Source organism: Citrus clementina, unplaced genomic scaffold (assembly GCF_000493195.1).
Source record: "Citrus clementina cultivar Clemenules unplaced genomic scaffold, Citrus_clementina_v1.0 scaffold_4, whole genome shotgun sequence".
NCBI classification, from domain to species: Eukaryota; Viridiplantae; Streptophyta; class Magnoliopsida; order Sapindales; family Rutaceae; genus Citrus; species Citrus x clementina.
Window position 1 is genome coordinate 18304970 of NW_006262274.1, and position 68436 is coordinate 18373405.

The 68436-nt window shown below is 35.1% G+C and overlaps 11 protein-coding genes across 13 annotated transcripts in view; 6 read left to right on the forward strand and 5 right to left on the reverse strand.

The window, feature by feature from the left end:
- The first annotated feature begins 2260 nt into the window (after positions 1-2260).
- Positions 2261-7944, forward strand: LOC18044488 (proteinaceous RNase P 1, chloroplastic/mitochondrial). The gene is made up of 8 exons (XM_006437428.2): positions 2261-2390; positions 2667-2737; positions 2980-4274; positions 5143-5232; positions 5315-5496; positions 6209-6329; positions 7592-7660; positions 7759-7944. Exons 3-8 carry the CDS (start codon positions 3078-3080, stop codon positions 7879-7881), a joined length of 1782 nt encoding a protein of 593 aa, XP_006437491.1. The 5' UTR covers positions 2261-2390; positions 2667-2737; positions 2980-3077; the 3' UTR covers positions 7882-7944.
- Positions 7945-9861: 1917 nt separating this feature from the next.
- LOC18044489 (mitoferrin) lies at positions 9862-14042 on the forward strand. Its single transcript, XM_006437429.2, has 6 exons — positions 9862-10217; positions 10319-10385; positions 10669-10764; positions 11658-12174; positions 12858-12993; positions 13652-14042. Exons 1-6 carry the CDS (start codon positions 10107-10109, stop codon positions 13844-13846), a joined length of 1122 nt encoding a protein of 373 aa, XP_006437492.1. The 5' UTR covers positions 9862-10106; the 3' UTR covers positions 13847-14042.
- Positions 14043-15322: 1280 nt separating this feature from the next.
- LOC18044490 (ATP-dependent Clp protease adapter protein CLPS1, chloroplastic) lies at positions 15323-17608 on the forward strand. Its single transcript, XM_006437430.2, has 4 exons — positions 15323-15813; positions 15928-16026; positions 16577-16686; positions 17198-17608. The coding sequence occupies exons 1-4, from the start codon at positions 15537-15539 to the stop codon at positions 17276-17278; spliced, it is 567 nt and encodes a 188-aa protein (XP_006437493.1). The 5' UTR covers positions 15323-15536; the 3' UTR covers positions 17279-17608.
- On the reverse strand, positions 17510-18552 carry LOC18044491 (gluconokinase). Its single transcript, XM_006437431.2, has 4 exons — positions 18435-18552; positions 18304-18346; positions 18123-18202; positions 17510-18041 (listed from the first exon to the last, which is right to left on the reverse strand). The coding sequence occupies exons 1-4, from the start codon at positions 18466-18468 to the stop codon at positions 17626-17628; spliced, it is 573 nt and encodes a 190-aa protein (XP_006437494.1). The 5' UTR covers positions 18469-18552; the 3' UTR covers positions 17510-17625.
- Positions 18553-18838: 286 nt separating this feature from the next.
- Positions 18839-23988, forward strand: LOC18044492 (transcription initiation factor TFIID subunit 15). Its single transcript, XM_024186389.1, is given in 8 exon segments — positions 18839-19045; positions 19230-19362; positions 19467-19831; positions 19954-20175; positions 20972-21040; positions 22360-22441; positions 22521-22647; positions 23507-23988. Coding segments are annotated over 7 exon segments (1179 nt in total). The 5' UTR covers positions 18839-19045; positions 19230-19263; the 3' UTR covers positions 23722-23988.
- Positions 23989-24369: 381 nt separating this feature from the next.
- Positions 24370-26023, forward strand: LOC18044494 (ABC transporter F family member 4). The gene is made up of 2 exons (XM_006437434.2): positions 24370-24996; positions 25261-26023. Exons 1-2 carry the CDS (start codon positions 24538-24540, stop codon positions 25669-25671), a joined length of 870 nt encoding a protein of 289 aa, XP_006437497.2. The 5' UTR covers positions 24370-24537; the 3' UTR covers positions 25672-26023.
- Positions 26024-27211: 1188 nt separating this feature from the next.
- On the reverse strand, positions 27212-28616 carry LOC18044495 (gibberellin 2-beta-dioxygenase 8). The gene is made up of 3 exons (XM_006437435.2): positions 28058-28616; positions 27634-27955; positions 27212-27515 (listed from the first exon to the last, which is right to left on the reverse strand). The coding sequence occupies exons 1-3, from the start codon at positions 28522-28524 to the stop codon at positions 27267-27269; spliced, it is 1038 nt and encodes a 345-aa protein (XP_006437498.1). The 5' UTR covers positions 28525-28616; the 3' UTR covers positions 27212-27266.
- A 3852-nt stretch (positions 28617-32468) lies between these two features.
- LOC18044496 (ADP-ribosylation factor GTPase-activating protein AGD4) lies at positions 32469-45616 on the reverse strand. 2 transcript variants are annotated; one of them, XM_006437436.2, is made up of 19 exons: positions 45243-45616; positions 45087-45163; positions 44902-45002; positions 44672-44742; positions 43914-43976; positions 43282-43326; positions 41989-42054; positions 40991-41038; positions 40790-40885; positions 40650-40691; positions 38173-38388; positions 37863-37994; positions 36207-36422; positions 35502-35588; positions 35109-35375; positions 34361-34482; positions 34117-34207; positions 33041-33504; positions 32469-32903 (listed from the first exon to the last, which is right to left on the reverse strand). In XM_006437436.2, the coding sequence occupies exons 1-19, from the start codon at positions 45288-45290 to the stop codon at positions 32792-32794; spliced, it is 2364 nt and encodes a 787-aa protein (XP_006437499.1). In that variant the 5' UTR covers positions 45291-45616; the 3' UTR covers positions 32469-32791. The 2 variants fall into 2 exon arrangements, with proteins under 2 accessions (XP_006437499.1, XP_024041650.1); XM_024185882.1 differs by lacking the exons at positions 41989-42054; positions 43282-43326; positions 43914-43976; ... (2 more) ...; positions 45087-45163; positions 45243-45616 and having other exon boundaries at positions 40790-40893; positions 40991-41040.
- Positions 45617-49320: 3704 nt separating this feature from the next.
- Positions 49321-51767, forward strand: LOC18044497 (BTB/POZ domain-containing protein At1g50280). The gene is given in 4 exon segments (XM_024186456.1): positions 49321-49467; positions 49554-50747; positions 51340-51742; positions 51745-51767. Coding segments are annotated over 4 exon segments (1683 nt in total). The 5' UTR covers positions 49321-49404.
- Positions 51768-53848: 2081 nt separating this feature from the next.
- LOC18044531 lies at positions 53849-60178 on the reverse strand. The gene is made up of 12 exons (XM_006437439.2): positions 59404-60178; positions 58999-59115; positions 58676-58877; positions 58296-58462; positions 58008-58182; positions 57576-57637; positions 56142-56223; positions 55301-55358; positions 55078-55202; positions 54597-54683; positions 54439-54509; positions 53849-54217 (listed from the first exon to the last, which is right to left on the reverse strand). Exons 1-12 carry the CDS (start codon positions 59898-59900, stop codon positions 54088-54090), a joined length of 1773 nt encoding a protein of 590 aa, XP_006437502.1. The 5' UTR covers positions 59901-60178; the 3' UTR covers positions 53849-54087.
- A 5827-nt stretch (positions 60179-66005) lies between these two features.
- Positions 66006-68436, reverse strand: part of LOC18044532 (importin-4) — an 8120-nt gene continuing 5689 nt past the window's right edge. The window contains exons 15-21 of one of the 2 annotated variants that reach the window (XM_006437441.2): positions 68228-68436; positions 68029-68124; positions 67815-67927; positions 67495-67630; positions 67257-67361; positions 66798-67143; positions 66006-66502 (exon numbers count right to left, since the gene is read on the reverse strand). The exon at positions 68228-68436 is cut by the window's right edge and continues 12 nt beyond it. In XM_006437441.2, coding sequence (XP_006437504.1) covers positions 66943-67143; positions 67257-67361; positions 67495-67630; positions 67815-67927; positions 68029-68124; positions 68228-68436 — 860 coding nt within the window. In that variant the 3' untranslated portion in view covers positions 66006-66502; positions 66798-66942. Of the gene's footprint in view, positions 66503-66797; positions 67144-67256; positions 67362-67494; positions 67631-67814; positions 67928-68028; positions 68125-68227 lie in introns of those variants that run through there. The other variant, XM_024185577.1, reaches the window with a different exon arrangement.

The following is a 68436-nucleotide window of genomic DNA, read 5'->3' on the forward strand; positions in this document are numbered from 1 at the left end:
GAATTATCACGAACAACACTTCGAGCACCCCGAAAGCTTGAGTCATTAGTACGTCGACTAAATTGCTTCTCCAACTGCAAGGCTTGTTGGTGTGCCTCTGAAACAGAGTATGGGTCAAGTAAATTTAATTGGTCTTGAAATTGAGATCGTAGGCCTCCAATATAGCGGGAAACCTGTTGCTCTTCTGTCTCTGTCAAGTCATTGCGTGCCACCAACCAATGGAATTCTGTAGTGTAATCATCCACTGATCGATTACCTTGCCTTAAATTCTGTAGCTGTTGGTATAACAGTTTTGGCGTAATTATGAGGCAAGAATGCTCCACGCAAGTGCTTCTTGAACTTTTCCCAAGAATCAATCTTCTTTTTACCTTGCCTAATCCTTGTGAGCTTAGTTTGTTGCCACCAAGCTGCTGCTCTTCCACGAAATCGAGTTGCAGCAAGCGAAACTAGTTTATTTTCAGGAACTTCTTTGTATTCGAAAACTTCCTCAATGGCGTTAATCCAATCCAATAATTCTTCAGGTCGACCACTTCCTTGAAATTCAGGAATGTCAATTCTCAACCCAGATTCCCATCTTCTGTCATCAGTAGACTCAGTTCTAGGTCGACGCCCAGAGAATGGGTTAGCAAAGCTTCCACTTGATTTGTCTTCACGTTCTGGAGTACGATGGCGTTCGTCAAGTAACTCTGCCATTCGTGCCATTTGTGCAGCTAACATATCAATTCTGGCTGTCATACTAGCCATGGATTCATCTTTCGAAACATCTTCTTGAGCATCACGAGCTTTTCTTGGAGGCATTTTTTTTTTTAAATTCGGGTTTAAAAAGGTAGTGGGGCTAAACTGAAAGTAAATAAAAATTTTAGGCCGAAACTGTAATTAAGTAAAAGTTTTAGATTTCCGATGACAGTGGTCAGAAATCGAGTAAGGATGGGTGGATCTGAAAGATTTTGGGTTGGTAAGTATGATGGTGGTGGTGGTTTGTCTGAAAAAGTTATGTTTTTTTTTTTTTTTTTAAGCTAAACGAAAAAAATCAAAAAGGGAAAAAGGAAAGGTTTTGTGGTAGATGAAGTTAGATTGGTGATACCAGGTTTTGCTCTGATACCAAACTGATGCAGCGGAAGTTTAATGTTCAAAATATTCCGTTGATTCTAGAGAATACCGGAACAAAAGAACAACTAAATTCACGTTGATTCAAAAGAATACCGCGAATTTAGGGGTTAAGACTCGTTGATTCCGTAGAATACCAAGAATTAACTGTTCAAATACTCACAAAGAGATTTGAAAATTGAAATATTATTAAACTCAAAATTCTCTCCTTCAAAGGTTACAAGAGGGAGCTATTTATAGTAGTAGTAATTATCCTAATTTATGAAGGAAAAACAAAATCCTAAATTGAAAGGGAAACAAAATTCTAAATTAGAAAGGAATTTAAAAGTCTTAAACTTTAGTTAATAAGGAAACTAATCCTAGTATAATATGGATTCCTACTCTTCATTAATAATGCTACTTGTTTCCAAGGCTGTCATGGGGCAATTTGCTGGACACCTCCTCAGTTAGGTTGGCTTAAGTGTAATGTTGATGTCGCAACATTTTCAGCTCAAGGAAAAGTAAGTTATGGAGGGGTCATTCGCAAGTCTGATGGGCTTTTTGTGGCAGCTTGCTGTGCATTTGTCCTGGGTAGTTTTGGTGCAAGGGATGCTGAAGCGCTTGGTGTGCGTGAGATCCTCAGCTGGATTAAGAAGCAGCATTTGTCTTGTGTTGTAGTAGAAATTGACTGCATTCAGGTTTTTAAAGCTCTCACAGCAAGCTATTCTTGTCCGAATGGGTATGGTTTTATTCTTGATGATTGTCTAGCTTTAGCTAAGTCTATAGGAGATATTGAGTTCTCTTTTGTTCGAAGGTCTGCGAACACTGCCGCCCATGTTACCGCTCGGGTAGGGAGTTCTTTGTCAGGCTTTGAGGAGTGGAGTCATGTTCCACCTCCTTGGTTATTTACTTCTCTGTAATCTTTGCCTTTTAATGAAGTTTCCAGTTTGAAAAAAAAAAAGAAGACGCACTCAATGGAAAATGTGAAGTGGGGGATAGATGTATTAATTTATAACATAAAACATTTTCAATAGGAATACAGAAAGAGGGACCAATTTGGTAGAAAGAAAAAATGGTCTATATTATGAAAATTATAAAAAAAATTTAGTACTCCGATGTTATTATTCCTTTCCCATTTATATTACAAATTATCTCAATGAACAATGAGCGGCAAAATCCACCGTCTCTCCTAACTGTTTATCATTGAGATTTGAAACCCTAAACCCTATCTCTTTCCTGCTTTTGGCGGATTTAAAATTTCATTCTCAATTTCTCAGTGCTCCATCAATTCTTCAGCAATGAAGGTAAAGTTGAAATTTGATTCCTCTTAAATTTATGAGGAAGTTTATTGAAAGGCGAATCGATCATTTTCAATTGATTCTGGGATATTACCCTGTATAGTGCACAGGAAATGGCGTTAGCACTTGTATTTTATTTTATTTATTTTTGCTTTCTGTTCGATATTTAAGTTCATATAAAACTTTTCATTATTTCTCTTACTTCTCAATCCTAAATTAAACTAGGCATCTCATATTTCTTTATTTGGCTTATTTTTAACGAACAACTTTCACTTATTGCAGATGCCTAGTTTCCATGAAATGATAGAACACTGTTCAATGTTCCATTACCGCAAAATGTGACATCAGGATATGTAAGTTGACAGTACATTGTCAAATTAAACTTCTTATTTCTCGTGAATATATACGTAATTTCTCAAATGGAATAGTACATTGTTTTGACAGTATATACTCATCACACATATTTAGCTAGTACTTTCTGCATCATAAGGCAAGAGGTCGCTACTTTTCAATTTTTTCTAGATGAATATGCAAATAAATAGAACTATAATGGCCTTTAGTATTATATTTATGGTTCTTATTGCTCATATTGTAGATGAAGCAACTCATTCTGCAAATGGTTTGCTCTGAATTACAACTTTGAATTTTCCTCATAAGAAAGCAACTGAGAGGGAGAATCAATAGTTGAGGCAAATGCTGCGTGGAAACTTTCTCACTCCTTCACTCATCAGAACCTCCCCTTTCTTGACATTCCTCTCCAAAATCTCATTGCCATTAATGCATCAAAGTAATTGCCACACCTACCGTCCACTTCTTTGCTGGCATATGCACTCCTTCACTAAACCCATCACTGATATTAAGCAAAATCGCTTCTCTGCGGACTTAACAACTGGTTTATGCACCCTTGCTTTCTCTAAGAAATCAACTGTTAATGAATCCTCAGCCCCAAATACAGGCACTATGTCAAATAAATCAAAGAAGAAAGCACGCCGAGAATCTCCTGAGGGAGTGCTTAGACATAAGCTTGATATGTGTTCCAAGCGTGGCGATGTTTTTGAAGCCCTACGCTTATATGATGATGCACGAAGTAATGGCATCACGCTCAGCCAACACCACTATAATGTATTGCTCTATGTATGTTCTTGTAAATGTGGTTCCGAATCAAGTGAAAATGGGGATAGAGAAACTGACTTGAATCTGGGTCTTAAAAGGGGTTTTGAAATTTTTCAGCAGATGATTACTGATAAAGTTGATCCGAATGAGGCTACATTTACGAGTGTGGCTAGGCTGGCTGTTGCCAAGGAGGACCCAGAAATGGCTTTTGATTTAGTGAAGCAAATGAAGAGTTTCGGCATTCCACCTAAGCTAAGATCGTATGGACCAGCTTTGTTTGGTTTCTGTAAGTTGGGTAATACAGATAAAGCTTATGAAGTTGATGCACACATGGGTGAATCAGGGGTGGTGCCTGAAGAGCCTGAGCTTTCTGCTCTTTTAAAACTCAGTGTTGATGCAAAGAAGGTTGACAAGGTGTATGAGATATTGCATCGGTTGCGGACCTTGGTGAGGCAAGTTTCAGAATCGACTTTTAAAATTATTGAAGATTGGTTTGACTCTGTGGATGCTGCAGAAATTGGGGTGCTAAATTGGGATGTAAGCAAAGTAAGGGAAGGAATTGTTAGAGGTGGAGGTGGGTGGCATGGGCAAGGGTGGTTGGGGAGTGGGAAATGGAGGGTAGAGAGGACTCAGATAGATGAGAATGGTGTTTGCTGTTCTTGCAATGAGAGGCTTGTTTGTATTGATATTGATCCAAGAGAAACTGAAAACTTTGCTAGCTCATTATCCAACTTGGCTTGCCAAAGAGAGGTTAGATCTGATTTCAATAAGTTCCAGGTACAACGTTAACTTCCTTGCTTCTTTTTCTTTTTCTTTTTTTCTTTCTTTCTTTAGGGCACAAGTAATGAAGTTCTTTATGATGGTGATGGATTTCAGTTACTGCTTATTTCGCATTCTTCTAATAGCATAACTTCTTTGTGGGACTGGGAAAAACCATATTTTTGTATATTAGTAATTGGAGTTTTAAAACTTCTTTCTTTTCTTTTCTTTCTTTTTTTGGCCGCCCCCTTCAAAACCTAATTCGCATTCAAAGTATGGAGAAGTAGAGGTTCAATTTTGGGAATTAGTCTTCAATTTAGATTCATCAAATTCAAAGTTTGAGAAGTTATTGAAGAATTTAGTGATTTTTTTGTTTTTTTGGGGCTTGAATGCTTGCCGAATACCAATAGTTTGATTGATAATAATATAATATGCAATAAGTTGAGTTCCAAAATCTGGGATTTTGACGTGATTTGACTTGTGTAAGCTATATGGTCTCATTTGATCATACATATATGCAATACATATAATTGGAGTGCTATAATGGTAGTTGATGGCCAATACTTGCAAGGAGCTGATTTCAAACATCTAGGAATTTGACTTGGTTAGATTTGACCTGTGTATTCATTTAACTATTTAATTATGATAAGTGGGTCTTATTTGATCAAACTTCTAAAGTTAATGTTATTTTTGTGCTCTGATAACTAGAATGATTTTTCTATTTTGCTTTATAAACAGATTGATTTGGCTAGTATTTTGTTTTTAGTTTCTTAGAATATTGTTACTAAGTCAATGGTCAATTTGCTGATTCTGTATGCTTCTGGAAAATGATATATATAATGACTTTGGTGAACTCCTGACTCGCTAAGAAGATGAACTTGTGCAGGAGTGGCTAGGTCGGCATGGTCCATTTGATGCTGTCATAGATGGTGCAAATGTAGGTCTTGTCAATCAACATAATTTTAGCTTTTACCAGGTAAAGAAGATGTTGAGGATTATTAGCCAAAGTTTTAATGTCTTTAAACCATTTTATTAAGATGGGGTTCTTTTGGTTGTAGCTCAATACTGTTGTAAACCGATTACGACAAATGAGTCCATCGAAGAGAATGCCACTGGTTATTTTACATAAAGGTCGTGTCAGTGGGGGTCCTGCTCAGATCCCTAAAAACAAGAAGTTGTTGGACATATGGAGGGATGGCGGTGCTCTATACACGACACCACCTGGTTCTAATGATGATTGGTAAGTCCCGTTTGGAGTTACTTTGTGAAGCAATATGTGTGTGTATATGTAGTTAGTGCCTCCGGCATTGGAAGAAGTTGCCAAAAGACAAACATATGTTGAACTTCTTTTGTTAAAAATTTTTGCAGTCAGTGGATTGAAATCAATCATTTTTTAATGTTTTTGTAACTTATAGTTCTTGAATTCTTGGTCCAGATAATGGAAAAGTGGGGACATCCATGTTTATATATCTACATATAGATGCATTAATTGATTACCAGTGTATGGTTAACTAGTTGGTTCAATTTGGAGTTTGCATCTCGTTCACACTAGGCTAGAAGGGGTTTAGTTTACATTTTTGTAATATTTGAAAATAAAAAATCTTAACTGAAATCATTAGTTTGGATGTGGTTCTGTTATTAGTCACTTTGTGATTAGTGACACCAAATTAGGCTTTTTTTGTTTTTGTTTTTGTTTTTTTTCCTGTTATGCTTAATTTATTTTAGTTAACTATGATAGCTGTCCCCAAGGTGGACCAATTGCTTTCCTGTGATAAAGAATTAGGAGACTGGAGTTTCTGTGCTGATTAATTGTGGATAAACACCATAATTTATCACATTAGTTCATGTTTCTATTCTTATGGAATTTATATGACCTCAATTCCAGCTATTTACTGTATAATGATGACATGCATAGTTATTTGCCAGAAGTTTGTTCACATCTTTATTTGCAGGTACTGGTTATACGCCGCTGTTAATTGTAAGTCTTTATTGGTGACAAATGATGAGATGAGAGACCACTTGTTTCAGTTGCTAGGCACTTCATTTTTCCCAAGATGGAAGGAAAAACATCAAGTATAGTTCATTTCTTGAACAGCATATTGTGATTTATTGATATTTTATGATCTTTGAGGTGCCAGCATTCCCCTTTTGCATATATTATTGTCATGCATTGGGCATGAGTAGCCTCCTTGTTGATGCTTATAGATGGGAGAGTTCAAGATGCTTGAACTTGGTAGCTTCTAGTTACAAGCCTTAACCTTGAGTCTTCATCATTATTTCAATCCCACGTATCTTGTCTATAAGCACTTCATGTAGCCTTATGCACATGGGTTAACATCGACGGTTTTGCTTTAATATTAAAGAAAGATTATCAATAAAGATATGTTGTGTTCAATCACTGAAGAATCTTTTAAGATATGCTGTTTTAAATTTTGATGAAAATCATAATAAAAATATTGTACAATGCTTAGTTATGTAAAATGATGAAGGCACAGTATTTACTAGATAAAAAAAAATTTCATGTATTTTAACAATTATCTGGCATAGTAAATATGACAAAATTTGTCTATCAAACCTCTCCTGTTTCTCTTCAAATAATAGGGAAATCTGTTTGGGTTTACATTTATTATTTTGTTTGCTGCTTTAGGAAGAGAGGTTTTTAAGAGGATGCTCAAGACATGGAGATAATTTTTTCATTTTTGTCCCCTTTTCTTCCATAAGATTATTCAGTTGGCACGATGATCAACCCTCTAAATAGTTTTTAGATATGAATTGGTTAAGTGTTGTCATTTGGGTAATCATAATTGTACAAAGGGAGATCCTAAATTGGTTTCTTATAGCCTTTTTTATAAAATTAAAATGCTTGAAGATTTTTAACTTGATTAAGAATAAGAAATACTTAAATTACAATTAATGGGATATTGGGGAAAATTAGATTGTGTCTATTGATAAGTGAATGATGCTACTGACAATGTGTCATCTTCAAGGCTTACCATTTTGGGCGCTCGAATTTGGAAAAAAGAAAATTTTCAATTAAATTTTGAATCTATTGTTTCTGTGCTGATTTTGGTAGTAGAGTTTTATTTTTTCTGTCTTGCACAGCTACTCGTTTGTGGGATTTACATTAATAGTTGATCCTTTTCTGGTTATGTTCTCCAATATGGTTTCTTTTGAAGTTCTTCTAGTGAGCAAAATTTCAGATTTATTTGTTCTTACTGTATAGCAGACGACTTTATCACTTGTGTCACATATAGATACTTATAGATGATATCAGATGTTGCACTGATTTGGAAAAAGCAATGATGGAATTTGTCTTTTTCGTCAACAATTTGCAGATTCGATTGTCAGTCTCAAGAGATGGACTTAACCTGCTCATGCCGCCTCCTTATTCAATTGTCATTCAGGTGAGATGATCAATCAACATACCTTTCCGGTGTTGGAAGTTAATTAAGTTATGGAGTTATTGACAGACATGAATTCGTGTTGGGTTATACAAATGCAGGAATCAGAAAATGGTAGTTGGCACGTGCCAGTGATCACAGGTGATGATCTTGAGGCTCCAAGGCAGTGGTTGTGTGCAACCAGAGCCAGGGTTAAATCATTGCATTCTTTGTTCTCAAATTAATGTGCTAATTCTTAACCAAAAGTTGACGAGTTCTTAAATGAAAATCAATTTTGTATTAGTACATTTATTTTCTTTCAACTCTTCAGAAATTGGTTGAAGCGTGCACTGTTGAACGGGAAATGTCAGAGATCATCTGTTCTCCTTCTCAATGCACTTGAAACTAAGGATCCACATAAAATTCTGCCGAAATTGTGTGCGATTGAGAATTGAAATGAAAAATATATACATGGAGTAATCTAATAGACGACGATATTCAATTGTGACACGTTAAGTGGTGCCGTCTAATTAATTTAGAGTCTCAAGATTATTTATAGACAGGGTTATAAAATTTTATCACTTGTCTGAACACTAGAAAATCTTCTATAACCTCACGAGTGGCGTTACTCATGGTGGGGCGAGTGACTACAAAATTATGTCACGTGATTACTTGCTCGCTGTGGCAAGATGCGTCACAAGAACTGAAATACAAATGAAAAGGGTTAATTTCGCCCTGCCTCCAAAATTTTTCAACATTTTTCGCCTGCACCCAATTGTTTCAACTTCTTTCACCCAAACCGTCAGTTTGGCTGTCATTTTAATGGTTTCCGACTGAATATTATCTTATTTGAATTTAAACTTGTTAAATTACCGAAAGACCAAATCACCCTTCAATTTAACTACTGGTACTAAATCATTTTTTGTAATTCTCAATTACTAAAAAATTATCTCCATTAAGAAATTACTGAAATATTATTTTATAAAAGCAGAAAAATATTAAAAATTTTAATTTTTTTTTTCTTGAGAGGTTATTCATACGAATTATATCTGAGCTTAAATCTTGTCTAATAATCTCAAGAACAGAAGCACGATTTTAATTCCCACAAATTCTTAGAATTTTCCACCAAAGCATGATGCTGAAACACTAGGCAGGTTATACCGAAATCTCTTTCCATATTGTCGATGACAAAGCTACTACCATGATCTCCATTGTCTAATGAAAACAGCACCAACATGACCGCACCAACTCTCCATAAACCCTCGTCAATTTTCACACCACCACAAACTCACCTCATTCCCCACTCTAAACCCAAAAGCCAAAACTCTTGCTGCGTAAACCCCAACCATCACCCAAATCAAACAAATAGCACTAAAAAAGAAGCAAGGCGGAAAAAAAAAAATGAAAGCCATGAATAGAGAAAAGTGAAAAGAAGAAAATGAAAAATGTTATTTAGTTAGTAAATGGGTTTCAAATTGGATGCTTTTTTAGAGACATTTGGGATTTCTCAAAATTGTTCGAGGATTTACGCGATCTAGGAAGTATAAGAAATGAAGAAAAAATGAAGCAGAATAGACAACGAGAAAATAAAATTCACTACTTTTAGTGTTATAAACATATATTGTCAGCCAGTGCACTGAGGCACCAACTATATATATAATTATAGTTTGAGCAAAATGTAAAACTTATTGTGGAATCCCCTAAGTAAATGGAAGCACCATTTGTGATTAATGGACTCACCACTTTGAAAGTGAATTCACTACTTTGAGTTTTATAAACATATATTGTCACCCGCTGTACTGAGGCACCAATTATATATACAGTTGTAGTTTGAGCAAAATGTAGAACTCGAAAAATGAGCTTATCTTTATCTATTGATCTTCTTTAAAAAACTCGCAAAATATTGTAATAACATAAATAAATCTTTGTTAGAAATTTTCTTATCTAATTCTAAAGGATTTGCTTCCAAATTTACAGCACACTATTCTTTCAAATTTATAACAGGATTATTAATTTTTACAACTGAATTTCTCATTTTACCCTTTAAGCATTAAAGATAAACAGCCAAACTGACGCTTTTGGGTGTGCGGCTAAAGAAGTTGAAACAATTGGATGCGCTGCGGAAAATGTTGAAAGATTTGGGGGCAGGACAGAATTAACCCAAATGAAAAAACAACAAATCAATCGCGTCTACTTGTAGAAGCAAGTAATACACAAGTCACAAAACAAACTTCACTTCACTACCAAAGACTGTTCAGAAGCTCAACTAACCAACTCAGGCCAGTTTCTAGTTTCAACGTTAATTAGATTTGAGAGCGAGCGAGGTGCTATATACCACCTACGTGAAATCGTTTCACGTGAATAGTAACAAGTATAAAGCAGCATATTTCATTTGTGCCTGCCATATGTTCGACGAAATTACATAAATTGTCTTCTGAGGCATAGGCTTCACGCTGACTCTGACACTAGCATGATGTTAGAAGACAATTTGTTTGCAAGCCATGCCATTGCTGGCGTAGGATCGGTGGCTTTAGCCTCGTCCCTCACTTACCCTCTCGACACAATCAAAGTCCTTAATCAGGTAAAATCAAAAGCTTCTTCTACCTGTTTTTTTATCATCATGAAGTGATTTGCAACGTTTTTAATTCTATGATCGGTTTATTTTGTTGTAAAAAAAAACAGGTGGGTTCGGGTTCCAACAAACAATTAAGCTCACTTCAGGTTCTCAATAGACTCGGTTCTCTTTCAGGTAAATGTTTTGCATTGCCCTTTTTGTCTATTACTGCTTTGTGGGCAACGATTAATTTTTGTTATATCTTGAACTATTGCGTTAAGTTTCTTATTTTCAGGGAAAGAAATCCAAAATGTAAACATGAATAGACTACAGGGTGCTAGAATACTTCTCAGTGTGTAGCAATTGCTTCAGTTTGGTGTAGATATATCATCTTAATTTCCTGGTTATTCCTTATTTCTGATATTTTGTGTAAATGATTAGTGATATCTTCTTGTTTGATAAAAAAAAAAAAAAAAAGGCTTGTATAGTGGCTTGGGATGGTCGACTTTGGGAAGATCTTTCGGTATGGGAGCCCGATTTGGCGTCTATGAAATTCTGAGTGCCTTCTATAAAGGTATTGATTTCACTCCATTTCTTTCATTATTATTATTATTATTATTATTTAATTGTGGTTAGAATTTTCTTGTTTTAGCTTGAATGCCTATATGATTGGTAATATTTGCATAGACTCCATTTATCTTCGTTGTTAAAGATTGACAATGCCTAGAGGCTTATAAATTTCATTCTATAGTTTGTCGTTGGGGGAGCTGTCATTTTTCTCATTAAGGTGAAGAAGATCGTGTTTGCTTTAGAAGATTCTCATGTCTCCTTCTAAGATATAGGCTTTATTGATTCCTTAATGAGACTTGGAGACCTCTTTTAAACTTCAAACTTCTGGATGAAAGGACTTTTTTGGCTCTTTATATTAGGGCATAAAACCCTATTGAGGTTGAAAGGTATTTTGGAATAGTAGACTATTTACTGCACTCCAAATATTTTTTAAAGAAAAATTAAAACTTTAATAGAACGCTTGCCAAGTTTGATTTAACACTTGTAAGAACATTGAAGTTTGGTGAGGTGAGTATGAATTATCATAAAGCGTGTTAATTGAATAATGACCTCTTTTATCGCAACTGCAAGTAGAAGAAATATAAATCAGGGATTTTTTAGGTTACTGTGTACTGCTGTTATAGTTTCATTCCTAACAGTTCATTTGAGATAAGTTCTGGATCCACGAAAGTAAATTTGACTGAACTTCCTGCTTTCATGATTACTGAATGTCTTGTTTGTGGCTAGCAACGTAGTGGCTTACTGACTAGTAGCGTGTATTAGAAATTTTGTTAATGTAATTCAAGTTAATTCTCATGAATTGTGGAATATAGTAGTCTTACTGAATTGAATTTTGCTCAATAATGCTGTACAGCTTTCAATCCATTTATATGGTGGTTACAATTGCTTGTATGTCAGATGGTCGGGAAGACAATTATGTATATGTCTCTGAGGCCCTAATGGCTGGAATGGTAGCTGGTGCTGCAGAAGCCCTTATAAGCTCTCCATTTGAACTTATGAAAGTGAGGGCGCAGGTCTCCTCAGCCATTCGAGTTCAAACCTCTACATCTGTTGCAGAAAATGTAACTGTCGCACCTGTCATTAGAAGACTACTTCATGGGTATACTCCTGATCTGAAGGCATTGAGCCACTCCACTGGTCTTTTGTCTATATTGACCAACAAACATCCAGATTTGATGGGTGCCTTACAAGAGTACCCTTGGATGATGTCTGGGTCTGGAAGACCACCATTAGTAAGCAGCGTCAGGAGGCCGTCTGATATTGTCTCCTTGGAAGGATGGGGTGCATTGTGGAGAGGTCTGCGGTCTGGAGTTGTTCGAGATTCGGTTTTTGGTGGCATATTCTTTTCAAGCTGGCAATTCCTACACCGAGCGATGCTTGATTGGAAAGCCGTTGGGATGGATCCTGAACCCAGGTATAAGATATATCCTTCGATTGTATAAAGATTTTCCAGTAGCAGTATGCTTCCTGTCATGTTTTTGTTTCTTATTTTGGGCATGCTTATTTCTTATATTATCATGATACATTTCAAAAAAAAGAAAGAAGTTGGTTCGGTAAATATTTGGGAATTTCATTCACCAAATGTGTGGATTTGGAATTTTTATGCCTTTCTTACCCCTGTCTTTGTCTGCATCTTGCATTATTTACTTTGTTTAGTGTTCAAGGTGAAATGGATCTATAGAATGCTTTCTTTCCATTATTTAAACTTCTGGCAGTATCAAGAATGTTGATTTAAGTGTCATTTTATAGGTTTTAGGAATTTCTGCTAGTATTCGAGAATTGAGATTATGCCACTACAAACATGCATTGTATTGCTTGCTGAATGTCTATTTCTTCTTCTTCTCGTTTTCTTCTCCTTCTTCTCCTCCCAAGCTTCTCCCAGGAGGATTTCATGTTTGAATTTACCGTTTGTCTTATTAGCTACAATAGTACTAGCTGGCTGTTGCCTTGTCGGGAAGTTCTAAATGAGCTTTCATATTAGATGAATTAACCTATTTTCTGTCATTATTTGATGCTTTAAATAATGTTTAATAGCTTTTAGACGTCAATTAATTCTTGTATCTGTGTTAATCTCCAAGTTTCCTTGTGTTCTTTTAGATCTGATGAAGAAATTGGTCCCCTGCCTCCTTTATATGTGAGTCTTGCTGCTGGATTTTCCGGTGCAGTTGCTGCCGCAGCATCTCATTGCTTTGACACTGCCAAAAATCGATCACAATCTATTGTGCTTCCAAAGGTATGTTATTTGCTACGGGCAGAGTTTGTTTTGTCCTTGTGTGAATATTTAATGACCTCATTGCATTAATGCTGTGAAATTAGTTTGGAAGCAATAATTTAATGTGTGAACCATACTGAGGTGAAGATTTTGTGTAACCATTTTGAGGCACTTCTGTGGGATGGTCCTAGGTCAGGATGGCTTTTCTACCTAGTGGTAAAGCTTTTTCTGCTGATCCTCGCATATATTACAAAATTTAACCACAAATCTTAGAGCTCAGTGGTTTTAGTAATGAGTTGATTTTAGGTAAATATGATGATGAACTGTGTTTCCTAGGTGGACTAAAAAGTTTTGGTTTGCCCATCTCGTGTTGTATATGTAGCATCAACTGTTAGATGATTCAGATACCAAACTGTTGCAGTGTTGCACGCATCATGCCAAAAATAAACTTGTATTTGAATGAATGATTCTCTTTGGTGATTGATCTTTCCATTTTCCTACTCTTATCTTATTTCATGCACTGGTCTTTTTGTATATAGTTTAGGTATTTATTCTGTTCTTTTGATCTCAATGCTTAAACACCAACATCATATGAGAGTAGTCCGTTGCTAGGGTTCTCTTGAATCATTTTGCTTCTATTTACATTGCATACTGTTGTAATCCTATTGTCTGATTGCAGTATGTGTCAATGGAGAGGAAGCTTCTGAAATGGAATCGACCAGGGAAAAGGTTTGAAAGAGCTACAGGGATCCACCCTGCAGATCGGAATCTCTTGTTCCGTGGCTTTTGGTTGCGGATGGCTCGCAGTGGGTTTGCATCATTTATGATTGTAGGAAGTTATTACTTAGCTGTTGATTATCTTGTTTCAAGATGAATAATTAGGCAGAGATTTGCCACTGGCTATTAATTTGCATTATATTCAGTTTTTGCCCAATAGGAGTTTCATTTCAAATAGCAAATCACTGTTTAAGAATCCCTCTCTGTCCTGTTCCAGAGTAAAAATTAAGCGGGAAAAAAAAACATTACTTGAATTGCACGGTATTATCATGTGTTTGTTATTTAAGCACGGCAAGTGGAAATAAACTTTTTTTTTTCTAAGTAGACAGATATTCTGAAAGCAAGCGGATGAATTACTATCATACACATCTTCTTTGTCGTGTCTCGTAAAAGCAACGAGTTGGACTCAAGTCGCCTGATACGCGGACAGAATTTACGCTTTTCAAATGGCAATTTTGTTTCCTCAATCCAACAAGGAACATAGCCTGGAGTTTTCTTTTGGCCTTTTTGTGGTCTACAAAACGGCTCTACATAATATGATCGAATCTTATGAAATGATTATTTTGTTCATATAATCTACTAATGCCGATAACTCCACCCGGCACTGTTACAGACAATTGTTCGGGAAAATTTGTGCCCATTTTATATTTTTTCGTTATCTAGTCCAACCAACTAGTTGTGATTATTGATACGTACGGTGTGATCGCTGTCGTGTGATTAGATGTTATTGATTTTTATTAATATTTTGATCCTTCAAAAACAGTGCCCAAATTGTGGTCCATGAAACTCTTAGGGTCACCGTGATCGAATGTCCCATTACTTCATTGGACCTAAGGACGATGTGGTGGGTGGTTAGCTGCACGAGTCTTTTCTTTTATTTTTCGGAGAGAAACTCGCATGAAATAAAGTTTGTAAACCCTCGTCAATAATCACATTTCAAAATGGGGAAAAAAGTATCTTTTTTTTTTTTTTTTATTTGCTAAAACGATAGCTATTTCATCCTCAGTTTTTAAAATATAACCCAAAATATTCTTTTATAAATTTATAATTAATTTACTATATAATTCATTACAAGTAAAATAGAATTTTTAATTAAATAAATACAAATTATTTTAAAATAAAAATCTTAAAAATAATTAAATAACATCGAATTTTCTTATAGATGTTTTTTTAATTTTGTTTGAAATTTTATTTTAAACTAATTTATCATTATTTAAAAAATTTATTTGTCCTTGATAAATTATACAATATATTAATAAAATAATTTTTTAAACTATTGTTTAAAAAATACAGATAAAATAGATTATTGTTTAAATAATAACAATAAAATAAATTATTACATCAAAAAATTTTAAAATTTACTGTTCTATCACCAGCACAGCGTGTCAAAGTGGTGAGCAGCCCATCTACAATGTTTTCTTTATTTTTTAGATTATGCACGATTCGTGAGTCTTCTTGTCTGTGGGAATTGTTTATACACGTGAATTAGATATTTTTGTTTGTGTTTGGCCCTTTGTGTGCTGGACATATATCGACAAAAATAACTAAATAAATAATAATAATAAAGAATATTCATTCATGCGGTTCGTATAAATGTGGTGGTAAATAAAACAACAGTTCATCCCCCACCATAAAACCAAAACTAAAAGCAGTACGATTCCACTTGTAGTCTGTACTGTCGGGAAAAAAAAACAACCAAACACACAGAGAGTTTTGGAGAATATAGGATTTTGAGTGAAAAAGGCTGGCTGGCTGGCTTAGGCTTACAGGAGGTACAGGTGGTGGATATGGCAGCAGCGGCAGCATCAACGACGTCGTGTTGTTCAACAACAAAGCTTGTTTATTTGTCTCCTCCAGTTCCAATCGTAAATCCTCCAAAATCAAGATGTATGATGAAGATGAAGATGAAGATGAAGATGAAGATGGCGGCTTCCAATAACAACCCCAAAAATTGTTTGTTTGTTGAGGCAAGATTTGGTACTTTTAAAACTGGTGGTGCTGGTGTCATAGAAAAACCAGGTTTTGATCAGTCCCAGTTTGACCCTTCTACCCAAGTTTTAGAAGGTAAATTTATTTTCTGTTTTGTTTCTTTCTTTTATGTTATGTTATTTATTTATTTATTATTATTTCATTCCAATAAAATTGCATTTACCTTATGTTTTTTTTTTGCAATTGCAGGAGGAGATATTGGGAAGATGAAAGAGAAGAGAGGCACTGGCAGTGGAGATAGTTATAGAGTTCTCCTCATTGATGATACACGCCATTCTGAGAAGTTGGGTATGTAATGTAATTTCTCTGTTTGCTATTTTGCTTCTATGCAGGCCAATTTTCAGCTTTACTTGTGTTTCTTGGGCAGTTTTTGTTTTCCACCATTGGGGGCTGCTTTAGGGTTTTTATTCTTTTTGTAACTTGTCATGATTACTCGCACCATAAATTGATGAGGTAGCTTAGATTTTGCTGAGCTCCGTTGAGTTCCACAGCTCTTTTGTGATTACTTTCTCTTTCAAAAACATTTTTTCCCCCTCCCAGATGTTTCTTATGTGTACCACCCAAGTGAGCAGCAGATAAAAATGTAAGGTAAATTTTTTTTAGTCTTTGGAGTTGATTCTGTCTGTGGGTGAAATCCAACAGATTCTGAAGAGGAAAATGAAATGATTGAACCATTTGCTATTGTTGCCCCCAAGTGGACCTAAATTATTTGGCAATGCTGTGTAGTTCTTTACTTGAAAAGTTGTCTTCTTAGCATTACATAATTTAAACGGGATAATAGGATATAGTGGGTGTCATTAACTTTTTCGCTTATGTCTTTGCGTTTCTTTTCTTGTAGTTGCAAAGGTCTTGCCTCAAGTGGTTCCATCCGTTACACCTGATGATGCAAGAAAATTGTTTCATGAATCTAGAGAACATGGCATGGCAATTGTTATTGTAACAGTCAAGGTATGTGCTTCTTCTGTTTTAGAACTTTCATGCACTGGTGGGACTTTCTAATTGATCAACACTATGATCTGCTATTTATTTGGAAAAACAAGGCCATGTTGAAGCAAATTGAGTCCCAGAATTTGGTCCAGTACTTTTCATCTAGATTGAATATTTGAAGAAAAACTCTAAAGGTGTTCAGGCCTTCTGAACTCTGTTTCCAGAATGCAAGTCCTCTTATATTGCATTCTGGTTGAGCTTTTGTGTCTTTTTTTGGTCTGAGAGATTATGTGCCTCCTTCTTATGCTTTTCATGTTAAGGTGAAAAGAATGCAAGCACAAGGTGCTTAATTATGGGAACTTGAAAATAATACATGCATTTGTAGATGAAAAGATTGACATTTACATGCCATTGCACTTACAACACACACTCAAGCATATCTTTGCATCAGGGAATTTTTCTATCTAAGCTCCTAATGTTAGTTTCAAATCTAAAACGAACCATGGCATTTAAATTGTGTTTTTGTTGACAGGAGCATGCAGAATTTTATGCTCAAATGATGGTACGTGGTGGATTGCGATCAACAATCGAGCCAGATTCAAGTACTTTATGAAGTCGCCACTGTGATCATAGCATCTAAAATTTTGCGGTGAGATAGTTATGAAATTGAAGGTATACAATAGTGTTGAAGTTACCATGAAAGATTTTGAATTGGATGATTTTTGCAGAATATTTTGAATTGGATGATTTTGTAGAATTTGTAGCTATACTCTATGTAATCATACATTTCATTATGTAATCAGCTTGTTTTATGAATTATGGTGTTTAGCAAACATGTGGTATGTGGAACCAAATAGTACAACTATGTATGAGATAAAACTTATTCAGCGTTTAATTCATTGTAACATGGTCAAGATTGATAATAAAATCACGATATTTTGTTATTGCAAGTCTAAATTACTAGTTATATAATTGCTGCAATGTGTTTAGTATGTAATTTACAATGGCTTGCGGACTCAGAGTGGCATCGACCTTAAGTATCCCTTCAGAATCATCTATCGCAAGCAAATCTAACTGAGATTGCAAAAGTGAAGCTGGCATGAAATGTTTCCCTTGTGCAGCTCTTTCCTTTAGCCGAGCAACAAGCACCTCTGCCTGAACATCCAAAAGAATAAACTTCACCAGGCTAGTGTAGCTTTCGGATTCATAATTGGGGTCAGCAAATCTTAGAATTTCCCGGTATCCCTTCTGCAGAGCAGAACATCCGAGTATCACAGTCGTTCCGTTGGTTATTCTTTCTCTCAGGACGTCCCTCAGCCTCTCCAGCCACGGATTCCGATCTTCGTCAGTAAGAGGAATCCCATGATGCATCTTTTCTGCAATCGAAATTCATCGACTCATGCCACACAGAATTGATTTAAACTCAAAAGAATAGACATTCATGCATGGCTGCATACCCTTGTTGGCTTGTGGGTGGAAATCATCAGCATCAAGAAAGTCACAACTCAAAACTCTGGCCAGCATCTCACCTATGGTGCTGTTGAAGCAAGTTTTGAAATCCATGACCGCCCATCAGATTTCAAACATCAAATGCTCACAAGTTTTATTAAAAATGAAATGAGGAAATGTGAAACTTACGATTTCCCAGCACCACTAACGCCCATAATAACAATAGCCTTTCCTGGAAAGAGCATAATGATGGCAATTATGTTTTTAAACTTTTAATCATCTGAAGACTGAAGATCAATTTGAACTCTATAAATTTGTACCTGTTGTGGATGAACTCTTTGAATCAGAACCCATTTTCCAGTTGAAAGAGATCGGCAATGAACCAAAAATGAAGACAATTCAATTACACGTGGGGGAAGAACATAAAACAAACTAACAAGTTGTTTTGTTTACGGCTCCTTAAGTTGCAGTTGGCAGTTAATTTACAAATTTGCGATTGTATGCTGGGCCTGGACTTTTAATGATGGCCCAATATAAACCTGATGGCGTGGCGTGGACTGTGGCGGCGGGATGTTGACTTACAAATTTGGGGGGCATTTTAAATATTGCCAATATATAAGGGATCTATTTGAAATTAATCCCAACCACTAGAAAACTTTAAAGTGAGGGATTTTTAGATACTGACTTTGGCACACTCAGAAATAGCCTTTTAAAAAAAAAGGGGAGATTGAAAGCCAGCCCACCTGAAGTGGATGATAAATTCTTTTTTTTTAAAAAAAGGCCTTTTGTACTATTTGGATCTTCCCCTTCAGAATCCCCTTACTTCCAAACAAGAAATCAGGGATTTCAGAGCAGTGGCGGCTTTTTGTTCACTGCATTCCCATCTTCATCTTCGTCTTCGTCTTCGTCTTCGTCTTCGTCTTTTCTACCAGTAAGTAAAAGGTTTTTTTTTTTTTACTCTTAGGGTTTCAATTTTAATTGATTGTATAACAGTAGGGTTTCTTAAATCTATTCAAGGCTTACGATCTGCAATTTCCGAATTTGATAATCAAATTATTTAGTTGTGTTTTCCTCATTCTTTTCTGATTCTTTTTTGTTTTTTCCTTTCAAACTAGCTCTATACACATTCAAATCAATTGATGAAATTGGATGACAATGGCAAATGGGTCTGTCTATGTTTGTAATTTGCCTCACGGAACTGATGAGGATATGTTGGCTGAGTATTTCGGTACCATCGGCTTGCTAAAGGTATGAAATTCCGTACGTCTTATTTTTGGTTTTATATCAATGTTACTAATTTTTTCTGTTGCTAATGTCATGGATACTTTGTGTATGTTGCTTTGGCTTTTCAGAAAGACAAGCGAACCGGTCGGCCAAAAGTATGGTTGTACCGAGATAAAAGTACAAATGAATATAAGGGAGATGCTACGGTTACATATGAGGATCCACATGCTGCATTGGCTGCTGTTGAGTGGTTTAACAACAAGGATTTTCATGGTAATTTAATTGGGGTTTTTATTGCGGAGTCTAGGGGAAAAGATGATCATGCCTATAATTCAGCTGCTGCTGCTGGAGATCCAACTGTTGCGGGTGATGTCAGCGGATTGGATGAAAATTCTAGGGATGTTAATGGGTTTGCTGGACGAGGTAGAGGTCGGGGTGATGCTGTGGGGAAAACTTGGCAACAGGATGGAGACTGGATGTGTCCGAATACAAGGTCTGTGATGTGATATTGGTGAGCAGCTCCTTCTTGATCTTTTTTATGTAGGCTTGTTTTATTCTTCTGTCCGTACTTCGATTGTTCTGCAATTAGCTGCTTATTGTTTATTGTGGTAGCAGTTGTTCAAATGTAAATTTTGCATTTCGTGGCGTGTGCAATCGTTGTGGAACTGCTCGACCTGTTGGTGGACCGGGTGCTGGGGGAAGAGCTGGTGGTCGTGGGAGAGGTCGTGCTGGCAATGAATCGGGGAGCCAGGGCCGGCAAATTGGTGCTGCTACTGGGCTTTTTGGTCCAAATGATTGGTCTTGTCCCATGTAAGCCTCTTTCTGTGAAGTTGTATCGTGTTGATGTCATACAGCAAATATACTGTTTCTCTGTAACCTTTCATTTGGTAAGAAGTTTTCTTGGGTTCGTTTTCGTATAGTTCCTGTGACACGTTAATGCTACTTAATGTGATGACGTTATGCTACTTATCTCATAATTTAAGCAACTACCTATATCTGGCAAAATAGAACAGATTAATGGGTGCATATTAATGAGTGCATATTTTCTGTAGACATCTGTATTGACTGGAAGGAGATACCGAAAGGCTGTTCTTGTAAAACTCGGTTTGTTAAAAATTTATAGAGGTTGAGCCCCAATAGTGCTATTCTAATTCTAGCTCACTATATTGTTAATGAGTGCAGACATATTGAAATTGGCCCAAAGGGTTCAGGTCCTTGTGGGTTTATGTGATGAATTCCTTGATAATTCTGAATTTATTAATCAATGTTGGTGACATTGTTCATGGCTTAACATATATCAACACAGATAGGAATTTTTTTTTTTTTTTGAAAGGTGAGTATGGAAATTTGCTTGTGCAGTTGTGTGTTTGTGTGATATTTATCTTTGGAGGAATGTCTATCATACTTTTGCATCTATTATCTTGTATGTGGTGTGTGTATGTTAATTACAATGTTTTATGATCACTGGATTATGTTATGCTGCTAGGACAATTTGGTCTTGTTTTATGCGTAACATTTTTCTACCTTGGTTAAACAGTAGCTTGGAGCAGATGCTTTAATTATCATATATATGTAAGCTCCCTATTTTTTATGGTTTTTCTTCTTTAATTTCTTTTTCCCCGTTCTTTTCTTTCTGGTTTATTTCCACCGGCTATTTGATCTGCAACACGAATAAACCTGGTCACAATGAGGGTGGTGTTAGGTATTAGATGATAATCAACTTCTTGTTTTATTTTATATTTGTTTTCATGCTTATGTTTTTTAGCTATCAACAGTGGAAACTTTGATCAGTCATCTAAAATTAATTCACTGTTGTGCATTATTTCGCAAGTTGGTGGTTTAAGATATAACATGATAGTCAACTTTCTGTTTGTTTTACCATTTCTGTCTATCACATATATTTACTTGATAATAAAAATAAGCTCTTTAGCTGTCATTTATAGAATTCATATAATTGCAAGTATGTCCAATTTTCCATACTTCGTAGGTCTACACCTAACCCTCTCCTTTTTTGAAGAGAGAAGGGGTGGGGGGTGGTTCTTGGATTGAGTTAAATGTGAGGTAAGAGCTAGATATGTTTGCTCATTTTGATCTTTGGTTGTTGTTGCAAGAAAACCATGAGCCTCGTTTAATTGCTAGTGGGCTGTGGCAATATGTTGACTCTGTCAAAGTGGGGAGATACTTTAACTTGCAGTTTGCCCCTAATATGTTGCAACAAAGTATATTCTTGAGACTTTTTAAGTAGATTAGGACATGAACTCGCTGTCATGGAGTGTACATTTGGCAACAGACTAAGGACTTTCCCAATAAAGTTCATTTTTGTGCTCATTTGATCATAAGAAAAATGGGAAAACATGATAAATATAGCCTTTAACATGTTTGTTCTTGTACTGCCTCCATTTAATCTCTTTAATAATTCTCAAGTTGTTAGTTATGATTGCTGTGCTGTGGAGCTTTTGTTAATGCAATATATGAAGTGGTACATGGTCAATTGTGAAAGGTTATTGGGTATCATGAGATCAACATAAACAGCAAGATGATTGTTTTTGTGCCATCACATGCCAATTGCATACGGGAAGTGTGTTCAACATCAAAATGGATGGAAATTTTGCAAATTTTGAATCTAAGATTTATATCATTCATTGAATACAGAAAATGTTGGATGAAATGTTAGATGTCCTTTCAGACATCATCTCATCACATTTTAGGACTTAATGCAGTATCATTTTACGGATACATTTCCCTGGGAAGAAGCTACAACTTATGCATTTGTGTTATTTATTTTATTGCTGTACTCTTTAGATGACATAATCTAATTCATAACTACAGTATTTTTTTTTTTCCCATACGTGTTTATATTTTTCTTTTGATTTTATTTGGTTCTATCTTTGAAAGGAAACTGGCTTATTAATTAGTATTTCTTTCTGGCCTGTTGTTTGGACGTTAATATTTTGTTGAACAATCTTTGAACATCATATTGCTATTATATTGCTAAAATATGTGTATATCCTTGCTGAACAGAGGAGGGCGTGGTGGTGGTTACAAAGAACTTGATGAAGAAGAACTAGAGGAAACGAAGCGACGGAGGCGGGAGGCTGAAGCAGTAATGATTACTCGAACTAGAATTACTTGAAGTTACATAACTTATTCTGTATTCTTCATAGTCTTTATGTATATTTCAGGATGATGGTGAGTTGTATGATGAGTTTGGAAATCTCAAGAAAAAGTTTCGTGCTAAGACGCAACAAGTTGAAGCCGCGCAGGTGCTTCCAGGTGCTGGACGTGCAGGATGGGAGGTTGAGGAACTAGGTATGGCAAGCGTTCTCTTAGAAAAACTTTTTTGTACTATCTATATTTTCAGTCTTGGTGTCTTTTGGAAAGAGCATCCTCTAGAATTTACAATCTGGAGTTGGTTGAATGGGTCTGGGGTTTGTCATTTTGAACCATTTCTATTAGTGCATGTCTTTTTGTTTGGCTCTAGTCAAGGGGACACTTGCTTTGTCTGCACTGTCTCTCCAGTTGGTGGCTTGGTGCCAGAGAAAGAGCTACAGTAAAATAGCAGTGATGTCATTTGTTTTAAATTCTAATATTAAACCATTTGGGATTCAGTTATATAAGAATTCAATCCTGTAGAACTTTTGTTTATGGTATGAAACTCCAGTAAGAGGATTCTATCGTTATGTAGATAGGCTTCTTGAGCGATCTAGGTGTTGCCCTTTGGAGTGAAGTCTGATGTTATTGGCAACTGGTGATTCAGCAGTTCAATTATGGAGAGTCAAGAAGGTTCAATACCCATGTTGTGTGGTGTTTTTAGAAGAATTCAAGGATGAAGAGCTACTGGTTTATCTTTGCAGTTAATTACTGTGCTGCAATGTATCTTTATTCGCTGTGAAGAAGGGAGATGGAGATAATAAGTCCGCAGATATTGCAAGTAAATATTTAGAATTCAACATGTGGGATGGAAATAATGGAATGCTACTTGGCAAGTGTAGTAGTAATATTCTTGTTATTATTAACCACAATTTTGCTCATCTTAATTTTTTGGGAGTAATTCACCATGAAATTTGACAGCATTATAAATGGTCATTATTGTTGTGTTTTTGATGAATTGGATTGGCACTCAAGTATATTGTTTCTTTACCAAGGATTAAGAAGAATCACGATGCAGGTGTGACTGATCGCGATGGGAGAGAGCGAAGCAGAGACAGAGGAAGGGAGCGAGAAGACAGGGGAAGCAACAAGAAGAGGGGCGGTGATGATAGGGAGAGGCACCGAAGTCGAAGCAGAGAGAGGGACAGGGGTAGAGATAGAGACCGGGAGTATGATTATGAACGAGCCAGAGAATATGAGAGAGGTAGGGACCGAATGAGGTATCGCCGTTAATGTTGGATGGGTGTCTTCTGTAATATTTGTCCTCGGGTAGCAGTGGTTAATTTGACCTATTTGCTGGGAGAAATGGCATTTTATTGTAATCAAATTTTCTGAAATTCTAGTACTTATTTTGGTTCGGTAAGTTCTTAATATTGTGTGATCCGCATTGTAATCTGATTTTCGTTTGTACTCAGAGCATAGATTCTGTTCAAGCATTTTAAACTTTGCTTGGTTGCCGTCTCCATGGGAACTGAGTTATTGAGAAATCTGATTTGAGTAGTAGATGTGTTGACCTATATAAGTCAGTCAGTCAGTCAGTCATCTAACATCTTGTGTACCTTCAAACATACGATGGATAATTTGAAGTGAAGTAATGCGTTGCCTTCACTTTCCACGTGATACCCTGAGAAATGATATTTCTAATTTACTTATGGAATGGTTGATGAATTATTTGACAAGTGGCTGTTCTTTAGCAAAAGAATCGACAATACTTGCCAGCCAAAATATTTGATTACGTGATCATTTCTTATTGGTGGCCCCTCAAAGTTGTTTCCTCCGACCTGACCTGGATCATTAATTCGTTATTATAATTCGAAGTTGAATTTTTTTTTTTAAAAAAAAAAAGAAGAATCGTTAAGAATTTAAGAAATTAAAAAAAAAAAAAAGGGGTGGTGAATTGGTAACTCGGGAGCATTTGGCGGACAAGTTCTGTGAAAAACTGGTACGTTCTTAACGAACTTAATATATTATATATTATTAATCATGAGTTAATTTCGTTAACGAAATTCGGAAGTTTGAATTTATGTAAAATTGTTTGTGGAAAAAAAAATGGTTGGAGTCGGCGGTAGTGGCAGTAGAGCTGGGGATGGAAGCAGGAGGCGTTTACCGTCATGGATGGCGGGCGTAGACGTAAATAAATCCGACGGCGAAGGACTGGATCGTAATTCCAATCCCAATTCCAATTCCAAGGAGCCTGCAGATATTGTTGGGAAGTCTGAAACAACGAGAAGGCCCCGACGAAGGAAATCAACTCAACGACACCAAGAAGAAGAAGAAGAAGAAGAGGGCGGAGAGATTAACGTCACTCGAACTCAGAAGAAAAGAAAAGTTCGGGAACCGGCCCCACCGAAGAAGAGAAGAAAACTCAAGCAAATAACTCATACGAGGGTCGATCAAATTGAGGATGATGATAATACTAATGGAGATGAAGAAGAAGAAGAAGAAGAAGAAGAAGAAGAAGAGCAACTCACTCTCACTGTGGAAGATTTACTAAGCATTGCTAAAGAGGTGACTTGTGCTTTCTCATGCTCCAAATTTTTATATTAGACGTTGCTCAACATATGTTGAGCCACGTTTTAAACCTGTCGCTATTTGGTTAATCTATAGTTTCAACAATATTCACGCACCGCTGATCCAGTAGAGGATTCAAATTCCCATGCATTGTAGTGTGTACGCCTCTGCAATTGTTAAACATAAAGTGCGCGAAGTTGCTAATCAGATCATTCATGATGCTAAGGTATCTTATGTTTCAATTATGGTGTTTTTGTGCAGTATGTCCAAGCTGATAGGGAAAGTGGTGAAGTGCAATCATCATCAAGTAGAGAATTGGAATCGGAGAAAGAGCTTCTGGCATCGACTTCTCTTGAGAATGGTGATATCCTGAACCAGAAATTAAGTACTGATTCGGCAATGGGTTCAATGAGTGAACAAAGTTTGGTCTCCGTCAGCAGAACAGGGGATCCGGCACAGGACATGCTTGATTTATTTTTGGGTCCTTTGTTGAAGAAACCCGTTGAGGACCAAAACAGGACTAAATTTACTGCTAACGATATTTTTGATATTGAGTTTAGAAAGCTGAGTGAGACCCAGAAGAATGATGCTGGACAAGAACACACTGTAGCATCCCCGGTGATGAAAAAGAAGAGCAGTCTCAAAGACAAGGTAGCAGTGTTACTTGACTGAATAGGATTTTGCAAATTCAAGCATACACATTGTATGCTTGAATTGGGACACACTCTTGTACTTGCCACTAATTATCTTCACCTTTCTCTTTTTGTCTGAAACAATACAGCATATACATAGAACAGAATGGAACAGTGATTTCTGTAAATGAAGCTTTACTTGTTTTTTTTTGTGTTACTCGCTGTTCATCATAATAGCTTTAGCTGGCTTTTTTTTTTTTTGGGCCCCCGGCTTAAAGTGAATTTTGTTTAGTATTGTCACATTTTCTCATTTTCAGTGTGCCGAAAGGTGTGAAATGATTTAGAAATTGTAGCCCTCTATGTTCATAGAGCAGACATGTAGTTGATCTGTACAAGTGGTTTGAAATAAATTATTGTTGCACCTTTGGAATGTCCTTCTGAATGCTTCTCTTTTAATTAATATTATGTACATACTCGTACTTAAATATCAATTGCTGGAAGTGTTTAATAATGTAAATATGCAAACTTAAACTTCTATAGCCGTGTACCAGGTGTTCTCATATCGGATACCTGGCATCCAGTGAAGACCCGGCAATTTTGTCTCTTTAACTAATAGGTTTAAGAGTTACACTGCCTTTTAATGGCTGTATCTTTCTCGTCCTAGCATTGCCTCAAAATTTACTCTAGTTTTGGAATTATCTTTTGAACCTCCAATGATTTTTGATTGTTAGCAACCTTAAAATCTAAGAAAATATAGCATTCTGAGAACAGCAGATGTTGTATTTCCCCGTGTCCTCGGTTTCAGTGTATTTTAGTTCTTGCTGGATGTTGCTTTAATTCCAAATATTATTAATGGAACCATGTCGCCTAATGGCTTACCATGCTTCGTAATACAGTTCTGAGCTGGAAAAGCATTTTTTTCAGGGTGATTATATGTGATATCATAGCAGAAGAGAAGAGCGATGACTAGGAAGTAGTGAAAAATGATAAGATTAAACATTTGGAGTTTCAAATTTAAACTGAATTTTAAATTTGATGTTCGATAATGTAGAATACTAGAATGCATGGAACTATTAGATTTTAAGGCTCTCTTATCTTAGCGTGTCTTTCTCTTCCAAATATTGATCTTTGCAGATATGGATAATTAATAGTTTTAAGTCGCTTCTTTACCTCTTTGTTTGGGCTTTGGAGATGTCGCTTGAATGGACAAGAGAACTAAGGACCCATTCTATATGCTTGATGTTTCATTTATGGTTATATGTTTTCATCAAATGTTTTCTTTAGTTTTCCCCGCCTACTAGTTGAAAGGATTTATTATTATTTATAAGTATTCCATAGTCAAGGTGACCAAAATTCACATACCTACCAGGAAAGAAGGAGAAAATAAAACAAAATACAATAGATCCTTCCTACATTGATCCAATATAAATCATATTGTCAACTGTTATATTATTTTCTTTCCCTTTGTCTTGGTGTGTAATGTGTATAAAGTACAAATGGTTTGATTGGTGTTTACAATTGATAATAAGGGGGCATAGTATTGATCAAACCGCGTGCTTTTAAAATTTTTAATTTAAAAATAATAATTATAATAAAATCAATTGTATGTATGCATAGAATGTGTTGTTTGACTCCTTAAAGCTGAGCGTTCTTCACTTGTAAAAATCTTGGAAGGCCAACTTTATGCCCAGTTTGCTTTACATCTTCTTGAACTTGTTTTCTGTATTCTTCAAAAGTGAATTTTCTGTAAGTAGAAGGTTCTGTGCAACTCCCTATTAAAGAGTCATATGAAGGGCATAGGAAGTAAGCTATTGAGTATCTTTCCATCTTCCCATTAGCCATCACTTTGTGCTCTACGCTTTTGTAAACATCATTGCTCCAGGCCTGCATTCGTTTTACTGATTATCAGGAGGAAAAAAACAGTGTGCATAATAGGACTCTTTTTTGGTTGGAAAGAATAAAAAAGAAATGGTGATATTTGTTATGCTTGATGTTTGTTTACCTGGAAGAGATCGCCAATGTTGACAATAAGAGCATCTGGATTAGGTCTAACGGCCACCCATTTGGAATCCTTCGTGAGTTGAAGTCCACCGACTTGATCTTGATATAGGATTGTAAGGAAATCGCTATCAGTGTGTGGTACTAATCCGAACATTTCTGCAGATATTGGACAGACTGGATAGCGATTCAAGCGAAGAAAGCAAGTGCTTTCATTGCAGATATCATCAAGCATTCCCCCTTGCTGGCTTAGATTCTCTGCTAGAATCCTTGCAAGTAACCTTGCTAGCTTTGACATCGCTGCCGCAAATTCTGTCATCACTAACCTGTTCACAGAATCAGGCAAAAGATAATAACGTTAAGCTTTACAGTTATAGAAGGAAAATTACATAGAATTGGCTGCGATTAGGATAGTTTTGTCTTAGTACCTTAGAGAAGTGAACTCTCCATAGCAAGATTGGTCAGAAATTTTGGTGAGAGGAATGTGAAAAGCTTCAGACCAAGAGAATTGCTTTGGACAAGTAGCTGTAGGAGTCCCCCACCTGTATGAGTTATTCAAAAGTCCACAAGTAGCTTTCCTTTCGAATGGTGTCTTAAACAATAACTCTTGCTCTTTCCTCATCTTCCTAAGTAGTTCAGGGCTTATCCCATGGTTCACCACTTGGAAGAATCCCCATTCGGATGATGCTCTGCAAATGGCCTCGGCACTAGCTGCCCTTTCCCTTTCATCATGGCTGTTCAGGCCAATGAGGTCTATCAATGGAAGTTGGCATTCTTCCATCATGATTCCACTTTGCTGCTGACAGTCATGGGGCTCAAGTGTAGAAATCTCATCCGGGTGGCGCACAAGTTTCTCAAAATGATGTCCTAGAGGTGGGTTAGAATCAACCGTCATTTGTTCTATAAGCTTGTATCAGTTGGTGATTGATGATAGAGTTGTCTTAGGAGAATTGAGTGTGATGTGCCTATATATACAGTCTGAGAGAACGAAAGAATGGGGAAAAAGGGAGAGAATACAAAGAGCACAAGGAGAAAAGAACAAGAGGATAGTAACCAAACGACGACAGTTGTCACAAGGGGAGCATTTCCTTCTGAATTGTCTAACGAGAGACTAAGTCTGGACACATGGATTAAAATATCGACACACAAAAATGGCATAGGCCAGCAAGTGGGGATTTGATAAAAAGGGTGGATCCAAAATCTAATTTAACTTTTTGACTTCTTTCACAGCTTGGAAAAACGTAGGCTTTTAGCGGGGACCTCTTTTACCGCTGCAATATGTCAAAGTGTGTTCCCATTTAGCAATAGTGCTTCTTTTGGACTTTTGGGAAATGATCGTTTTAGCTTATTTTGGTAGCATTTAGTTGCTTTTTTCTTTTTTTTACTAATTCTCCGGTTGTAATGATAATTCTAGAACCAAATTCTTGAACAATAAATTTACACGGCATATACGGCCTAATTTGGCAAGCTCTAAATTCTTTAAACTTCTCACCACAAACGGTAGCTTAGTGGGCGGTTGATGCTCTCAAGAAATTTGCATTTCCCTACTCGGATCTTGTAACAATTTTTTTCTCCATAAATGTAGGTGAATGCAGATATATTACTTCAAATATATCTCATAACCAATTTTTGCAAAGGAACTATTTGTGTGATTGGATTATTTAGATCCAAAGCTTGAGAGAATGGATCTCGCCTCCAGTTAGCACATATTTGTAAACTATGATTGGTAGACCTCTAAATTCTATTATTAATGTATGAATTCACACTTTTAATATGCCCCAAAAAAAAATTTTTCCTTATTTTTTTTTTCTTTCCTTAAACTTCTCGAGTAATAATAGGAAACATAATCTTTTGACTTTCCGAGGGAAATGAAATAGGAAAGGGGTACGTGGTAGTTGGGATTCTTAATGATCAACAGTACAAATTCTCCCTCTAAACCCTAATTGAAATTTGATTTCTTAGACAAAATCATTAGATTCCCATTCAGGAAAGACACCTGAGTCCTAACATCTTAAAACGTTCCATTTTCCTGCAATAATTCAACCGTCAGCTCCGTTTTAAGTTAATAATGATGGAAAGATTCCTATTCTTTTTCCCTTGCTTCTGTGGAAAAGATTCCTTATTTGGTACACACTCATTACTACTGACCCCATTATTAGACTTGGAACGTGATTTAATAATTCAAACCAACAAGCATTCTTATATTTAATTAAACTACAACACAAGCAAGTGTATGCAAATGTTATTTATTATACCAGATAAGAGTCTCATATGGGAGGCAACATAAAACGGTGACATTGTTCCTGTTAAAGTGAATGATACTCTGACGTGATGTAGTTTTGATTAATCTGTATTTTCAACATCATTCGTAAGACGTATGTTAATTTGTTGATGGACTTTTTGCGGCCTCAAAGAATTCTTTGCCAAGAAACTAAACAAGAAAACGAAAGGTAGATCAAAGAGCAAGCAAGCAGTAGCGGCAGGAAGCATGCATGTGCATTCTTGAAAGAAAAGACATGCATGTGAAGGAAGGGCCCAAAGTCATAAGTATAATCATGCAGAATTGAAAGAACATGGTGCCGCCCAGAAGAGTCAAAAGCATTTGAAATTGAAAAATGAACCAGAGTGTTAGTTAATGTGATGCCGCCCAAGGATACTGCCATATTAATGAACATGTCATTATCAATATCTTATATGAATCATTGGTTTAGTTAAGGCGCATGCATAAGCATAAGCGTAAGCACTCGTGGGGGAAAAGAAGAAAGATCAAATGATCACTTTCTGTATTAATTAATAAACATATAAAGAACCAATCACGCAGCATACTGTTATTGGCATAGAATAAGATGCCCTTATTGGCGTAGAATAAGATGCTCAAACTCAATGCATAAGCCCTTGAAGATTCCCATAATCAATTTAATTGACATTTGACCTAAGCCTGGAGACCCTTTAATAATTCAATGTACATTTCCATTTGGAAGAACCTGTTTAGTGGTCTTTAGTTATGGGCTATGAAGAACCATTTTTGTTGTTAGTGACGCTAACAAAATCTTATTCATCATTGAAGACAAAAAGGTGACTAGAAAGCAAAAGCGTAGGCTGCTTGTATGTGAAAATTGAGGTGCCCATGTGTAGACAAAATTAAAACATTGTATTTTGAATGGTAAAGTCAGCCCCGGTTGGAAATTGTTTTTTGTTGGGACTAATTAATTTTGTCACTTTCCTTTTGCAAGTTAATGACTACTGAGAATTTTTCTCTCTTGCTTTGATTTTGAGGAGGACAGGACGTTCAATCGGCAAACGAAGCACAAATAATTGGGAGAGCACTAATTTTGATGGAAAATTGTGACCCATCATGTGCTGCACATTCAACTTTTGACGTTTTTACTCGTGTGTTTCACGTTCAACTTTGACTTGGGACTTATTTAGGTTGCAATTTTCTAACGTGAGTGGTGGACAGTTACTGTAAAGTATTCAATAAACATTGGTAATTGGAATTTTATTCCAAGCTTATATAATAAAAAAATGTTATGTTATTTTTATAATTTTAATAAAATTATTGTTCAAAAATCATAATTATTCCTTACAGTCAACTTTTATTTCATACTTTTCATATATATTCCGCACGGTGAACTTTGGGTTCACACTTTATTTTTGTCTACGGCACCAAACAAGGCTTTGTTAGATTCAACAGTTGCACTAATTGTTTAGTAGTGAAACTCGTGCATCAACGTGTACGTTTGTAAAACGTGCTTTTGAATTAGGGATGGCAATGGGGAGGGGAGGGGAGGGGAGGGGACCAATCCCCCCATACCCATCCCCGATATTTTGCATATGTCCCCGTCCCCTCCCCGTCCCCGTCAGAATTACTTGAGATAATCCCCATCTCCTCCCCGAATAATAACAGGGGATCCCCGAGGGTCCCCGGTCCCCGAATAACTAATAGTCTAATACATTATTTTTATTTTCGATTTTAAATTAATCATATTAAAATAAAAAAATTCAGATAAAAATAAAGTTCAAAATATATCTTACATTAATATTGATCCATTACAAAGTCACATTCAAAATATAAATTATTAAAATAATTATAAAACAATGAAAATAATATAAGTAAAGTAACTTATAAGTGCAAATATTAATAATTGTATAATATAATCACAATGTAAAATAAACTCATACTGTTATTGTAAGCTCGTAACCAACTTTGACAGCACATTAAGGCCTCCAATGTGCTTGGATGAAGTTTGTTACGGTGTGGGCTCACAACTCTACCACCGGTGCTAAAAGCTGATTCAGAAGCAACTGTTGTAATTGGAATTGCCAAAATATCTATAACAATTCGAGCTAATGTAGAATACCTATTAGCATTTAATAATATAAATATTTTGATATTTATTATTTTTAACAATATTTATAATTTTGTTATTTATTTATTAGTAATTTTAAAAATAAAAATAAAATTAAAAATTAAAATGGGGAAATGGGTAGGGGATGGGGATTCCACCTCATCCCTGTCCCCTCCCCGAATAAAAAATTGGGTAAAAACTTTTCCCCGTCCCCTCCCCGAATAAAAAATTGGGTATAAAATTATTCTCGTACCCTCCCCGAATGAGGAAAATCCCCGAGGGTACCCGTCCCCGTGGGGATTTTTGCCATCCCTATTTTGAATGGTAAAGGATAATATATTCGACTTTTAGGATTAAAGTTCGATCTTGAAAGCAGCTTTAGATCCTCTTTTAAAGTAGGCCTTATCCTAATAGATCCTATAAATCCTTTGAAACACCATTTAAATTATAATTAATTGATTTGTCTTTCAAATTTGAAACTTCACAGTTTGCCTAACCATGGCGTAGGTAGCAAGCAAGAATATCAATCAAGAATCTACTGCTCAGATAAGATGAAATAAAACAAAAAATAGTCTAAAACAAATACTTGCCTAGTTCTAGTAACCACTATAAATTAAGGGGATAATATTTCTTTACGCATTACATAAATGAATGAAAACAATAATCAGAATTTGTTATATTTTTGAACTCACCGAAGAACCAGCGTTATTGTTTTGTTATTTCTTTTCTTTCTGCACTAAAGGACCTTCACGGAGAATGGGCGGGATGCCAAACATAGACTTGACACACATTCAGGAGCGTCTGTTGGTTTCACTAGCTTTCAGCAAGCAAAATAAATAGCTCTTCGTCAGTAATTGCTCCCATCTCCATTGCCCTTTCTAGCGAACTTAGCCCTCCACCATCCTTAATTGATGGACGTGCACCTCTGTACAGAATACAAGTCAGATTTAGAGTTAAAAATAAATAAATAAATAACATGCAAAGAAAGATTTAGAATGAAGAATGCAGTTAGTTGATTGATTGATTTGATTACAGGAGATAGGAAAAATGGGAAGCTTTTACCTTCTAAGTAGGAACTTCGCGAAAGTGTAATTCTTTGAGGAGATGCAATGGTGCAAGGGAGTCCTTCCATGGAAGTCACGCATATTTATATCAGCACCAAATTGTATCAGAAGTTCAAGCATCACAAGGTTGCCACACTGACATGCAAGGTGCAATAATGAACCACCTTGAAGACAATTCCCAGGATCATTGGAATCCTTGATTCTCTGACAACCAGCTGGACCATTATTTTCTTCCTTTTTCACTTTGTGAAAATCAATTTCTGAGTATTGTGTATTATCAACATGGTGATACGAATCAACACCAACCACATCATCAAAGGTGGTATTGATGATATTTGCATCCGATGTCACAATAAGGTGGTATACTTCTTGCAAATTCTGGGTTTTAACTGCTTCCCAAATGCTTGTGGTGCGAGACTTAGCATCAGATGTATCTCTAATGACTAGCAATTTCTCCACATACTGGGTCAGGACAACAAAAAAGGTTTGAATTTCAGGTTACAACTAATACAGTGAAATTAATATTTACCTTGTAGCAGGATGACAATTTGACAAGAAAAAGCATTAAAATTTCACTTTTGTATTTATTATGATCGGTGAGGTGGATTCTTGGGCCAATTTTTGTAATTCATTTGGTTTGTTTCCCACTAAAAAGTCCTGGACATACTATGGCCAGATAATAAAACCAGTGAGCCAAGCAGTGGTTTTACAGAACAGCAGTTCATTCCCTATCTATTGGTTGCACATGGATGTAGAAACATAAATTGAATATCTGATAATGTGGCAAATTCTACTACTTAAATCTACAAACTACAAGAATCCTTTGTAATAGCAAATAGAAAGACTCGAAAATCTAATTATCAATGCACTCAGAAGACTCAATCTGAAGGAGATAGCATCCAACACAGAATTGATAGAAACAATATGACCACAGAAAAAACAATTGCCTATGGAAATCACTGATTGCTTAAAGCTCACATGCCTTCAAGATTCCAGAAGAAATTTCAGTACTAATGTCAAGTGTAACATAAATCCCACAAAACTAAAATGGATGAAAAGAAAAAACCTATGTACCTTTGCATGAATGTATTGCTCCTTGTAATGAAAAACATCTTTGGAGCAAGGTTTCCTAACTGATGGAATGGTAGTATTTGATTTGTCCACTCTGCACAGGATTACAATCAAGTGGAATTATGAAGCAAAAGCATCATAAGATTACATAAAATTTAACATTCACAACTCTGTTTGCAAGTAAACATGCTTAAGACAAACTTAATAACAGAAGTTCCATATTGTATCCAACTAAAAATATTCTTACTCTCGATCCTTGAGCAGAAGCAATCCCTCCCATATGGAGTTGCAATATGCATTACCCAAAGAACCAAATAGATCCAAGATTGTAGATTCCCAGACCTTGACGTCCAACGTAAGAGATCTCACCTGCAATGTATACAATTGAGGCTCCGACAATGGAATGGTTATCATGATATGATAAAAATAGATGTGTAAATGAGGATCAACACAGATTTTTTTCGAAGAAGACACCATACTTTCTTCTTTTTCCTTTTTTTTCCATAAAAAAACTAGAAATTTTAATAAAATGAAGAGAATTAGAAAGAAGTAAAAAGCATAATGAAAAAGATTAAAACAAGTTAACAACAGGAGAAAGGAAAAAAGGAAAAAAGGAAAAAAGAAAAAAAGAAAAGCTATGATAATCATCAAACAACAGCTTACTCAATTTTCTTGAATAAAAAACAAAAAAAATCTTAAATTTATTGGAAACAGATGCCGATAGAATTGATCTTATAAGACTACAACTAGAAGGTTGCAATTAACCAATCAAGTGAAAATTAGAGCAATAGTTTACATCATGGAAGGTGTCAGCACTGAAGCACCACACATGACAATCTTAGCTGTATCTAGAAAAATCTTCAGGTAGAAACTTTGTATTAGCTACTAAACTAGTCATCTGCATGCAGAGCTTCTTGATTCTGTTAACAATTCAAACACTTGCAGAACTAAATTCTCACGAGCTTTAAGCGCTCCACTTTTTAAAATTTTCACACCTTTGATATATGAACGCCAAGATTCCGGTGAACACCAGAGCATTCAATGCACAGCAATATGCCAAGATTAAGTGATGCCCAATCGGGATCAGGAGCACTACACTCTGCACAAAGATCATTTCCAGGAATTTGCCTAAGGATTGCAGAAACACTATCAGATTTATTGGCTTTCACTTCATCCTCTAGACTGCAATGACTACTAAGTGATGGAACATCACGAGTACTGAAGGGATCATTTCCGTCAATATGTTTTGCACTAGGACGTAACTGCAAAGATGCAAATAATTCTTATGAGCAAGAGTTTCAACTCTTGTATTCGCAATTTAATGTTGTTCAAAAGAAAACAGAAAGCGAGAGAGAGAGAGAGAGAGAGAAGTATTGGAGGGATTCAACCTGTTGCAACAAGTCAGAATTCAAAAGAGATGCAATAACACCAGTTATCTTGCTGGTCCAGTCCATCCTGTCTGCTTCTGTTTCAGCCTAAAAAAATAGCAGCCTAAAAGTTGGCATAATGATTCATAAAATGCCTCAGACATTTTGCAATTTTTTCAAGGGGAAAAAAATGTTTAACATAGAAAATGGAATATATTTCTTTATCCATATGTAAAACCACCAAGTCCAAGTTTCTGAGGAACAATGCTCAACTCTTGGTTGAAAGAGACCATTATTTTGCAATAAAATAAAAAAGAATATTGAAATTAGAGCCCATCATATGTGAAGGTTCAGCTTTGTACCAACATATCACCAAGTTTTTATACCAACATAAACTTGAAGCATCAGCCAGAATTTTAAATCAAATCCACTAGAACAATAGTCAAAGCCATTCCAAATGTTTCCAAATTGTTAGGCCAATTTCCTCACATTTCTAAAGGTCTTCAATTTTGGGCTTTCAGGAATGGACAAGGTTAAATGCTCAATGTTTGGAGGTTACATGCTTTACTACAGAAGTCTGTGCTGTTCGGCCTAGAGACAGAATTAGATTGTCCAATCTCAAGTAGTTCAAATTAGAGTTTTGCCAAGTTCTTTTAACCATGGCGTAAGCAGACTCAACGATACAGCAGCATAATTGAATGTCCCAAACCCAGCCAAATAAATCACCTGCAATGTGAAAGTTTTCACAGGAGAAATTATCCTGAAGCAGAGTCGTAGATCTGTATCCTCTGCATCCATTTTTATTGCTGAAGTACGAAGATCAACAGTACGGCAATTCAGGCTGTCTTCATTGAATGAAGATGACCTATAGTGCCTTGAACGGAATCTACTAAATACGCCACCATTGTGATCAGCTGAACCAGCATAATGATGGTGAGAACCCTAGGAAAGAAGAGATAAGAAATTAGTTCATCATGATTATTCACTGAAAATATCAATATACAAATGAGGAGGGGAGAAGAAGAAAGAAATGAAATAGTCAGACAAATACACATCGGAACAAACATTGGCATAGAATAAAAATGTTGCATTTATCTCCAAACTAGATATCCATTATTAATGTATCTTCTTATTAAGGGTATGTCTTCAGTTCTACACAACCCTCAAAACAAGGTGACACATAAAATATTCCAATGCAGTACAAGAAAAGCTCCTTCCTACCAATGTATGCTAGAAGTCAGCTAGGAGAGACATGCCAGGCCTTAAGGAATAATTGAAGCCATGCCCAATAAAAATAGAATCAACATAGATGATCTCAGTCAAGGGAGGTTCTCTAGTGAGTTATGTATAGGAAGAATGAAGAGTCAGCTGACGATATCTTCCTCCACTATTCCATAGCATCTTGTTGATGGACCAAGGTGTGTAAGGAAGCTGGAATTTCTGGGTTGTTCCTAGTTCTTGCAGCTCCTTGATAATGATAATGTTTCTGCATTTTTTAAGATAAGAGAGAAGATGAAGTCTCTTGTTTGTGTAACAAAGTTTGTTTTTTCTCATTCCTTTGGGCTTCTGTTGCAAAAGAGTTCATAGGCACTTCTTTCTTCTTTAGCAATCTTAGTAGGGAAGGGGTTTTGAGACAAATCAATAGAAAAGTCTTTTTAGCATGGGTTAGGGTCAGTTTTTGAATTTCAACACACAAGAAGTTTCTGAATTTTCTGCAGTTTTTGTGTAGATATCCCCTATCAGGTTTCTGTGGTGGACTTCTGGTCCATTTTGTACTTTACACCATTAATATACTTGCTTTTCTATTTCAAATAAGAAAATGGTTAAATTTAATGAGAATTGCTATATAGCCACAAACTCTTAGTAAAAAGTAATGCGACTTAATAGTACAGGTTGGATGAAAACATAAAATATAATGAAACTAAATCATATGGGTTATAAGGCATTTTCACCCAACCAATACTGATATGCCACATCAATTTGAACCGAATAGTTTGCAGAAAAGTTTGTGCCTCTAGCATTACTTAACTTTAATACTGTGTCTCTTTCTAACCTTGCATAATTGATCTTTTCTTGTCAACAATAAACATAGCAATTTTCTAATTAACATATTTAATTTATTAATTACAACATAATAAGTTAAAAGGAATAGCGAAAGAAGCAAGGTAAGGCAAATTTTTTCATTTTTTTTTAAAGAGAAAAACAAGGTAGGGGTGGGCAAAGCCCAAATTGACTTTTTAGCCCCTACCTCCCACAAGATTCGAACTTGGATGGCCAGCCAAAGAAAACTGCTTGAAAACCACTCGGTAAAGTCTCTAGGGGCAGCAAGGTAAGATGCATTGGGAAAGATAAGTCACAAAATAGTGGGACAATATAACATACCATAGATTTTATACCCTTATTTCGGTAGTAATACAAAGTCCCTTGACTATTGAGTACAAAGAACCTCCTCTTCCAATCTCCCCTCAAATTTGAGGAACGCTTTAAGAGATACCCTTGTTTGATTGTCTGGACCTATACGACAAAAAGAACTATAATATTATATTTCCTAGAAGCACTCAGTAATGCCATAGAAATGATACTAGTTCAAACTAGATATTCATCTCAAAGAGATTTACATGGAGAAAGCATGCAAAAGTCTTAGAAACATTGCTATCACAGCACAAAGAGATTTGCAAACCTAATAACTTACTTCCCCTGTGGCACTAGACCGCATAACTGCTTCTATGTTCTTGTAAGAGACCGTACCACCAACATGAATGCCATCAGCACTTACTGAATGCTCCACGTCAACTGGAACTCCCAAGTTGTCCAACTCTGCTTGGGTCCTAAATTCCTGAATCCGTTTTGCAAGTTTATCTTGTTCAACATTAGCCACTTCTTTGGATTGCTGTGCATAAGTCAACACCTGTAACAGGCAAAGAAAGAAGCTCATTCCAAAACTAGAACAATATCTTCCCAAGGAAAGATAAGTTTATGTTGAGATCAAGCTGATAAAATAATTTTGTAAATTGATTAATACAAATGCATACAAAGACACATCTGTGCATGACTCATAGTTTGTTCAAGGCATCAGTTTCTCACTACACAGGCTGATTGTTGCATCATATAACTCAATCCCAAACTTCTAAATCGTTTTGAAATTAAATGGAGTTTCCAAAAATTAAGGGTGCGTTTAGTATTGTTTTTTATATAGTGTTTTTTATTTTGTTTTATAGAACAAGAATGATTAGTTTTTGATAAAAATAAAAACATGTTTGGTAGCTCATTTTTAAACTAATGTCTGAAAATGAAAACTGTAAAAATATGTTCGGTTGTTTGTCTGGAAAAATAAAAATAATAAGGTCTTATTTGGTATATATTTAAAAAAATTATATTTCAATAATTACATTATAATATATATATATATATATATATATATATATATATATATATATCATATTTTAATATGTTTTCAAAATAAAAATTTAGTCAAAATTTAAGAAGAATATCATCCGTTGATTTTGTAAATTTCTAAGCTTTGAAAGAAATTAATTTTGTATTTAAATGATTTATGAGAATTTTAAAAATTATTTGTTGATTGTTACATTTATTTATTTTAATTATGCTAAATTTATTTTTCAATAATATATGCATAGTATTTTTTTATCACAGATATGTTATATTAAAATAAATTATTTATCTAACAAATATGTGGGACCTACAAGATTTTAGTAATAATTATTACATTCGAACTGTGGGACCCATGATGGCAGAAAACAAAAAGCTAGAGAACGCCAATTTGGCGTTCTCCACACCTACAAAGAAAAAGTGGAAACCAAAAAGTTTTTGATTTTTATATTTTTTGTTTATGTTTTAAAAATGCATCCACCAAACAAGTTTTACATTTTTATGTTTTCATAAAACAAAAAATGACTAGTCAAAAACGATACCAAACACACCCTAAACTAGCATTAAATCTTTATCTTCATTTTCCCACTTTGTGCAACATCCAATAAAAAATGGTTAATGAAAATTTTTTCAAATCACCATATGAGTTCCGTAAACCGATTTCCAGTTCTAGAGTTTGTATATTCTATGCTAGTATTTCTTGAAACCTCCAGTTGTTTCCATTTGACCACTAATTGAACTGAACTGAACTTTGTTTATCTACAAAAATCTTAACATCTACAGACACCCATGTTGTGCTTAAAGGTCATACACTAAGCCCAGACTGCAGTATCCTGAAGACCAACATAGAACCAGCCACATCTTACGAACGCTACCCAATGTAACATTTAATTCAAAAGTTTTGAATTCATCCATTGACACAACTGTAGCATCTTTAGTGTTAGAAAGTTATATGCAAACGATTGCAAAGACAGTTGACATGGTAATGATGGCCGAAAACCTTTATAGAAACTTGAAAATTCAGAACTGACATTGAGCAAAGGAGCAAGTCTATTTTAGATTGAAATTTGAGTTGGTTAGACAAAGCAAGCATCCTATTTAGCGGGGGAAGATTAAAAGCAAAGGTTCCCACCCTATCTGAAATAAATCTAGTGCTAAATAGTTAATACCCTGCATACAGGGTGTGAACTATTACATATGTAGGTTCCTATTTAGAATAAAATTATAAGTACACCAGCTCCAAATCTTATTGTGCACTTCAGATAATCTTAAGCGTATATCCCATATGCCATCAGTAAATGAGCCACACACAATACAAAGCATGTCAGACACCTCCATTGCTGGATGACAAGAAAGGAGTCTGCAACAATTAGTTTGAAATTTTGAGGGAAAAAGAAAAGGAACTAGGTAGTCAGAAAGGAAAGGAACCTTCAAGATGGTTTTCTAGATGATGTCACTTTATCTGAATTAATATTATATCATGCAAACAATAAATTCAGGGCTTGTTAATGATTTACTCCCAACAATTCCACTGAGTATCCCCATCTACAATATATTAAACTGATTGAAAATAAAGCGAGCCCTGGATAGAAACTTTGTTTACGCCTCTCAAGATAGTTTCTTTTCAAGATGTTCTCTTAATTGTAAAACCTTGGAGTTGTTTTCGGGGCTAGAGGAAAATTTGTTCGCCTTTAGTAAATCTTTCTTCTTTCAATACAATCTTCTTAGCTTTTATTCATATATATATATATATAGAGAGAGAGTAAGGCACTGTTTTACCTGGTGGACGTATGGCTCTATTTTGCTCAACAAGTCAAATCCCTACAACATAAAGAAATAAGTTCATCTCTGCACACTGAATAAACAGGCAAACACATCAAGATGTTTAATTTAATAGAAAATGAAAAAGAAGAGCAGACCAGCTTGAAATATCTCAAATGCACATCCATAATTGCACTTATAGATTCCAAGAACTCATACTTCTTTTTCGCTTCAATATTTGTGAGTGCGCTAACCTGCATTCCTTAAAGCCAAAGGGAGAAGGTCATTAGAAGCAAAAGGATTGAAGAGAGACTTACTTAGCAGAAATCAAAGAAGATTTGAAAATGCAGTGCACATACTAAATTAAAACGGCTTTTCTCAAATGCTGACTTTGAGTTCTGTAGATCCTGTCACCACAAACGACAAATGGTAATTCCTAGTTTCAGCATCAAGGCTGTCTCAGAGTCGAGATGGACAAATAAGTCAAAACAGAAAAGAATCCGCAATTTCATGCATGAAGAAATATGGCTAAAAGGCTAAACCATGATATACATTGACAATATAAAATAAATAAATAAATAAAATTAGATGCTGTTACTAAATTATGATGAACGGAGAAAAAGGGATCCATCATTTTTAGACAAATAAAGCATCCACCAAGGCAATTTCAGAAAGTCAAGATGTGGGAACTTGCTACATATGTTCACAAATCTAAGTCAAATGTTTAATATCTATAATATTTTATATTTTCTCCAATTAAGTATTCTCAAAATCTTTTGTTCTACTTTTCTTTCTTCTGTTCTTCTGAAAGACCTTTGGTTGAATTTGTACTTTGATTTTTGTTTCAACAGGGACAAATTCTGAAATCCTTAAAAGACCCAAATCCAGTGAGTAGTTTCATACTACTAAACCATCCATTCTGATATTATTTCTAAACTAGAAGATCAATACATTAGATGTGAACATTATCTAAGTCAGTCTCTTAGAAAATTGTCTTTCCCTTAAAGTGAATAGAATATATTCTAACTTGATTTGCCGTCAAACTTAACTACTAGACGTCTAGACCAACAACTAACAATATGGTTTCCTCACCAAAGCTTTTGTATCTCCAGTGGCTTAGATTATTATTTCCTTGGCTATGAACATTTTCTTAATCAGTCTCTTAGAAAATTACCTACCCCTCCAGTCAAGAAAATGTACACTCACTTGATTTATTTTTTGAAGAAAAGAAATGAGGTTTAATTTGCAATAAAAAAGAATAAGGGGGGTTGGTGGCGGGGGCGGCATGGGAGACATATCTCTCCAACTCAGCAAAATATAATAGAAGCAAATGATTGCACAATTATAAAGAACGTACCTCTTCTAGTTCTGCAACAATGTCATCTCGTGTATTCTTTTTCAAAGACACAAACTTTTCACGTGCCTGGAAACGAATAATTTTTAACAGCATGAAAAACTTCTCAAACAATCACAAAAGGGATATGCTACAGTAATATGCTCCCAAAATTAAGAACACAAAATAGGTTGTTTAATATAACAATAATGGATTCAACATTTTAGTTTTCCATCTCAATTTATTACCAAACTCTTGTGCAAGAATACATCTTTACTGGTTGAGTTGATGCAGAACAAAGATGAAGATTACTTAGATTTTTAGGGTTTTGTAACTATTATCTACTTAAAACTCAGTAGTCTTCTTAGCTAAGGAGTTTATATTTTTCATGTTCACAAGTAGATTTACTGTTTTATTTAGGGCTTGACCACTATAAACAGCGCCTAGGTCTTCATTGTCATCAAACATTGATGATTATTGAATGCAATACTATGATTTCTACCGTATAATCTGTGTTGTTTCACCCTTTTTGTCTACTTCTCTCCTTTTTTCTATTTTTCTATCTTTTCTAACTGTGATATCCTTGTGGACAGCCCATCCTATATCACTAGCAGTTGCAATAAAATGTGAGATAAAAATATAGTCAAAAGGCATCATCAATTGTGGAAATGAAAAATAATTGGTCATCCCACTAGATTTTTTTCACAATATGGTAATTGCATAAAGTGAGCATACACAATGTAGACAAAAGATATCTTTTCCACTTTTAATATTCTGCTCTTCTTTTCCTTCACCACCACAACCACCTCCCCCCCCTCCCCCCCAACAACATTAGGATATAAAATTGTACTGAGTGAAAAGAAAAAATCAAAAGTAAAAAGAAATGATTAAATTTCCACTAAGACACCAAAGATTTTTTTTTCTCTAACAATCCAGTCAGGTTGGGGCTGTAGTCAGAAAATCCAGAGCACTAAATGATTCTGGGCAAATTCCAAAAACCTCTTCATCCAGTAATGAACATGACTGGTCATCATATTGGATTTTGTTACCTGCCATACTAATAAATAAATAACTAAATAAAAAGATCAGCAGTTGCCATGAATGTCACACAGTTAGTTTTCACTTGTTGATTGTTTATAAAGCAATCCTTACCGTCATTAATGCAATAAATTTTCTACTACACCTCTATTGAATATCTATGCGATCATGTGCATGAAGATACATGTATATGTAGTGAAAAATTCAATGAAATTTAATTATCCAACCACAAAATGAAAAAGGGTTATATTTTTACTAAAAATATTGCCCTAGAAATACCTGATCATAAGCATGTATAGATTTGTCAAAGCGCCGACGGGATTCCTGCAAAAGGTCAGAATATAAGGGACATAAAACAAGTCACAAGGTGCTGGATGCTCCAGCTGATATTCTGTGCCTAATTGTTACATCCCTAATTTCCAATGTTGAAATAGTTGGCCGATAACTTTCTATGACTGATAGCAATTGTTTACATAAAAGGAGGATTCTTTCATAAAATAGCTTGTATCCTCTATTATAAATTTTGTGTCTTCTACCAGAAAATTTTACTTGAGAGATATATTTTCTTTTCCTACATGTGGGGCTTCTCTTTTTTACCGTCCATCGAGCATTGTCATTTGATCATATTTTATTAACTCTCATTTGCCTTATGTATCAGAAGGCAGGTTCTTCTTAATGAAAAATTAGATACATATACTTAGGTCACGGAATAGGCATGTTACTTCCTATTACATTTTTAAGATAGGATTTTGATTATCATGAAACTCAAGCTATTTCTGAATTTAATTTAAGGCAGCATAGCACAATATTTGATTAAAAGGTATCCAAATGCCAGTAGCCATAATCATTGACATTGCAGGTATATCCCCAAGGGGTACATCCCACAATAGTTGATTTGATATAAGATCTACCTTTGCATCATGCAGATCAACAGTCAAAAATTCCGTCAGCCGATTAATTAACACATGCTCAACCTGCAACATACATTTCTCAGAACTCAGTTACAACATAAAATAGACTAAAGAATCATGTATAACAGCAACGGTAAAAGGCCTCTTTTGAGATCGTAGTTAGGCAATTGTTATATAAATAAACATATATTAAAGTTTTTTTTTGTGTGTTCAGTGGCATCCTCATGAATGAGGATGTCATACACACGCGCATATATATGCACGTATGTACGTATGTATGTATGTATACTTTCAAGAATTAGCTTCACTTCTTTGATGTTAATGTAAAGGTCCAGGCATGATTTTTCAGCCCCTTTGCATCTTCATAATGTCCTTCATCCAATTCTTAATGAGGTGGAAATGGAAATGAATTTAAGTATAATTGGACAGATTAGAATGCTTTGGATCCCCACCCGCCCATCCTGGTGATTTAGGGATTGGAAGGCTTGCATCTTTCAATTAGGTTAAACGTAAAACATGATTGTTGTGGTTTGGGGTGGAAGTAAAAGAAAGCACAGAAAATAAGCAATGCAAACGACAATATTTTGAGTGCAACATTAGCAGTGAAAGCCTGTTAACAAAGTTCCACAAGAACAAAACCTAGGCAGTTTGGATGAGTCAGAGATACAAAAAGCATAAAAGAGTTGTATGCCTCATGCTCATTGTCCAATATCATTAAAGAAAAAAATCTTTCATTAGACACCAATTTGAGCACTCACTTGGGACCGAAGAAGCTCTTTATATGTAGCAAGCTCACGAAATGCACTAATGAACTTGGAGATAACCGGACCTGAGACAGGGAACCACATAAGAAGCCAACTATATTCAAACATAACTAGTTACTTAGCTTGCCACAGTACTTGGAAACGAAACCCTCCATACTGTTCTAGATTAAACAATCAACAAAATGCGATGCCAGTTCTCATAATGAAGAAGAATATAACTACACCTCCAATTGAAACACTGACAGGATCATCATGTCCACCGCCAAAAGCTTCTAATGCATCTGCGAAAGCACTGTCACCGCTACACGCTACTCCAAGAGCTTCCCTATAAAAACAAACAAACAAACGAAAAATTTTAATAAATTGGTAAGCATTTCCCTAGCCAAAACACGGTGAGTGAGTGACATACGTAAACTTCTTGCAGCCTTTATACAGTCTTTGGCAACGATCTTTTAACTCCTCAGCTGACTCTTCCATAGAAAATAACTGCCACAACGACGGGAAAAAAGAGTTCAGATTGAACAGAGATCAAGACGAAATTGAAGCGAATCCAATCTGACGTTACCTGCTTTTGAAACATTGGGGAATCCTCGAGCTTGATAAACGCAGACATTGTGATTTGAGTTTTCAGATCGAGGGAGAGGGATGAAGCAGAGGGTATTTTAGTAATTTACGATAGAAAAAATGTTGTGGTGGATCAGATGTTGTTGGAGCGAAAGCTTGAGACAGGAAACGGAGATAGAGACAGCAGCAAGCATCAAAATCAAACAAAGAGTGAGCTAAAGCTGAGCTCCCCTGCCGTTGACCAAACGGACAGAATGGTAATTTTCACTTTCTGTAGGAGGACTGATTGCCGTGGATTCCACCACCTTCAAACGATATGAACTCGTCATCTACTACAAGCTGGAAGGGATTGTCGCTGTCGCTGTCGTTCTGATTGCTATTTTGAACAAATGGTTGAGACATAACCCTCATTTTATCTTATTGACAAATACTGGTCGGACTTTTTGAGAATAATCAAAAATCCCCTCATTGAATGAACTTTTCGCTTTGGGGTGATTCATGGATTTTTCTCAAATCTATGTCACTTGGAGAATAAATAGAAATATAAGACCATCACATGATAATTCTTAATTAATAACGGAGGAAGCAATCGGGAATATATCAATATACCACCCAACTTTTATGGAAAGTTCAATTTAACTACTAAGGGACAAAAGTAAAACCTTTGATCCACCCACGTTTTCCCGTTCTATATTAATTTACCATTAAAATAATACGTTGATGTCAACGAGGCATTCATGTAATTTCAAATAATGGTAAATAATAGATGTTGTAGATTATCTTCCAAATTCAGGCCCAAGCTCAAGTTCTCTAAGGAGGTCCAGGTCCTCAAAAAATCTGGCCCAGACTGGATGGCTCAGGCTGAACCCAACCGCCATGGGCCCGGCATGAGCCCAAGCCCTCTTCTTTTAAATAAACAGAATTATTTATTTTTTAAAAAATATAAACTGTTCCATGAATAGAAAATTTCCCAAAATTAATTAATTTCGTATTTGTCTTTTTTACATGATTTTCACTGATAACATAAATAGGATTTTATGAGGATATTAAAGGGGTGCGACAAGTATTACTCTCCTTTATTCTTAATAGAAAACCTTCGCCCAAATGACTACTTTACCCACCACAAGCACGCAACATTGTGAAACTTGAAAGTAAAAATACTAAAATCGTTAACTTCTTACATGGTCCAGCCATGACGAATAGATTCGGAGGCAGATCAAAATTGTTCACTTCATATTCGAGGTTTATTTATTAATGGTGTTATTTTTCTACCTATTCATGTGGTATGTCATTTTCTTAACTGGTTAAATCGTGAAACCTTATAGAAAGGAACTCATGCTGTACAATTTTTCTTAGCATGAAATGTAGAAAAGAAATTGGTTTTTCATTCATTATATCTCGAGACATTAGACAAAAAAAAAAAAAAAAAAAAAACCCTAAAGAATATCCATTTTTATTATTTGGAGTAACACGATTTAAAGTCCTTATCATAAAAAGAAACATAATTTAGAGTAATGACTTATAGATATTTGATTAAGTGCTTGTTTATTATAGTTTATTTAATAGTTACAGTACTTATTTAATCTCATAATTTCTTTTCATTTTTTTTTTGTTGTTGTTTTTTTAGTAGAACTTTTGAAAATTAAATAAGTTATTTGACCTCTAATAGTAAAAACTCAAATTTTGAGCTTTTGTGAGTAAGAGTTGAAAAGTTTTTTTTAAATGTTAAAATATTTAAAATATCATTTATTTGTTTCATAATCTTATTTCATTCATTTCATAGCATAACTTTTAATAACTTCCTTATTAAAGTAATTTCATAATTTTTAATAAAAACTTTCATTGACAACTAAACAACAATTTTTTTATTTTTTATTTTGTGAAAGCTCTACTAACAAAAAATCTACTTTTTTTTTTTTGACAAAACCAAAAATTTGTACCAAATGTAGCCGAACTAAATGCAACCAACTTACAAAAGAGGGCTTATTACCTTTTTAAACAAAAAATTTATTAAAGCAGAAGAATAAGCCTCTAAAGTTTGGGGAAAAAAAAGAGGAAAAAGAGAAATGCAAGAGCAAGGGATAGTGGGACACAAACAAGCACGTATTACCTTTAAAAATATATATATTAAAAGAGAAGCATACAAATTAAGTAATTAAGGTTCTATTTGATATTAAAATTGGCAGCTATAATTTAAAAATTATAGTATTAAGGTATTTGGTAAATATTAGTTATTGTTACTTAAAAGTTAAATTGATTTGATCTACCACTTATATGATAAAAATTTATAATATCTTTACTATTTTTATTAAAATCATTATTTAAAAATTATATTTACTACATAATATTAACTTTTATTTTATCGTTATTTTTTTTTTCACAACGATTGTAGATTGCAGTACTTCAATATCAAATAGAACCTAACTGAGGCAGCAACTAGACTATGACGACTTTTTTTTTCTATTATTTTTTTTAAATTTATGTACTAAGCTTTGTATAATGATATTTAATTAACAACTAAAATTAAAGCTTAAAGAGATAGCACCATACTACCAACAAAAGTAACACATTTCTAATAGTAAATATTTATTTTTATAAAATTTAATAAAATTAAAAAAAAGGAAAATAAAACAAAAAACAACTGCCAAGTTACCAAAGACACTATCAGCCGCTAATACAAAATTTATATGTCAACTAACATGACATTAATTATCTCGTAATATGTTTATTAATCATTCAGTTTCTCTATTTCTTATATAAACGGTGAATTTATATTGATGCTATATCAATTAAAATACAAGTTTTCAATCCAATTTTCTATAAATGTATTAGCTCACTCTATGATTAAAACAAAAAAAGAAAGTTATAAATCTTCGACCCTTTCTTGGAAGGACAAAAATAATGCATTAGGGATTGTTGTGAATAAATTATCGAATAAAAAACAGTAAATTAGAATTAAAAATCTTATATATTATGCTTAATCACGGGACTCAATCGATCAACCTTCACATATATAATGACATAGACCGACAAAATGCCACAGCATAAAATAAACTAGATTGTGAGATCATCCATATATAAAAACATATCGCTATATTGTCCACATCAATATATATATATATTTTTTCCCCTATATTGATGTGATGACACAATAATATAATTTGTCTTAATTTCCATTTTTGTTTGAACCCATCAATATTTGATGGTGATGACACAAATAATAATATTATTATCCTGAGAAAGCAAAACGAATCCGTGAAGAAATATCATAGAGAGGGTGTTAGATTGCAAATTGACAAGCGAACGAATTAATGATGAATGAAACCAAAGTTTCTTGTGCTTGACTTGCCAGACCATGTCGCCTGTAACTGACAAACTCTGCACTTTTTTATCTTTTTGCATTCTTTGTATCAACATGCAATTTTTATACGCAAATGTTCCCTTTCAACTTGTTTGATTCGGAGAAATTACAATGAAAAAACCAATAACCCATAAGGAATAAGATGGACCTGTGATACCATTAAATTCCACGTACATACTAACATATATGGTAACCTCGCAAAGCTTCCAATGTCACAGTTGATAATTGAATGAATTCAACCCAAGTATTTAGTAATATTATAATTTTTTTTTTTAAAAAAAAATCTATTTAGAATGAAAGAATCTCACTTGACCTGGTTAGAAAAAAAGTACCGAGTTATATACATAAAATTACTTAATATATAGTAAAATTAAAAGAGCTAAGACCAAATCGGACAATATAATAGGTGGTATGATGCGATGAAACTTAGATTAAAATTCTACTCCAAAGGAGGGGTCTATTTCTAAATTATGAAACATTATACTCCTACGATAGATACAGACGAACTAGGAGGCCACAAGCTGCTCACTTGAAGTTACAAGTGACAAATTCAACTTCACCCATGGCATATAATTAACTAGCAGTGAATAGAATATTGATTTGTTGTACTTGTATGCATATGTGTCATAAATTATTTATTTTGTGCGATTGTTTCATTGTTTGTCCTATTTATAAGCATGTTCTTGTAGTTGGTTCTTGCCTCGTGCCAGCACATCATACGCCATTGAGTGTTCGTTTCTCAAAAAGAAAGCGAGAGAAAAAAACAGATTCCTTGGTTTCATTCTATGCAAATTAAGCAGCAATGTCTCAGCTCTGTGATATCCAAATCCATGTCAATGGTCACCAAACATTCTTTCTCAATGAGGTAATCAAAAGGTTCCTGAAAGGAAAGAAAAGCCATAGTTTGACCCACTTCACTATTCATTTACTTTTCCTTTTTCTTTTTTGCAGCAAACTATCACAAAATATTCGGAAAGGCTGAAGAAGATCATCAAACAAGAAAGCAGAAGAGTCATTGAAATCAAAGGATTCCCTGGTGGCCCAACTGGGTTTGAGCTGGTTTCAAGATTCTGTTACAACAATGGAAGAATCAAAATCACAGTGTCTAATGTGTCGATCCTCCATTGTTGCTCAATCTTTCTTGGTATGACTGATACGGTATCATCAACAAACAATCTCTTGCAGCAGACAGAATCGTTTCTTGAAGGAATGTTTTATTGGTCATGGAGTGACATAATTGCTAGTCTCAAGAGTTGTGAATCAATCTTTAAATATGCATATTCATGTGGTCTTGTAGATAAATTTATTTGTGCATTGTTAGCAAAGATTGCTCAGCATTCAGATTTAAGCCTCATTATTGCCTCACCATCAACTCCTTCCTCTTCCTCGTCTCCTGAAACTTCATATGGGTGTAGATTCTCCTGTACTTCAACCAAAACCACCCCAGAATCAATAATCAAGCCATCATGTTCATCATCACCATCACCAAGCAAAGCGTGGTGGTTTGATGATTTGACAATTCTATCGCCAGTCATTATAGAGAAAATCAGCAAGGGGTTGGGGGCTTACGGGGCTGAAAATAACAGCTTAATCCTAACAAGATTCCTTCTTCATTATCTAAAAGGTTGTGTTCAAGCTCAGAGCAAAGGCGGGGGCTATGGTGGCAATGGCAGCTACAGTGGTCTTGCTGACACAGCTGTTCATGGGGTCATTTTTATTGGAAAATGTTCATTTTCTTGCAGGAAATTGTTTTGGGTACTTAGAATTGTGTCTAATTTTGGTATAAGCAAAGATTGCAGGGCTGGTTTGGAGAACATGATTGGTGGGATGCTTGACAAAGCAACATTAGATGACTTGTTGGTATCAGGCCAAGGCTACGGCAATGGCCATGATAGAGGTGTTTATGATGTAAATCTTGTTATAAGATTTATTAAGATATTTGTTAATAGTAATAGTAGCAATAATGACTTGGTCGGTTCACAAAAATTGAAAAAGGTTGGAAGATTGATTGACAAGTACTTGAGTGAAATATCACCTGATCAGAAGCTTAAGGTCCCAAAGTTTCTTGGAGTTGCAGAGAGCTTACCAGATTCTGCTAGAGAGTGCTTTGATGGCGTCTACAGAGCTGTTGATATATATCTCGAGGTGAATAAATTTATCATCAACTTTATTAATTTTCTTGCTTTTGCAATTGCTCATCCTTTTTATCTATAAAGATCAAGTAATTGGAGTTTTTGGAAAAGAGAGAAAAAAATTATTTGTAGATAGGACAACATTTATAGACGCTTTTGTTGAAACTAGAAGTTAGACTTTCTCATCTGCTTTTCATCTTTTTTTTTTTCCCCCCCTTTTTGTGAAGAAATTAACATGCTTTCCACATAATTTAACTTGTTTTCATGGTCATAAAAGATTTGATGAGCCATTGTATATATGGCATCATTTAATATTTGTTAAATACGTAAATTAATTAGACAATGTCATGTGACAATATTATTCATCATAATATGAACTACATTATCTAATAGATTACTCGTATATTTTTCATATATATGAATATTTTTAAACACAAATTCGAGGTTAAAGGATATTACCAACCTTTTTTTTTAACAATTGTATTGCAGTTGGACAATACGATCAAGGTTTGACCTTGAATTTTATATTTTAAAATATATACTAACGTCTGCACAAAATCTTATTATACATCTTTCTCATAAAACATAGTTTATGGTTATTGCAGTCTCATCCAACTCTTTCCTTTAAGGAGCGATCAGAATTATGCAGATGCCTAAACTACAGGAAGCTCACACTTGAAGCAAGTAAATATCTTGCAAAGAATCCAAAAATTCCCCCAAATGTAGCCATTCAAGCACTTATGTCCCAGCATTCCAAATTACCAACAAAAGATCATGAGTTTCCGTATCAGCAAAGTGATCCCAAAAGAAAGATTGATCCAAGCACAAAGAATTCTCAAGTTGTCTTATACAACGGCGCCGGCGCCGGGGTCATTGATGATGCAGAGAGATTTTCAGAAGAAAATGAAAATACGAGATTTAATCTACAGACGATGCAACGGAGGGTCAGGGAGTTGGAGGAAGTTTGTAGGGAGATGAAGGGTCACATGCACAAATTGGTTAGGCATAATAGAATTTGCCAAGATTATGTTAATATCATTGAGACTCTTGCCCTCTCATGGAAAATATACAAATGTATTTGTAAAATGATAATGTATTGTATTATGTTTGTGTATTTTAATTAATGATAAACAGATGAAATTTTTATTATAATTTGGAATGTTCTCATGAGAAGAAATATGAGCCAACCACATTTAAATATTTGATTGATCTTATGTATTAATGGACTTATTTTGACTCAGGGATTATGATCATCTTCCTATTTGAGCTCTTTTTGAGTTTTTAAAAATTCAGTGACATGTATATTTATTGATATATAGTATATGAATGGGATTTAAGTCTTTTATTATTATTTTTTATTTATCAAGCACCAATTCCACAATTGTATTTTTGCTTAGTCGAAAATCAGGTTATGAGAAAATCTTAATCTTTTTAAATTAATGTAGCAGCCGTACATGTGATTAATTATTAAAATTTTATATGATGTGGCAATTATAGATTTATTGTCATATAAATGAGACTTGAATATTGAAATACCTAACATTATTGAGTTTTGAAAACGAAGAATTTAACATAAACTTTTACTTAGCAATTAGTATTTACTATCTATTCATATATTTGAATTTACTACTTCCATTCTGCAGCAACTATATCCAAACACACCCTAAATTTGCTTCGGTTTTGTACGCTAGCTTGTTAATACAGGGCACGACCTCATGCAACATTTTAACCTAGAAACTTGTGCAATTAAAAACTTACCAAAGCAATTTGCTATATCATAATTTATTCTCTGTAGTGAGTTAGTTGATATCCGGAATTGGATTATTCATATTTTCACGTGTGAGTCAATTTAAAAAATAAAACAAATAAATAATAAGGAATCCACCTTTGCCGGTGCCCGATCAAAGATTTTGTTTTGGCATTAAACACCCACGAATTAATTTATAGCACACAGCAATAATTTAGATTGGAAATTCTGATGCGTGTGGACAGAGAATGGAGCCTTCTGAAAAATGTTGTGGGATAAAGCCAAGAATTATTGGGGGAAAGTCCTGGAAAGTACACGCAATAGCCAATGGATTCAAAAACAGGGGGCTTCTCAACAAGTTGTGACTGAGGGCTCCCGGAATTTAATTTCAATTATTTTTCTATCTTGACTAGTAATAGTGCCAAGTGCCAGTTTTTGATCCCGTGATTGCTGATGTCGTGTAGTTTTAAGTATCAAAATTTTGAGTATCTATCTATAGTGCGAGCGAACGTAGATCATTTTAGAACAATGATTTAAAATTTGATAACGCTGTTTAGTTCTGGTACAATGTATTTCGAACGATGGTGAACAATAATTTTTGCACATTTTTCAATTCTTATTTTTACCCTCCTCGCAATAAGAATCACATAATTTGGAGTTTACGTAAAAAAAATTCCATCCTTAGTACTTTGGTTAAATAATTTTTAAGTTATTTTTTTAATTGACCACCTAAATTCGTATATTGAGAAAGTAAAAAAAAAAAAAAATTGTACAAAAATCACACCAAATTACTATCAACATTCCAAGTTTCCTTGGTAAAAAGAGTTTATTATCCACAGCTTGATTATTTTCTGCTTGAAACACAAAAGGCTATCAAATTCAAATCCCATAATTTTAAGACCGTAGTGTACAATAACAATAAAAGAAAATATATATATATATATATTGTTGAATGATAAATAAGACAATTTCACTAACACATGATTTCCTAAACTCTCCACAAATTGTTATTAGTTAACTTATTTCTTAAAATATCACAATTAACGTTCAATAATTTTATTTATTTATTTTAGCACTAAAAATCAAATGGAATATTAAAAATTTATCAAGCACCTTCGCTGTCAAAAATAATTTTTAAGGAGGGTCAAAAGTGTTATTCTCCCTAGTTGTAAAATAAAATTTCTCAAAATAGACTCAGAATTGTAACATTTAAATAAATCAAAAAAATTAAATGGGTATCCACAGCACCATTATTCCATACACCTTGTTAAATTTAAGCTTGTCCTTTAGGAAGATAAGTAGATAACATTGAAGCTTTGGTCGAACCAACAAAAGAAACAAAATTATACATGATTGATAACTAAGGCTTTTATGATAAACCTCATGTTACATTCAAACATTTCTCTTTACAAGCTTCGGATTCGAGGCCGGGGGCTCACAAATAATCTACCTGATTTTATCTGACTAAATAAATAACATTCAAATACAATATAAGTTACAAGAAACCATCATCACGTTTCTCTAAGTGTGACGAGGTAATATCACTAATTATGTCCTATGACGATGTGAGGGTGGGTTTGATATCACTCTTACTAAATTTAAGAACTCAAGAGCTACTGTTCTGAACTTGATGTGAGGGACAACTGTCTTCAATCGTCTGAGAGTTCAAAATTTTTCGAAGAGAACGATATTGCAGGCGAACATTCTCACCACTTCCAATAATTTTAAGCAAATACCTACAACAGAAAAAGAAAACACTTACTCCTATAGCCACAGCTCACAATAAACTAAAACCTATTCGAATTGCACATTCAGGTAAGTGGCCCTGACCCAAATGAAGAAAATTTTTGTCATTACCATAGAATTGCCATTAAAGTGAGCCAGAAGACACCGCATCTTTAATTGAAGAATAAATAACAGAGAATGCTAGTAAAAGCATTAGGATTGCTCCACTTACCAGCCATTGAGACATTGGGATGTGATGACAGCTTCCTTCCCAACAAACTTCTCTGGTGTCCTCCTATTTCCCTATACAATTCAGTATGCTCTTACAAATACGGATAACCAACTAGAAGAGTTCGTAGATTTTAGAGTCAAAAAAAGCAAACTACTCACCTTGATCAGCACCTTCTCATTAACAGAAAATGGATACTGTACCCCCCTATTCAATCCATCATCTGTTGTAGTAGCATCTCCATTTTCCTAGATACAAATAAGAAACAATATAAATCACTTCATACATTCTGAACAATGCGGCTTATAATAACTCCATCTAACATCCAGTCACATCAAGTGTTATTATTGACTCGTTCGACTATTACAAAGATAAAACCAAGCAGAAGTCAACCAGTATACCGCAAAAACAATCAGGAATATTTTTCTCCGTATTTCACCCTGTTTCCAAAATTTTCTCAATATTTCACCTTAACAAGCTACATCTGTCCATCGCTTCACTTGTCTTACAAATAACTATTTGTTTAATTTTTTTTTAAAAAACAACTAATTGTTTATATACTAAACATGTTCATGAGACCATATGCACAACCCAAAATCTCTAAAATATCAAGTCATAGATATCAAGGATGTCAAAATATACCCTATTGGATCTTCTCATTGGATCCATTTGGTCACCCATTTCTTTCCGACGCTTACGTAGAGCTGCATTATGGAATAGCCTTCGATCATCCTCTTGCTTGATAGCTACAGCAGCAGCTCTAAGAGCTGTGGAAAGAAATCAAAAGAATTGGATGTATAAGTAAATCAACCTAAAGGAAGCGGTATCAAAAGCCAGTAAAATTAATTAAGCAAATGAAATGTACCAAGATTAGGGACCAAAGACCCAGTCTCAATTTCTGCGCTGCAGATGGTACATCTTGACTGTAATGAAAACAATAATTGGGGTTATAAGTCTTGTCTCGTCCCTTCTAGAGGGCATAATAATAAATCATAGAAGATGTCAAGAGTGCAGTCTTTCATCAGAACACATCAAATTAAAAAAATTAACAGCTTAAACCCACAAGCTTCCATCTACCTACCAGAAACTGTAAAACATTAGAAGAATACAATCTCTACATCTATTAGTAAGTATAGTAAGACCTAATCTAAGACAAGCTTTCACCCTCACAAGACAAGTCAGCATATTCAAATCTTTCACATAAACATAACTTTGTTGGTTCTGCCACCTAAATCTCAAATCAAACACATTGTTGTTCCCAAATCCAGGGAGATTTGATTTCAAGCCTTCAAGTTAGCCTAAAGGTGATGGGAAGCATAAAGAAATAAGATAAGTAGAAATTCAGGTAAGGTTAGAAGTTAACAGCATCATCCTTAACAACAATTTAAAACCTTTTCGCATACTTATACTCCTATAACATCAATGGTATCTTGAACAATTCCAATCTCTATTAGTCAACTGGCAAGTTCGGTTCTAAGACTGTTTGTGAAAATAAGCATTATACCATTTGTCAGAACCACATCAGATACAGGATAAAAGCATTTTCAATGGAACACATAAGGCCACTTTATTTGGCATATGCCAAAAGCCTAACACAACACTTTATATCCTAGGTCTCGAGCTGTCATTTCACCTATGCAGAAGGCATCTTCTTAGCAATCTATTAAATACAGTTTTAATCAGTAAAAAGAGATTGTCCTACTTACGGTATCAATAACTTTTCTCAGCATGAGACCACCAAAAGAATGTCCACACGAAACAACCATTGCATCATCGAGGAATGCACCACTAAATGTCAACAAATTCGAGAAAAGAGGTGCAATTAGAACTCCATATAAATCATTATAGTATCAGCCTACTATTCTCAAGAAATGAAGTCAGACCCATTTACAAGTCGAAAGAACAGATTTGATGCATACATATCTATATATATAAAGACAAAAAGGACAAAAGAAGTAATAGCTAATAAATGGTGAGAATGCACAAGAAAAATGTAACAGAAATTGATCGTAAACAATCACAAATAGAATATTTAAATATATTGAGCTTCCCAATCCTTGTATCATCTTAATATATAAGAGCATCTTCAAAAGTCTCTTTAAATTTTACTCTTCAAATTTCAATTTGTTTACTGATGTGGCAAATAAGTGTATAGAAAAATATAGTCCCCTCCAAAAGACTCCTCAAATAAGAATAAGTTAATATTATTTTAATTAACTCTTTCCCACTATCAAATTGAATTGTTATGTTTTTGAAAGGAAACATAAATAATAATTATTGCAGTCTTATCTTTTCAATAAATATTAATAGAAGAGGGAGAAACTCACTCGGCAATTTTGAAGAGTGAGAAACAAATCTTATTTGAAGAATCTAAATTAACGTGTCTTTTGGAGTGTTTAATATTGATATGACTCTTCAAATAAGAAGTAGAATTTTATTTGAAGAGTCTTTTGGAGATGCTCTAATTATGGGCTTGCTCCAGATTCTAGGGAGTTAAAATGAAGTGAGAAAATGCAATATGATGATGATCTTGATTCGTGTTATCAAGAATCATGCCCATATCCATCACTTAGTTAAAGAAGAAGTATTCTCTTTGGAAGCCAAGACACAAATCTACGGTCTCAACAACAACGAAAACTAGGAACCAGGAAGAATTAGCTTGTTCAGTTACTGGTTTAAGTTTAATAGTTTAAAAAAGTATTAGTAATCAGACGTGGATAGTTGATGTTTTGCTGGAATGGACAGTGGCAAATTCATCAGGACTTGTTTGTCTATGATGAGGTAGTGATGCACGAGTGGGAACAACAATGACATATCAAATGTTTAGTTGATTTTAGCACAGGTAGTAAAACTTCCTAATTTCAATGAGTTTGAGAAGCACCAACACTGTCAGAATGATAGTTTTTCTCAATATAAATATCTTTAATCTTCAAATTACAGAGTTGACTTGAAATATTTGAGATGATTATTTTGGTTCTTAATTGTGAGACACATTCACTGTTCAGGTCAAAACTCTTTATTCCTTCTTGTTTATGCTTGATACATGCATGGATACATACAATGATTAAAACTGTAACTGTGCCAGACTTAAAGCTTAAGAATGAAAGCGGGAAATAGCAGAGAGAACAGAATAAACTCACGATAAGGGATCTGAGAGAACGCTTCTTAATGACGGTTCCCTGTTCAAATTGTTTTGTACTAACTGTGACCAAACAAATATAATCCAATCAAATTCAGATAGCAGTTAAAATATGTATCAAATGAAAGTTAGTTACTAAAAATCAAAGTTAGAAATAAAGTTTCAAAACAACAATCTTTAATGTGGAGAATGAGGATAACAAACTAGCAATTAAAGATGTAGGCAATAAGTAGCAAAGTTCATATGTGCTCATTTATCAAAAGAAATGAAATCAATGTCTTGAATGAAGTCGGTTTCTCCAAATCACCAGAAAATTTAACACCTCAATGGAAGCGAGCGATCAAATAATATTTTCATAAATAAGGTACTAGGGATCTTCAATTTTATTTAACTTGCCATTGTTTACTTGGTGGGAAATGCTAAAATAACTTACGTAAGTATTATCCGAACGATTACACAATCCATCTTCCTCAGCAGAAAGGTCATCCATAAACTGGCTAACAGATATTGGTACATAGCTCTGGGGAATGACATGACCAGCTGCTGCAATTGGTGAACAGTCTAATATAGCGTTGCCCTGTGGCATGAGCCTGAATGCCAGTGACGTCCTGCAATCGCAACACTCTATGGGATAATTTAATGTAAAGTGGAAGTTCAACCACAACATCTATCTTCAAGCTACATCCATCAAGAAAGCTAATTTAGAAGATATTGATTGTACCTCCCCCCACCATTACTGCATGACACAAAATCAGGAGCAGCCCTATATAATGCAGCAGGACGAAGGCCAGCAGTAGCATGGCTAAGTGCCTTGCCTGTAATCAGTAAGAGATCCCCAGGAGCTGACCCACCATCTGCCAGGTACCAGCGACCATTGGGGTCACATACCTATGGAAGAAAAAGCTTTCAGATGTAAACAGTTGCACAATCAGAATATCCAAAATGCATAACCATGATCAAGTATTTGCAAAAAGGTTAAATTCAGATTTTTGATAGAAAGAATTTATGAAACCAGTGAAGCTCATGATATTAGCTATAATGATCTTGACACCGGAGATAATGACACTTATTAACATTAGATTATCTTCAAATTCTAGAAACCTGCAGACCAGGACTGTCTGAGGAAATCAATGTTAATAATCCTTTCTCAACTTCACCATTCATAGCTGGCTTCCCTCCCCCAATAGCCCCAATAGCCCCTTTTCCATTCTGCAAGGATGCAGGAGAGTAAGTTGCAACAAGCACCGATGAGGACACTTCATTAGCAGGCAACGGTGTATCATCAAGTAAATGATTAAAAACACTGCATTACATGAATTATAAGTAGAAATCAGATATATTTGTTAGAGAAAAAAGAAGGAAAAAAGAAAAGCTCAGGCATATGAGCAATGTGAATTCAAAATGAAAATCCTTCATAACCATACTCGCTTCGCAAACGAAGATGTCTTGCTATCGCAAACAACGCTGCACGAGCTGCCTTCCCCATGCACTTAAAAATATCAGCCATGCAAGGGGGAGAGGAGTCCCAATCTTCCAAAGCCCTATCACAACACAACCTCGTACAACATTAAATTTTGCCCAGAAAAGAAAAGAGACCAAAATTAAGCTTAAGGCAAGTACATGTTAAATAACGAGAAAATCCAATATGTTCCTAGGGATACCCAGGGTAGAAACTTACTAGTACTACTTTTTCCACTCACACCATCCCCTTCAATATTGGCTTCCTTCTACTTTCTACTCTTATTAATTGATACGTAGAACACATATTCATGAAAATGCAATACAAACAACTTCCTGATTAATAAATATGCATATATCTATAGAATTACCTTCCAGCTCGATACATATAAACCCCGCGGCTTCCCTTACCAACAGTCTGAGATTTAGTCCTAAAGTACAAGCGGGCAGCTTCAAGCCCGCAGCGCATAATGGCAGCATCCTCGCTTCCCAACTCAATAACCGCTGCATTATGCCTCATAAGCGACCCCGACAGCGCCTCCACAGCCTTCAGATAGGGCCCAGCAGGGGCGCCATCGTAGGGCGCCACGTCGGATAAGCGCACCCTAGGCAGCATCGTCGTCGCTACCGGAGGCTCAACCGAGATAGGGACCACCACCGGGCCCATGGCATGGTCTGCAGCAGCGGCAATTGGTATCGCTTGACGGGGTGCATGGGTGGCGGCGGCGGCGGTGGTGGGGGATCTAAGGCTGGAATTGTTAGCTGTGGCGGCAGTGGCGGAGGCCGTGGATTGTGACTGTGGCTGTGGCTGTGGCTGTGGCTGTGCAGAGGAGTTCTGCTGCTGCATCATCATCATCATCATAACCATGAATCATTCTGATAAGTCGTTTATGTTAGGGTTTACGCTTCTTCAGAATTAGGGTATTGGATAATTCATGGGGTTTAGGGTTTTTTTTGTTTTTTAAAAGAAGAGTGGGTTGATTGGTTGTTTATGGTTGGGGGTCAGCAGAAACTGAAAATTAATTTGTTGAAATGTTTTAGTTGTTTCCGTTCGCCGAGAAATGGGAGTGAATGCGTCTGAGAGTGAGATTGAGTGAGAGTGAGTCGTCTGTCGCGACTATAGAAATGAGACAAGACGGAGTTTCGCGTTTTACTGTGTGAAAAATAATAATTTTTTAATAGCACTGCTTCATATTCCTAAATTTTAATATTTTATTTTTAAATTTCATATTAAAAAATGCGCATTAAAATATAATTTGGGATAAAATTTTGAACATATTTATCATTTATTCTTTTTTTCAACATAATGGTATTCGAAGGGAATTATACTAAAGAAGATCTTAATATAAAATTATTTTTATAATTACTTTTATACTTAATATAAATTTCTATACATATATATAAAATAAAAATTTTAAATTATCCTTATTAATTAGAATATAAAGCCATTACTTTTAAAGAAATTATTATTATTATCAACTATACTGAGATAACTAAATAAAAATAAAATTAATAATATAAAATATTTATTTTAATTATCAATTATTTTATGTACACAACAAAAAAATTATTTTATATACATTTTGAATAAATTTTATTAAATATTATATCTAATTTACTCATTTACATTATAATGGTAGTTCAATTATAAGATTTACCAAATACATATGCCTACTTTTAAAATTCACAATACTTTTAAAAACAAGTTTAATCAAATGTTTAATTAATTCTTTTTAGAGTTGATTATTTCTATAACACAATTAACAACAATTATTTTAAAAATTACAGCATTATCAAATTGGCTTAAGATTCTAAGTTTACAGTATTATCTTGTATTTTTTTTATAAGAGTTGACTAATTAAACTAAGTTAAAAGAAATTAAGTATATTAATAGTAATTTATTAATATTACATATTTAAAATTATTTTATAATAGTTAGGAGTCATTTGTTTTTTTATACTTAATAACATAATTGACTTAATTTCCATCAATTAAGTCCTTAAGTCTGTTTATTTTTTCAAATTAGTGAAAATTTCCAATCATTAAGTTATTAAATTATTAAGTAAATTTTTAATTTTTTACTTAATTTAAAATGTCTAGATGACATCATTATAAGATATTCTCTAAAATATGCACATCTAATTTATTTATTTTCATCTTTACCTAAATAAAATTTACCATGTAACATGACTATTCATCTCTATAACTTGTGATAATATAATAATATATGATTATTATTTTTATCTTTTTATTTTTCTTCAATTTAGCATTTTTTTATCTTTATAAATTTTTATAAATATATTTTTATATGGAATATCGTAAACTACAATAAAATTGATTAATATGTTTAATAAAGAAAATATTAAAGGATTGTATTAATATTCAAAAACATTAAAATAACTTCATCACAAAGATGACATGTCAAGAACATTAAAATAACTTGTGTGATATGTCATTTATATATTTAGCTCATTGATATTTCTTGTTATTACCTGATCGAATTATTCAAAAACCTTAGCTTGCTTACGTTATGTTAGCAAGTATTATTCAATTATTTAAACTTGTATTTTATGTATAAAAATGAATTAGTGACTATTATATCATGAATTAAATATTTCAATTATTAATAATAAATAATAATTTAATTTTAATTATTATTTATTGATAAGAATTAATAATTTCTTATGTTATCAATTAAATAGAGAGAAAAATAATTGATACACCTCAAACGTTTAAAAAAATAAATACGAAATTTCTTAATATTTTGAAAAAAACATTTAGACCCCAATTTTTTAATGGATTTAGTTTGTTTAAGTAATTAAAAGGTTAATTTGGTATATTCCCTTACTAATAACTAGTGTATTCACCCAAAAACCCTCCTTAAGAAATCACAAATTTACAAAAATAAAATTCAATCGGTTACTACCTAGAAACCCTCACCCCTTATTAGAAAAAAAAAATCACAAACCCTTAATAGAATTTCCTAACCTGCTACATGCCCCTGTTACTTGTGTCTAGCCGCTGTTCGGGTCTTGAGGCCGTTGCTCGTGTCCTGAAGCCGCTGCTCGTGCCCAGCTGTTGTTCGTGCCCATAAACCACTGCTTGTGCCGCCTTTAAGCAGCTACTAGTATTGGACTTAGGAAAAATCAAAGGTTAACTTAGAGAATAAATTAAGTTCGTTGTGTTTCAGAATAATTATAGGCGCATGCTTCATAGAGAAATTGCCTTGTGTTTGAAACCATGGATAGGATTATATGTTGAATTCGCACAAACATGACTTTGTAGCATTCGGAGTTGGGTTGCAGAATTGACACAATATATATGATTTTCCACGGTCTCCCAATTCTAACCTGAGAGCACTTATGATATGTACACCGCTGCAGGATCTATCGGACAACATACTTTTCTTGTTTGTGCCTATCTTGCTTTGCCGTTGGTAATCATGTTTATAGGCTATAGAAATCTTATTAATGTAGGTTGGGTTGGTTATTCCTGTAGGCTCGTTGATAGTTGAAGTAAGTCAAGATAACTTAAATTTTGTGAACCAATATTGTGAAAAACAAACAGGTATTGTCGATTTGAAAAATAAGAAATTGAAGTAAATTTCTAAAGTAAAATTCCAACCCTTATATTCGAAATTTATTAACAATTTATGGACAAAATAGAAAAGTCCATATTATTGTGGATCGCCCAAGTGCCCAATAATTCGGGCTAAGAGCTCAAACATAGGCCAATAGTCTCCCTTGGCTCGATTCTAGAATTTTCTAGCAAACTCTAACACAACTCAAACTTGTACATATCTAGAATTCTCTACACATCTCTAACACTTATAAATATCTAAATATTTAGGCAAGTTGATAGAATTCTCTAAAACTCTAGAGCTTGGCAAGCCTCCTTATAAATAGGGCATACCATTTGACATTTGAGGATCAAGTTAAAAGCAAGCAACTGAAGCACCTTTGTAAGTTCTCTTGTAAGCACTTTGCAAGTAATATAATTTTCCTCTTTTGGCTCAACTGCTCTCTAACTCTTTCGAAAGCCTCCAGGCTTAGCTAGTCGAGAAGTTCAAAGACTTACTTAGCAACTTTCGGCAAGAGTTGTCTAAATATTGCACGGGTTCATTGCGCAAAAAACTCATCCCGTGACAAGTGGTATCAGAGCAAAAGTTTTCACCTACGCAAGTTAGTTCATGAGCAAAGGCCAACCCTCCAACCACATCACAAGAGGGCATTGTTGGTGTGGATGTTCCACCGGAACCAACCCGTAGTCACGAGGAAGGACGCGCTCATGGCAAGTCCAAAGCCCCATCCATTGATGCTTTAGAGCTTCGCATGACCACACTCGAAATTGTATTGTCTGCCGCTCATGACACACCCTTGGAGGATTGGAAGAAAGGGTGGATGGTCTCGAAGGGGAGTATGCTGACTTCACTATGGCAACCAAGGACCTCGTCCAAGACTAAGCCAACACCCTCCGAGGGGAATTTCGAAACTCCGCAGTTTCAATCAAGAGGAACTGCAAGCTATCCATGCGAAAGTAGAGGAAGTTTGCTCATACTGGGCATGACACGAGCACACACTTTATGCAAGCCCGGCATCCTCAAGTACGAGTGATAGGCGATGCATTGATGTGCCAAAACCCGACATTTATGATGACGCGCAATGTCACTGTCGTGAACAACTTTCTCTTCGGGTTAGACCAATACTTTGATGTCATAGGTGCGCGAGACGAAGCATCGAAATTGAGCACAACACTCACTTACCTTTGAGGCGCCGCACAACTATGGTGGCGTCAGAAGCATGGCGAGATGGGTAAAGGCATTTGCACCATCGATACTTAGGCATATTTCAAGCAAGAATTCCGAAAGCAATTTGCCTAAGCAATGAAGAAAAGGAAGCGAGAGCGTGCCTACGTCGACAAAAAAAAACGGATAGTGTTCGCGACTACATCAACGAGTTAACTACCCTCATGCTCGAGATCAGCAACATGTTCGACAAAGACTCCCTCTTTTATTTCCAAAATAGAACTCGATAGGTGGGGTGTTCAAACATTTAACGACACCATCACCATTGGGGAATCGCTCATCGAGTACTACACCCAATCCAAAGATAAAAGGTCTAACCAAGGCAAAGGTGAGAGAGAGTCGCAATGACAAGAGCAACAACCGCAAGGATTGGGGGCAGAAAAAGTCACTTAACAACCAAAGCAGGTAAGGCAAATTGGAGAACAAGAAGGAGCCACCAAAGCCTCGAAACCCATGCTTCATATGAAATGGCCATCATTGGGTACACGACTGTCAGGAGAAGAAGTCGCTTAATACTATTGCGGCCCAATTCAAGAGCAACCCTCCAACATCCGCGCAAGAACCCCCCGCTTATCGAATTCTGTCTTGGCCTAATCCTTAATGCCATCTTGAAAAAAAAAAAAGGAGTCTTTCTCAGACATGTCGCTGATCTCGAGCATGAGGGTAGTGAACTCATTGATGTAGTCGCGGACACTACCCGTTTGTTTGAGACGATGTAGGCGCGCTCTTACTTCATTTTCTGCATTACTTGGGACAAATTGCTTTTGGAGTTCTTACTTGAAGTATGCCAAATGTCTTTACTCATCTTATCATACTTCTGCCGCCACCATAGTTGCGCGACGCCTCGAAGATATGTGGGTGTTGTGCCCACTTTCGATACTTCGTCTCACACACCCATGGCATCAAAGTATTAGTTTAACCCGAAAAGAAAATTGTCCACGACAGTGGCATTGCGCATGTCATCATAGATGTCAGCCTTTGGCATATCGATGTGTCGCGCATCACACATACTTGTGAATGCCGAACTTGCAGAGAGTGTGCGCTTGTGCCATTCCCAGTCTGAGCGGACTTCCTCTACTTCAGCATGGATAGCTCGCAGTTCCTCTTGGACGAAACTGCGGAGTTTCAGCAACTCTTCGCAGAATGCTCGAAACTCCCCTCGAAAGTCGTTGGCTTGATCTTGGATAAAGGCTTTGGTTGCCACATTGAAGTCGGCATACTCTCCCTTGAGACCATCCACCATTTATTCCAATCCTTTAAGGGTGTCCTGAACGATGGACAATGCGATTTCGAGCATGGCCATGCAAGGTTCCAAGGCATCAATGGATGAGGCCTTCGACTTGCCATGAGCGTGTCCTTCATTTAGACCGCAAGTTGGTTCCGGTGGAATATCCACACCAACAACGCTCCCTTGTGATGTGTTAGGAAGGTTGATCATTTCTCATAAACTAGCTTTCATGGGTGAAAACCTTTACTCTGATACCACTTGTCACAGGATGAGTATTTTGCGTAACGAACCCATGCGGCACTTAGACAACTCTTGCCGAAAGTTGTTAAGTAAGCTTTTGAGCTTCTCAACTAGTTAAGCCCAGAGGTTTTCGAAAGAGCTAAAGAAAAGAAAATAATTGAGCCGAAAAAAGAAAATTGTATTACTCGGAAAGTTAGAGCTAGAAAGCTTTTAAGAGTGCTTAAGTTGCTTGCTCTCAGCTTGATACTCAAATGCCAAATATCATATCCTATTTATAAGGAGGCTTGTCAAGCTCTAAAATTCTAGAGAATTCTAACAACTTGCCTAAATATCTAGATATTTATAAGTACTAGAGAAGTGTAAAGAATTCTATATATGTACAAGCTTGAGATGTGCTAGAGTTGGCTAGAAAATTTTAGAATTGAGCCAAGCTAGCACTCTTAGCTTATGTTTGGGCTCTTAGCCCGAATTCTTAGGCACTTAGGCTAGAAACTCGGACGGTCTACAACATAAAGCACTCTATTCACTGCAAAATGCAGTTGATCTATAATAATAATAATCGAATTTATTATAGAAGACAGTACCCCGACAAGCATGCATAGTCTAATAATATGCTCCATTTTTCACCGTACTCCTGAACAGTGTCAGTGTATCAATGACATACCAACAGAAATCTATATATAAAAGATTCTGCAACGACATAATTTAACTCAGCTTTATTCAGTCGTTGAATTCGAACCACATCATTCTCAAACATATGATACAAACTTGCAAACTGAGCCGGAACAAAATTTCTTACTGAACTCATCACAAATCACAGCAGCTAGTAAAATAAAAATCAAGCCAAGCCTGAACCTCCGTGTATTGGCCTGTTTACAACCCTTGGCAGCCACCCAAAAATGGAAAAAAGGAAAAAAGAAAAAAGCTGAACCTACTTTTATTATACATGAATGTAGTAACTTTTCACCTCATTTCCAGTTGAGGATATGGCACATACTTGTAGCTGACGAACCTTCATAATATTATATATCACCCACCAACAACAAATAAATAAATCAAACATCGGAGACCTAAGAGAAATAATAATAAGACAACGAATATTGAGAGGAACCAAAAACTATTATTAACATAAGATAGCGGCGAAGCAGTGTTTCCAACACAGGAAAAATAGAGGTGGCACCAGGAGCAAGACCAAAACCTGGAAATTAGCAGGAAAATATTACAAATTCATGCAAATAACTGAACAAGTCAAACAGCTAGGAGCATGAAGAAAGAGCAGTAATTTCAAAAGTTGTCATAAGAAGTACTCCCTAAAATCGGACTCTTCACAAAATTCAACTTGATATAACAAAATATTTCACATTCTGTAATCAATGTACTCATCAATCTATACCACAGGATAGTGGTTAAAATTTTAATAAGAATAGATAAGGGGACAAAGATAAAATGCTTCAAGTTTGACAACTAAGAGTACTCTGCAGATTCATGCGTACCTGGTTATTGATCGCATTCTGGTTTCAGCCTTCCCAATCAAATCATGGTGATCAAACCATTCCTTTCATATACTAATTCAATTTAGAAAAACATGTCAAAAACTTGGAAGAGAAGCTATATTTGTCGACCCTTCTCAATTGGACATCAACTTTTTGGGGCAAATGCAGCTAGGGCAGTAGCATGTGCAGGCGAGAGGTTACTCAACAACGGTTGCATTTGCTGGCCATAGAGAGATATTAGATGCGAAAAAGCCATGCCAACTTGAGACTTCACTTCAGAAGATTCCTCTGGTGAAACAACTACTTCAGCAAAAAGGTTAACCAGCTCAGGTACAAGAGAAAGGATCTGTTTACATATAAAATGGTAATCAAAACCACATTATAGATATATGATGGCAGGCAGAAAACTGTTGATGCTTGTGCTCAAAATAACTATAAAGGAATAAAAATAAAATAAACCTGGGGATTTGAAGACAAAACCAGAGTGGAAATACAATTATAAACAGCCATTGATTCTTCAAAGTCTTCTTTAAGAGGAAGAACTTTCAAAAGAACAGGAAGGACCTAACAGAAGCAGACAAGAGAATAGGCGGAGAATCACAGGAGACATAATCAGCTTGTAGAAGAGGCAAGAAACTAACAAGGAGACAAAAGGAATTATAATTTACAAATTCAAAAATATAAAATCGAAAGAAACCTGATTCAACGGGATGGACTGCGGGTTGACCATTATCATCCTTGCCACAGCACCAGCTGCATTATCCCTGACGGCATCATCAGGCTCAGAATCCCCAAATAATGGGTAAAGACCCCGCAAAATATCACCATAGTATCTGTTTTTGATATAAGGGGGAAAAAATGCTACGACACAACACTTAATGACTTGAGAGAGGATAAAATTCATAATAGTTTGAACTTTTAAGATGACTGACATAATATTGCACTAAGTGGAACCTACAGTTGCATTACAAATAACAAAATTCATAACTACAATATAACATGCATGCTGAAGGATACTTTAAAGCTGACTCTCCCCCATTTTTGCACAACTCGCCAACACAAAATGCTGCATTCCTCCTATTCATTGCATCAGGTGATGCTAGTTCTTTGAGTACTAGGGGCATCACCCTCTGAAACATTACAATACAACTTTCAGGAATTGCTGCATTCTTCACAAAATCACCTCAAAATATAAAAAAGAATAAGGAATCAAAGTTTCAGATAAAATTACATCAACATAGGCAGCAATAGGCGAACCCATGTCCCGAGCAACTTCAGCCAAAGTTGCAACCACCATGGTCCGGTCTTGCAGAGGGCGTGAAGATTTCTACACTTGCCAATACTAAAAATAGTGAGGTAGTGATATGAGAAATAAGGGATTAGAAGGTTATGATGGGAGAACATATTACACAACTCAGGCACCAACCTACCGCAAATTTCATTAAAGGGTCAAATAGCTTCGCAAAGATAGGTGCAAAGTGAGGACCCATGGACTTAGCAAATGCAGGAAGAAGGTCAGAAACTGCATCCATTATAACTTCATCATGTGCAGTGTCGTCGTCATCTTCAATATCACTGTCATTATCTGACTGCTGACAAGTTGACTCCTCTCGGAGCAGTAGCAGGGTTGCATCAACCA

Excerpts from the sequence above, each read along its gene's own strand:
- LOC18044491 (XM_006437431.2), bottom strand. The coding sequence starts at position 18,468 with ATGGGTTCTGATTCAAAGAGTTCATCCACAACAG. Across the intron at positions 18,347-18,434 it reads AAAGAGTTCATCCACAACAG|GAAAGGCTATTGTTATTATG; the intron begins GTACAAATTTAT and ends TGCTCTTTCCAG. Across the intron at positions 18,203-18,303 it reads GTTAGTGGTGCTGGGAAATC|CACCATAGGTGAGATGCTGG; the intron begins GTAAGTTTCACA and ends TTGCTTCAACAG.
- LOC18044494 (XM_006437434.2), top strand. The coding sequence starts at position 24,538 with ATGGTTGGAGTCGGCGGTAGTGGCAGTAGAGCTGGGGATGGAAGCAGG. Across the intron at positions 24,997-25,260 it reads TACTAAGCATTGCTAAAGAG|TATGTCCAAGCTGATAGGGA; the intron begins GTGACTTGTGCT and ends GTTTTTGTGCAG.
- LOC18044496 (XM_006437436.2), bottom strand. The coding sequence starts at position 45,290 with ATGTCTGCGTTTATCAAGCTCGAGGATTCCCCAATGTTTCAAAAGCAG. Across the intron at positions 44,743-44,901 it reads TGTCAGTGTTTCAATTGGAG|GTCCGGTTATCTCCAAGTTC; the intron begins GTGTAGTTATAT and ends TCCCTGTCTCAG. Across the intron at positions 42,055-43,281 it reads CTATACATGCTTATGATCAG|GCACGTGAAAAGTTTGTGTC; the intron begins GTATTTCTAGGG and ends ATTCGTTTCCAG.
- LOC18044488 (XM_006437428.2), top strand. The coding sequence starts at position 3,078 with ATGCTGCGTGGAAACTTTCTCACTCCTTCACTCATCAGAACCTCCCCT. Across the intron at positions 6,330-7,591 it reads GATGGAAGGAAAAACATCAA|ATTCGATTGTCAGTCTCAAG; the intron begins GTATAGTTCATT and ends AACAATTTGCAG. Across the intron at positions 7,661-7,758 it reads CTTATTCAATTGTCATTCAG|GAATCAGAAAATGGTAGTTG; the intron begins GTGAGATGATCA and ends ATACAAATGCAG.
- LOC18044489 (XM_006437429.2), top strand. The coding sequence starts at position 10,107 with ATGATGTTAGAAGACAATTTGTTTGCAAGCCATGCCATTGCTGGCGTA. Across the intron at positions 10,765-11,657 it reads TCTGAGTGCCTTCTATAAAG|ATGGTCGGGAAGACAATTAT; the intron begins GTATTGATTTCA and ends CTTGTATGTCAG. Across the intron at positions 12,175-12,857 it reads GGGATGGATCCTGAACCCAG|ATCTGATGAAGAAATTGGTC; the intron begins GTATAAGATATA and ends GTGTTCTTTTAG.
- LOC18044490 (XM_006437430.2), top strand. The coding sequence starts at position 15,537 with ATGGCAGCAGCGGCAGCATCAACGACGTCGTGTTGTTCAACAACAAAG. Across the intron at positions 15,814-15,927 it reads TTCTACCCAAGTTTTAGAAG|GAGGAGATATTGGGAAGATG; the intron begins GTAAATTTATTT and ends TTGCAATTGCAG. Across the intron at positions 16,027-16,576 it reads ACGCCATTCTGAGAAGTTGG|TTGCAAAGGTCTTGCCTCAA; the intron begins GTATGTAATGTA and ends CTTTTCTTGTAG.
- LOC18044531 (XM_006437439.2), bottom strand. The coding sequence starts at position 59,900 with ATGGTTATGATGATGATGATGATGCAGCAGCAGAACTCCTCTGCACAG. Across the intron at positions 57,638-58,007 it reads ATCGTTCGGATAATACTTAC|TTAGTACAAAACAATTTGAA; the intron begins GTAAGTTATTTT and ends GTTTGGTCACAG. Across the intron at positions 56,224-57,575 it reads GTTCTCTCAGATCCCTTATC|TGGTGCATTCCTCGATGATG; the intron begins GTGAGTTTATTC and ends GTTGACATTTAG.
- LOC18044495 (XM_006437435.2), bottom strand. The coding sequence starts at position 28,524 with ATGACGGTTGATTCTAACCCACCTCTAGGACATCATTTTGAGAAACTT. Across the intron at positions 27,956-28,057 it reads GGAGAGTTCACTTCTCTAAG|GTTAGTGATGACAGAATTTG; the intron begins GTACTAAGACAA and ends TTCTGTGAACAG. Across the intron at positions 27,516-27,633 it reads ACATTGGCGATCTCTTCCAG|GCCTGGAGCAATGATGTTTA; the intron begins GTAAACAAACAT and ends AAACGAATGCAG.